General features: G+C 36.9%; 4 protein-coding genes and 1 non-coding gene across 5 annotated transcripts in view; 4 read left to right on the forward strand and 1 right to left on the reverse strand.

Annotated features, from left to right (window-relative positions):
• Nucleotides 1-31834: 31834 nt before the first annotated feature.
• Nucleotides 31835-33548, forward strand: LOC116198741 (agmatine hydroxycinnamoyltransferase 1-like). The gene has a single exon (XM_031528967.1). It carries the CDS (start codon nt 31911-31913, stop codon nt 33255-33257), a length of 1347 nt encoding a protein of 448 aa, XP_031384827.1. The 5' UTR covers nt 31835-31910; the 3' UTR covers nt 33258-33548.
• Nucleotides 33549-42550: 9002 nt separating this feature from the next.
• On the reverse strand, nt 42551-44699 carry LOC116198929 (GDSL esterase/lipase At5g22810-like). The gene is made up of 5 exons (XM_031529200.1): nt 44391-44699; nt 44106-44236; nt 43789-44022; nt 43440-43695; nt 42551-42899 (listed from the first exon to the last, which is right to left on the reverse strand). Exons 1-5 carry the CDS (start codon nt 44635-44637, stop codon nt 42706-42708), a joined length of 1062 nt encoding a protein of 353 aa, XP_031385060.1. The 5' UTR covers nt 44638-44699; the 3' UTR covers nt 42551-42705.
• An 18066-nt stretch (nt 44700-62765) lies between these two features.
• Nucleotides 62766-66019, forward strand: LOC116201373 (UDP-D-apiose/UDP-D-xylose synthase 2). The gene is made up of 9 exons (XM_031532594.1): nt 62766-63196; nt 63525-63617; nt 63750-63857; nt 64490-64604; nt 64688-64821; nt 64912-65013; nt 65102-65194; nt 65284-65419; nt 65527-66019. Exons 1-9 carry the CDS (start codon nt 62918-62920, stop codon nt 65640-65642), a joined length of 1176 nt encoding a protein of 391 aa, XP_031388454.1. The 5' UTR covers nt 62766-62917; the 3' UTR covers nt 65643-66019.
• Nucleotides 66020-71677: 5658 nt separating this feature from the next.
• On the forward strand, nt 71678-71759 carry TRNAS-GCU. Its single transcript has one exon. It is a non-coding gene; the product is annotated as a tRNA-Ser (tRNA).
• A 68-nt stretch (nt 71760-71827) lies between these two features.
• LOC116201953 (protein RETICULATA-RELATED 1, chloroplastic-like) overlaps nt 71828-72089 on the forward strand; it is a 3581-nt gene continuing 3319 nt past the window's right edge. The window contains exon 1 of the mRNA XM_031533439.1: nt 71828-72089. This exon is cut by the window's right edge and continues 451 nt beyond it. Coding sequence (XP_031389299.1) covers nt 72001-72089 — 89 coding nt within the window. The 5' untranslated portion in view covers nt 71828-72000.

The raw sequence follows: 72089 nt of genomic DNA on the forward strand, positions 1-72089 counted from the left end.
TAACGGCACATCGAGCGGTGATCCCAGATCTATGATAATTGTTAATCAGTTCATGAGCCAGGAGTATGTTGTATGCAATCCTTCTTCCTTTAATAAAAGCTGACTGATTTTTACTAATAAGAATGGGGAGCATCCTTTTCAGTCTATTAGCAAGCACTTTCGTGACACATTTGTAGAATATATTGCAACAAGAAATTGACTTGAAATTTTCATATGGTCAGCTTTAGGCTTCTTCGACAAGAGTAATAATGGTGGAGTTTGCTTCGCTTCTCATTTTACCTGTGCTGAAATAGGATTTGACGGTAGCCACAAAGTCATCTTTAATAATACTCCAGCAAAATTTAAAAAATAAAGCTGAGATCAGGTCCTGGAGCTTTGTTGTATCCCATAGAGAAAAGTGCAGTCTTGATTTCCTCGTCAGTAATTCTGCTCACTAGCATATCAGCCAAGTCTGCAGGGACTTTCCTCTGAATCAGTGATTCAATCTGATCCAAAGAAGCTTCAGGAGTGAAATCAGCACCACGCAGTTGTTTATAGAATTTCACTGCTACCCACTTGATGTCAGCCATTTTCTCCAGCTTTGTCCCCTCTGAGTTAAATAAAACTCGAACGGTGTTCCTTGAATTCCACTCTTTGACTGATTTATGAAAGAATGAGGAGTTTTGGTCCCCCACCTCTAGCCAATGGATCCTGGACTTCTGCTTCAAATAACTCTTCCGATCATGAAGTGCATCAATGTATCGTCTGTTCAGAACTTGCCCTACTTCGACTAGTTGCACATCATTAGTCTCCGAGAAGGGCCTTTTGAGTCTCCTCCAGTTCTAGTTTTAAATCTTTCGTACGTTGCTCTACGTCACCATAAGTTGTCTTGCTGAATTCCCTCACCTTCTTTTCAAGGCTTTTAACTTCCTGTAGAAAGTAGCCATAGGATCATCATTCCCCCAAACCTCCTGTACCAATTCAACAAATTTTGGATGCTTGGTCCAAAAATTGAAGAAGTTAAATGGTTTAGGCCTTGCATTTTCAAGTTCTGCAATTGTCAAGACTCAATAGTCCCGGGCTGTGATCAGAAATCCCTGGTGTAAGAAACTCCACAGTTGAAGAGATACCATTATTCACCCAGTGCTCATTTGTCAAAACTCTATCCAACTTTCGAACCTGATGCCCTTCCCTTCTTTTGTTGCTCCACGTGTAGAAACAACCAACAAAAGGATGGTCGTTGATGCCAGTTGAAGTCAAGCACTCATAGAATTCTTTCATACTCTGGTACCAAGTAATATCTCTTCCTACAGCTTTCACCTCACTCACTTCTTTAACAGCATTAAAATCACCCAATATAACCCATCCGATCTTCAAGTTATCAGCCAAAGGCTCGAGCTCATATTAGAGTTTTTTTACTTTCTGTCAAACAGTTTGAAGCATAAACGAAAGTGACTGCAATTAACCCTCTTGCCTCTGGTAAATCAAGTAAACAGTGGATTAGTTAGCTAGATTTCCTAACAGCTCTCAAATTTATGTCCTTAACAACAATCCAGAGCCTACCATTGATGGTGTGCTCATAGTTATGAATGAAAACTCTTTCCTTCCAAGCAACAAGAATTTCTTAGGAATTCTCTTCTTTCACCCTTGTCTCAATTATTGCCATATCAATGTTGTGATCCCTTAGAAATTGTTGGACCATTTTTTGTTTCAGAGGATCATCTAATCCTCTGATATTCCATGCTGCAATCTTCATGTAGGAGAGGTGCCCCCCTTTCCCCTTCCTTTCCTTGACTGCCTTTTACCTGGCACCTTGAGAACAGCCTGGACAACGCCTGCAGCTGCATTCCTTTTCTTGCGTGAGCTGATTAGGAGTACATCTTCAGGCAATAAAGCCATCTCATCTTCATCTTCAGAGCTATTTCCACTCTCAGTAATCTGAGTTGCTTCAATCCCATGTTCAACTTTCTGTTTTGATTTTCCTTTATTAACATCCTTCATCATTTCCCCTTCAGTGCCAGCCTCAATACTTCCTATACAACCTTCAATTTCAATTCCTTGCTGTCCATCCTTTTTCAGACCCTTGGCTTCTGCATTATTCCCACATGTTACATCATCTGTTTTCGGGATATCATTCTGCTGTGAGCATTGACCATGTTCAGTAGAGATTGGTGATATCTCACTAGCATTCCCCTCATTATTCTTTGTAACCGCAGTCCTCTCTTCACATTTATGCCCAAACTCCCTGCACTTCATGCACTTTGCCGGCACCAATGGGATTTCAACAAGGGACTCATTTCCTATGTCAACAGTAAGAACATCAGGAATCTCGCTGTCAAAATCAACCTCTCCATAGACCTTTGCATGGTCCAATCTTGTCCTCATGGCAGTTGCTCTATCCATATGCAACGGCTTGCCAATTGCACTAGCCAAGTAGCTAATTCCTTTGGAATGATAAAACTGGAGAGGACTTACTCAACCGGATCCATAACGGCATCCTAGTAAAACTCAGTTGCTCCTTACTAAAAGCTGACGTCCATTTCTGCAGAATGAGTGGCTTCCAGTTCACATGCCAAGATCCAGCTTCCATCACCCAGTTCAGTGCATCCTCATTCGTAAACTGAAAAACATACATACACTCTCTGGAGCTTACTTGGACTCGTCCCTTCCGATTCCATAAGCCATTGACTGTTGAGACAATCTTCCCACATTCAGGTGCCTTTCCCATAAACCTTCCGATAAGATTGTTACGCCATTCTTCTATTATCATCTCCGTGAGCTCAGCTTCTGCCTTCTAACCTGTTATGACCAGTAACACCAACTTTTTCGTAAGACCCAACCCATAGAGAAACAACACAAAGTGAGCTTTTACGTATTGACATTATAATGCCAGCAGTATCTAAATTATTACAGTGAAGAAAAGGTATGCACACTTCCAAGCCTTTCAAACTGAAAACTGTTAATTATAGCAGCTTCTCAAAGAAATAGAACGCCATAAGTACTCAGCATGACTGCCTTCAATTGTGGGTTCAGATCACCAAGTCAGTCATCCAATTTAGCAGGATTCTTATTTTTGTTAATTTGTTCAAGAGGAGTATTTTCTTTGATAATCTTAGTAAGTCCCCATCTTCTTTTGCACAAGGAGGAGCAAAGCATATAAACCATTGGAATCTTTCCAAAAGATGCTCCAAACCTTAAATAACTTGTCAAACAATTTCACATTCACCTCAAGACATTAGTAGAAGGTTCAGAAACCGACTGAAGCACCCCCTGAAAATAACAGAAATTTAAATTATAGATGTGAATTAAACAAAGTAAAAAAAACTGTTTGGATTCCTCTCCTTTTATTACTTATAAAAAGAAACTGCTTGGAGCCATGAGTCTCGAGATATGACTTTGCATTGACAGCAGTAAATGGCAAGAGTCCAAAAGAACCTTTGGTTTCATCTTCTTCAAGGGATCATACTCTGCCCGAATCTCAAGGACCGTCTCCTTGAGATCAGCCAGAATAGTCTCTGTGCATTGTATCAGGAAATCATATCTACGTTGTGATATGATGTTCAACATCAAAGTCACGTTTGGTTGAGCCCTGCTGAAAACGTTTTCATGTTTACACTGCAAATTTCCCAGGAGCAAGGCCATAGTAATATTTTGAGTCTGTCAAGGGGAAATCAGATTGTACTGTGTATGCTGTCTTGGAGAATGGAATCTCTAAGGCACGTTTGGTTCGCTGGAATATAATAGACAGAGATTATAATAAACATGGAATAAAATAGAAATTCTGATGAAATTTTTTTGTTTGGTTGAAGGGAATAGCAAAACTGAGAATTATAATTCTGATGTTTGGTTGGGTTGAATAAGGAATGGAAAGAACATGAATAGAGTAAAAAGATAGAAATGCCCTTCATGCTAAATCCAATGGGTTTTATAAGATAAATAGATAACTTTAATGACAATTTTTATAATTAATAAAAAAATAAAGATTTTAAATAATTTAAAAGTAAATAATTTTTAAAAATTAATTATTTTAATTAAATTACTAAAAATTATGTTTATTAATAAAATTAATTATTTTAATAATTTAATAAGCATAATTATCTATAGAATGTACAACTTTCATCCCAAAAACAAATTAATAGATACAGTACAACGTTCATCCCAAAAACAAGAGGACGTACGCAGTACATATCAACCTCCTATTCAAACACGATATAGCTACAATTTCAACTTCCCATCGTCTTCTCCCCTGACGAGTCTTCAAGGGATCTTGAGATCCATCTGGGCATTGGTATATATTCCCGAAATAATTATCGAGAATTATAATCATCTATGCAGATAACAGATAATGTTCACTACAATATAAAGCTTCCTTTGCTTCGGAGGAAGAAGTTTTGTTTTCTTAAACGAGAGAAGAGTTTCGCTATAATGTGAAGCTTACAATGTTTTTCGGAGGGCACAGGCGCATTCAAGCATCTTATGACATATATACACGTTCAAGTTGCTGACTCTTAACATTTTGCGCCAAAATTTCCGCGGCAGTTTTTTCATTTTACAGTTTGTATATTTTAATTTTGCTAATTCTTTTCGTGGGATATTACTAGACGAAATATTGGAGAAAGTCAAACTCTTTTTTGGAGAACAGTGGGGGCCAGAATATTTTGGTGAAATCCCAAAAGAAAATTTTGGAGGAAAGAACGTGGATTTGATCTTGTGCGGAGAATGAAAAAAATGGTGGCAAAACTAGTCATTTGCCAAAGAGATATTCAAGATCTCCCTATTAAAATGCTGAAAATTATATGGTAAAAGGAGATTGGAGATTTTACGGCGGTTGACCATAACCACCACGTTTATTTTATTCTTAACTGTCAGATCCCCTTACTTAAAATCCTGACCGTACACATGTCTTGAATTAAAAAAAAATATAGAATATATCTATATAAAGGGAGAAATCCTTGCGGTGTAACTTTTACTTTCCTAAATCACCTATATCAAATATACAATTTTTACTTTTCAAGGAAAAAGAAAGTACCTTTTACTTACCAATTCTTCAATCAAAATGCCCGATTGTTGGTCTATATGTAGGCAGACGTGCTTAAGTTTTGTATGTCCCAAAAGGAATTAGGATGGGAAGGTGATAGTATATAGATGAGGAGTCAGTTTGGGAAATTTAAATACTTTTTATAGATTATAACTGAAGGAAATTCCATTAAAATAGGTTTGAAAGTTTTGACGAATTTTTTGGCAGAACCTTCTTGAAAATTTTTGCAATCCAATACCAAATCCCCCATCAGAAATAGGTTGGCAAGTTTTCATATGATTTTTTTTCTATATTTAAAAAATAAATACTTTTTTTCATATGAATTAGTATTGAAAAATAAAACGTAGTAAGTAAAAAATACTTAAAGAAAAAGAAAAATAAATAATAAAAAGGTAAGGTTAGACGACCAAGAAGTCTCTGTGAATTGGAATACTCAGTGGTCCTCCAAAATGGAGTTCATGGTTCCGAATTTGTTGGACTAAGCTGGCTTGGAGTCGGTTTCGTCCAATGTGGATAATTTCATTATTCTTTTCTAAAATATAATATAATTTCCAACAAAGTTTTAAAAAATAGAGAAATCAAGTTTAGAAAAGTAGGAATTTTCTATGGATTTTCAATCCATTAGGAAAGAAACAACTGACGACAAAAAAAAAAAAGGGGATTTCCAATGCAAAATCCGTTAGAAAAGTTTTCCGACGAACACTTTCACGATGGAACTTTTATCGTCAAAAACTCTGTACAGAAATTTCTCTTTTTTATAGGGAAAATTCTATCATGTCATCTATTTCACACTTTTTTTTCATAATTCAATAACACAATTATTACAAACTAATTAAAATCAAAACTCAACTCTAAAACTAAACACAACAATTAATATTGCAGTTCAAGTATTTAACACTTTTGCTATTTGTAGTGAATTATATAAAATACTAAACACTTCAATTGTAATACTAAACAGTTAAATTTGAAGTTAAAAAAAATTACACTAATCACAATTACTAAAAGTACAAAACATTTGAGCTGAAGTACTGAACGCTTGAACTGAAAGTGTCAAATATGTTGTGGTGACTCGATGTCATGTTAGAAATACATATTTTACAGAGGATTTTAGCATGGAAGAAACAAAAATTTTTCATGAGTTTCACATGACCGGGTCTGTTAGTGTTTGTTTTTTGTATCACAACGCTTCCATGTCATATTATTGATATACACAGAGATGAAGGGAGAATGGCTTTATGCTTCGACAAAAGTGAAAAACAGGGTATGATTCTTCAGGGGTTCCTTTTATGCTGCTACTGCATAGATTATTGTTAATGCCTACATTGAATTTCATTGACTTTCTATATGAAATGTGATATACTTTCAGTTAATATTTTCATTAGTACTACTTTAGTTGTAACCTTTCAGAAGATGGGAAGTTCTAACATGACTTATGATATAATAATGACACATTAGTATTTCAATTCAAGTATTTAATATTTCAGTTCAAGTGTTTATTACTTATGCTAATTGTGATAAACTGCATAGAATATAAATACTCGGACTGAAATATTAAACGTTGAAACTGAAAGTAGAAGTAAAAGACATTTGTACTAATTAGGAGTTCTAAAAGTACTAAAATAGTAAACACGAGAAGTACCAAATATGTTAAAATAGTAAACACGAGAAGTACCAAATATGTTATTGTGATTCGTTGTCATATTAGATGGACCCTTAGAAGATTAGTCTTGGATGGAGCTGGCTACGCGATTAAGTAAATGAAAAGTTGGCTACGCGGTTAAGTTAATGAAAGAGCGTTCCATTGTCATTGATTTAGTATTTATTCATACTAGACGAAAGGCCTGGATTATGCCTGGGCTAGATTTGTTGGGCATATTAACAAATTTATGACCACCAGTAATATAAAATTCTTTCCATGACCAAGATTTGTCCACAAGGATTAATTTTTTATTTTCCGTTTGCAATTACATATTTGATTAAATTTTTTACTTATTAATCACATTTTTGTTCAAATTTCTTTAATTTTCTAATGAAATCGATGCGGATTACAAAAATTGAGTTTCTCGTAGTTCTTAGAGTAGTGCTTTTTTTTTTTTGGTAATTAACGAGACAATATTGCAAAAGATGAGTTTTTTCTTTCCTTTGTTAATAATACATACATATACATAACTTTTCGACTTCTATAACTGAAAAACCTTAGTAGTTCTCAAGTAATGTGGCTTGATAGTTGCATGCCACTTGTCGCGTTATGATTTGTCGGAACTCTAAAGTTCATTCAATCACGGAGTACTTACATCCTACGTGGTATTGTCCGATGAATTCATTCGGCTTTTATAATTTATATATATTATACTATGTTCTTGTGTCTTTGGACAAGCCACCTTGAATTTCTATCAGATAATTGTAATGCAATTTATATTACTTAAAGCATATGTGTATATATACATATATACGCACACTAGGCGCACACCGAAAAAAAGTAATTCATCATTTCAAGGCAAAGACAGAACCAATCTTATCTACTTCATGAGTTAGTGGTTCTCAAATATTTCATATTTATCTATAATCTATAACCATTATAAAAGAGTGAAGCACCTGTTGGGAAGGGATGTACTCAACCAAACAATAACGTAGCGATTAATCTTCCTCCCCTTCTAGTGTAATCGAGATATGAACTAATCAAATCAACCAACAAGCAGTAAAGTAAAAGAACACCAATAATTTTACGTGGAAAACCCCGATGTGGGGAAAAACCACGGGACCAACTCCGAATCAACGATCCACTATGAATGAAGATTATACAATGTCTTTCATCAAGGGTAAACCCTTGGATCACCAAACTCAAGAGAAACACTCTCTTGGATCACCCAAATACTAAATTCGTCACCCACACCGGGTGGTTCACAAAATCAGCTGAAACAGCACCTACAGAGCTCGAATAGAAATTCTGACCGTTCAGCAGTTAGCCCCACGTGTTGTGAAGCTGCTGTCAAAATTTCGTCCCAATCGGAGTTCGTTTGATGTCCCGATCGAGGTTTGATCTCCAGCTGCGCGCTGCCCCTGTTTATCCGATTTTGCTCTGTTCTTTTGTTGCTGCTTCTGCTGATCTGCTGCTTCTGTCTGCTGCTGCCGTACGTCCACTGATCTGCAGCTGTTCTGCTGCTATTTATTCCTCAGCTAGTTTGCTGAAATATTAACCCTAATAAAAATGGGTTCTTGGGCCTATTAAAACCCGATAAAAGCCCAATACAATTTGAGCCCAACTTCTTCCAAATTGGAGGGATACCCAACAAACTCCCCCTCCCGACTATTTGGAGGCTTCAAGCATACCGGCTATACTTCGGCAAACATGAAGTTTCTCCCTGGCGAGAGGTTTTGTCATCATATCAGCTCCATTCTCATCGGTGTGCACTTTGTCTAGCTTCACCAGCTTGGACTCCAACACATCTCTAATCCAATGAAGCTTGATATCGATATGCTTCGACCTCGAATGGAAAGTGGGATTCTTGCAAAGATGAATGGCGCTTTGACTATCACAGTGTAGAACATACCTTTCTTGCTTCAAGCTCAACTCCTGCAAAAACTTTTGCAACCACAACATCTCCTTGCAACCTTCGGTCACCGCAATGTATTCGGCTTCCGTTGTAGACAAAGCGATGCACTTTTGAAGCCTTGACTGCCATGAGATAGCTCCCCCTGCAAAAGTCATCAAGTATCCCGAAGTGGATTTCCGGGAATCAATATCTCCTGCCATATCCGCATCCGTATAGCCCACTAACTCCGGCTTACCAGTGCCAAAGTGTAAACACACCTTGGATGTTCCTCTGAGATACCTCAGAATCCACTTAACTGCATTCCAATGCTCTTTCCCCGGATTGGAGAGAAAACGACTAACCACACCAACAGAATGAGCGATATCTGGTCTTGTACAGACCATGGCATACATCAAACTTCCTACAGCTGATGAGTAAGGAACTTTCTTCATCTCTTCTTTCTCCTTCTCACTTGTAGGACATTGCTTCGAGCTAAGTTTGAAATGAGAAGCAAGTGGTGATGAAACTGGTTTAGCATTACCCATGTTGAACCGATCCAAAATCTTCTCGATGTACTTCTCTTGAGAAAGCCAAAGTTTTCCACTTGATCTGTCACGAGAAATATGCATCCCAAGGATCTGCTTTGCCGGTCCCAAATCCTTCATGGCAAAGGACTTGCTGAGCTCTTTCTTCAACTCTGCAATCTTGCTCATATCATGACCGACAAACAACATATCATCCACATATAACAGTAAAATGATAAAATCACCATCCGAGAATTGTTTCACGAACACACAATGATCTGAAGTTGTCTGTGTGTAGCCATGGCTCAACATGAAAGAGTCGAACTTTTTGTACCACTGCCGAGGTGCTTGCTTAAGCCCATACAAGCTCTTTCTCAGCCTGCACACCAAATGCTCCTTACCTTTAACTCGGAATCCTTCAGGCTGCTCCATATATATTTCTTCCTCCAAGTCACCATGCAGGAAAGCTGTTTTTACATCGAGCTGCTCGATCTCCAAGTTCTGACTAGCTGCCAGTGCGAGAACAACTCGGATCGATGACATCTTGACAACGGGCGAGAAGATCTCCTCGAAGTCAACTCCTTTCTTCTGGTTGAAATCTTTCACTACCAGCCGAGCTTTGTATCGAGGTCACGAGTTCTCTGTCTTCAACCTGTAGACCCATTTGTTCTTCAATGCTCTCTTACCTTGCGGTAGCTTCACTAGGTCATACGTGTGATTTTTAGACAAGGAGTTCATCTCCTCATTCATCGCCTTCAACCAGTGCTCCTTGTGCTCATGTGCCACAGCTTCATCATAGCACTCAGGTTCTCCCCCGTCAGTCAGTAGCACATACTCATGAGGCGGATATCTTGTAGATGGTCGTCTTATTCTATCAGATTGTCTAGGTAGATCTGCAGGCTCTAACTGTAACCGCTAGCCTGTATCATCCGTAGTCACATCATCATCTACCTGAGGAATCTCACCCCAGTCGTGGTTTCTTCATACTCACCAGGTACCTCTTCTACTGGATGCTCTACATCAACCGGTACAGGAATAGAGATCTCGTGAGGATTGTCTACTCTGGCCTTCTCTAACTTTTGCAAATCCTCGATTGTCTGGTCCTCAAAGAAGACAACATCCCTACTCCTGATGATCTTCTTGCTATCAGGGTCCCAAAGCCTGTACCCGAACTCTTCATGTGCATAACCCAAGAAGATGCACTGTTTTGCCTTGGCATCAAGTTTTGATCTTTCATCTCGAGGAATGTGAACAGATGCCCTGCACCCGAAGACTCTGAGATGCTTGTATGATACTTTCTTGCCGGTCCACACCTGCTGGGGTACATCTCCATCAAGTGCAACTGACGGTGTAAGATTAATAAGATCAACCGCTGACCTCATTGCCTCGCCCCAGAAAGACTTAGACAGTTTCGCCTGAGAAAGCATACAACGAACTCTCTCAACAATTGTGCGGTTCATCCTCTCTGCAAGCCCGTTCTGCTGTGGTGTCTTTGGTACCGTCTTCTCAAGTTTGATACCGTGAGTCCTGCAATAGTTCTCAAAAGGACCCCTATACTCACAACCATTATCAGCTCTTACACATTTCAGCTTCATGCCCGTTTCTCTTTCCACTGCTACATGGAAGTTCTTGAAAATCTTAGTCACCTGATTTTTAGTTCTCATAGGGTAAGCCCAAACCTTCCTGGTGTGATCATCTATAAAGGTCACAAAATAGAGAACACCACCAAGAGATCTATCCGACATGAAACAAACATCAGTATGCACAAGGTCAAGTATATGATCGCATCTAGAGGGACGACTTCTAACAAAAGAAACTCTCCTCTGCTTACCAGCTAAACAGTGATCACAAGTGCTCAAGTGCATACCTTTAACGGGCAAAGACTGCTTTCTAGCAAGAATTTGAATACCTTTCTCGCTGATATGCCCAAGTCTCCTATGCCATAGCTCGATAGGATAATCCTCAGCAACATTAACCTGACCGGAATTGTGTTTGGCACCCAGCCTGTAGAGAGTGTCGGTCTTCTGACCCCGTGCCACAATCAACGAACCCTTGGAGAGCTTCCATCTCCCATTACTAAATTCGTTACTGTAGCATTCATCATCAAGCTGACCCGTCGAGATTAGGTTAAGGCGAATTTCTGGAACATGCCTCACCTTCTTCAGAAGCAACTTGCAGCCAAGCTCGGTCTCTAGACAGACATCACCAGTACCGACAATCTTGCATGACTGTCCATTCCCCATTCTCACATAACCATAGTCCCCGGTAGTGTAAGATGAGAAGAAATCCCGATGAGGAGTGACATGAAACGAGGCACCTGTATCTGCAACCCAGGTAAAGTCCTGACATGTGAAATTCACATAGGCTTCATCACAAATGATGTAGGTCTCTCCATCAGATGCCACTGCTGTAGTGCCTTCTTCTTTCTTGCTCTCACCGTTGCCATTCTGATTTTTCTTCAGAGCTCTACACTCCCTTTTGTAGTGTCCCTCCTTTCCACAGTGATAGCAAGTGACCACTTTCCTCGTCTTCGACTTTGATCTACCCCTCGATTTGCCACGTGAGTTACTATGCTTGGAAGAGAAATTTCTGCTTTGACTTCTCCCCCGTTGTTCAGTAACCAAAGCTTCAGACTGAATGGAAATCCCCGAGCCTTTCCTTCTAGTCTCCTCATTAAATAAACTGTCTGTCACCGTGGCCAACGATAGCTTCCCGTTTGGCGCAGAATTGCTTAATGCAACCACGAGTGTGTCCCAATTATCCGGTAGAGTCCCTAAAAGTAGACAAGCCTGCAACTCATCGGGTAATATTATCTCCAGGTTCGTCAACTGGTTAATAATATCCTAGAAATTACTCATGTGCGCAGCCATATCACCTTCATCCTGAAAACGAAGATGAACCAGCTTCTTCACGAGGAATGCCTTATTTTGCGGTGTCTTCCTCGCATAGAGATTTGTCAATTTATCCCACAAAGCTTTTGCATTTGTCTCCTGAGCAACATGATGATAAATACTATTGTCTATCCACTACCGAATCAAACCAATAGTCTTCCGATTTGTGCGTTCCCAAGCCTTGTCATCCTTATCTTTGGGTTTCGCGGAATCCCCTTCAATGGGATCGTACAAATCCCTGCAAAATAGAAGATCCTCCATCCGAGACTTCCATATAGAGTAGTTGGTTGCATTCAACTTGAACATAGATCCTGTAGATTCCTCCATCTCGAAAACACCGAAAAACTCAAACTTCTCTAACCCGAGGCTCTGATACCACTTGTTGGGAAGGGATGTACTCAACCAAACAATAACGCAGCGATTAATCTTCCTCCCCTTCTAGTGTAATCGAGATAGGAACTAATCAAATCAACCAACAAGCAGTAAAGTAAAAGAACACCAATAATTTTACGTGAAAATCCCCGATGTGGGGAAAAACCACGGGACCAACTCCGAATCAACGATCCACTATGAATGAAGATTATACAATGTCTTTCATCAAGGGTAAACCCTTGGATCATCAAACTCAAGAGAAACACTCTCTTGGATCACCCAAATACTAAATTCGTCACCCACACCGGGTGGTTCACAAAATCAGCTGAAACAGCACCTACAGAGCTCGAATAGAAATTCTGACCGTTCAGCAGTTAGCCCCACGTGTTGTGAAGCTGCTGTCAAAATTTCGTCCCAATCGGAGTTCGGTTGATGTCCCGATCGAGGTTTGATCTCCAGCTGCGCGCTGCCCCTGTTTATCCGATTTTGCTCTGTTCTTTTGTTGCTGCTTCTGCTGATCTGCTGCTTCTGTCTGCTGCTGCCGCACGTCCACTGATCTGCAGCTGTTCTGCTGCTATTTATTCCTCAGCTAGTTTGCTGAAATATTAACCCTAACAAAAATGGGTTCTTGGGCCTATTAAAACCCGATAAAAGCCCAATACAATTTGAGCCCAACTTCCTTCAAATTGGAGGGATACCCAACAGCACATGTACCAATTGTTTGTCGATTTTTTAAAATCCTTAAAAATGCCCTTGACGGTTCAAAATATTACTATTAGTACCTTTTTAGAAAAGGTCCCAGATACAACCTACAGTGCCCTTCGCTTAACCACAGAACAATAACGCAAGAAATTTAATCAAAAGAAAAAAAAATCGCCACCGTTCTCACGCTTCTTCGGCCCTTTTTCCCTTGCAAGAGGACACAAACATTTATTCCACGAATAAGTGTCTCATCTCTACTCTCGCCAACAAACGCTCGTGCCTTCTTCCCGTAAGAGAAAACAATATAAGAAGATCTCTTCTCTGGTTGTTCACATCTCTTCATTACATTCAGCCTCCTATTCAATAGAGTTTGCCCCTCTCGAGTTCTTGGATCTCGCATGTTACCAATGAACCGTTCCAATGCAAATCTTTTTTTTCTTTTTTTTTTTACTCTCATTTGCTGCTGTGAAATTATCCTCTTTGTTCTCATATCCTCTTTGTAATTGATATATTCTATTAAGCCTTACAGTTCGGAGATTTTACAGCGATACAGTAGAAAATATAATATAATATATATGAGTAGAGACTAATGTTTAACTGTATTTTTATCTTGGTTACAGTAGGACATCGAGTGTATTTTATCTTTTCTAAAAGTTAGTAATTTATCATACCGGGAATATTTATTGATCCTTCTAAGTATGATGTGGATTTTTTCACCTTATTGGATCATCTCTAGCCAGGATATCTTATCGGCCCCAACTCTTGAATCTAGCATGCATATCGATACAAAATCATAGGATTTTGGCTTCTTCTTTTTTTTTTTTTAATGCTTAATGGATGACTTGAGTCATGAAGTATTGCATTGTTCTTTGTCTGTCATTATTATCTTTGCAAAGCTTCGTTTCTGTTTTGGCATGTGGTTGAAACTGTTCGAATTCATTATGTTATTTGGTGTTCATCTTTTTACATTCAAGTCCTTCATTCAATGGCAATAAAATTCTTAAGACTCATTTAGTATCATCTTTGGTATCAGGGTTGTTGATTTGGTGATGAATCGGTATTTTTCTTCAAAGTGCATTCCCTTTTTCTATTTTCTTTCAATGTGATTCTTGTGCATATTCAGTTTAAAAAAGTGCTGCTTTTTCATGCTTGTTCATTCCTATGTAACTGCCATCTATTCTATAAATTTTTCCTGATCTTTTTCCCATGGCACTTTTGCCTTTATAATTTTGAAACATGCCATTCCTTCAAAGTAAGTTTACTAACATGATCTCTAATACTTTGTTCAACTACTAGATTATCATTCAATCCAAGACAATATCTCAACAATTGTACCATCCCTCACCTTTTTTTGCCTATTCAGTAAGTTTAGTAAGTATTGCTAATTGCCTACCTCTTTCGTTTGTTGATTACTGGATCATTTACCGAGCATGTAGAACAGATTGTGGGACCATCTGAGGGATTTCTGTGAGTCTCGAAATGGGATGATGCCGGAACGAATTTTTATTCAAACATTAATTGGTCGTATATTAGTGGACGATATATATATATGGGCTCACGATGCATTGCCATTCGAAACAAAATTTGTTCCAGTTTGTTTTATTCGTGTAGTACGCGGTAATTTTGGGAACTTGTTTCAGTTTTGATCGTGGTCGTAAGTGACCTCGCATAGGCTACGGTGACTGGCGATGAGTCATAGTAACCCAGGATCTCATTCCCTCTCTCCCAATTCGAAGAGAGAGGGGGAGAAGAAGGAGATATACGGGGCTGCCACTGCAAGCTCTGAATCTCCGCTTCATTTGTAAGAAACTTTTAAAGCATATATATTAAATGTGGATGTAAAGAAATTGCCACAATCTTCAGAGAAAAGTCACATATACAGGAGTTCGGTACTTCAAATCGTAAAGGCTCTGACGACGACGATTGTTACATGGTATTTTTTTTAAAAATAATTATCAGGTCTTTAAAATAGCTAATAAGTCTAAGTGATATAGGAACAAAATATTTAACTGCAACAAATTGAATCATACAAAAAATAGTATTGTAATATACATAATGTTGTTTTGTTTGAAAGGAAAAATTATCCGTTAAAATTAAGAAGAAAAAAGTTCCATTCTGGAAGTGGTTTAAACCACTATAGGAACTGGATAAAATGAGTATCCGAATTCCTATCTTCAGTAGGATAGCTAATCATGTCTCTGATTGTAATATTGCGGCTGAGGAACATGAGAATTTCTTCCAGTTCAAACTAGATGCTAATAGTATAACTATGGCATAAATACCATAGATGATGAGGATCACTATGAAGTGGCGGACACACCACCAATGGCAACAGCAGAAACAACATCCAAAGAGAATCTCGTCTTCACCTTAGACAATATCCCCTACTCTAGATGGCCAGACAGACTCCAGGAGTTTCTGACTTATCTTTGTCCGTTGAGACTCCTTATCGGAAGTCCTTCGGAAGTAAGCTAGACGCCCTCTATGAGGTATCTTACCACAGTGAGGATGATAAGATTTCCTCTATTGATCTTCCTCTCATGAAGCCATACACTGCCTTCTCTAAGCAACATACTTTCTCTTCTATTAAGAGCATTAGACAACTCATTCGCTAGTCTCATCACCGGATCAAGGAATATGTTCAATCAATGAGGTTTGACAAGCATCCTATTCAGGCGTTTTCAAAGTTTGATCTAAAGGCGGGCTTCTAGCAGCTTGGGATTCATCTAGAAGACAGGCCCAAGACTAGAATCTATATCCCGAATGCCCATTTCCAGTGGAAGGTCATGCCGTTTGGACTCAAGACTGCACCATCGTTGTTCCAGAAGGCCATGTGTCGGGTCTTTGCTCCCATCATGGATCAGGCCCTTGTATACATTGATTATCTTTCTGTTCAGCCCGACAGAATGATAGTATTAGAATATATTTCAGTATCTTGCAAATATTCTTACCTCGTATGGCTCACTATGTATTGGGACACAATTGTTGTATCTTTCTTAATTATATATATGAGATATACTGACCCAATTGGATCACGGCCAATATTACTCACATGGTATCAAAGCCTAGGTTCTTTCTTTTCCCCAAGCCATTGCCATCTTCTTGTCAAATCTCTATTATCTCTCCCATCATCTCCTTTTAGTCAACATCCAGACTGCACCATGTCCCACGAGCAACAAAATTCAAGCAACACTGACAACTCACTCACCCCTCCTACCTTTCATCCCTTTCCTAACCCCAGCTTCGAAAACACTATAATTTTACTGCCCCCATACTAGCTTCCGCCTTTGTTCTTCCATCCTCATCTTCACTGATTTCTGGCTCTATCACAGCACCTAATATCACAAATCTTGTCCACGTTCAACTCAACAATTCGAATTATCTTGTATGGAAAACCCTCTTCTCCATATTCCTGAAGTCCCATGATCTGTTTGGCTTTGTCGATAGCAGTCAACCATGCCTAGATTCCACGGACCCGATGTATGCAGCCTGGTGCCGATTGGACCAGAATATCTGCTCCTGGCTATTCTTGACGCTTTCTGAATCACTGCTAGAAGAGGTTCATGATCTGGGTACTGCACAGCAAGTCTGGGATGGCTTGCACAATCGGTTTGTTGAAAGATCCTGAGTCATGTATCAAGACATTAAGGTTGAACTCACTTGGTTGAAGCTTGATGATCAAGGAGCCGAAAAAGTATCTTCACCACTGTAAGATGCTTGCTGACCAACTGAAGGAAATTGGAAAACCCATTGACAATGAAGACCTCATTACCTTTGCCATTGCTGCACTCCCCCGTGAATATGAGTCATTTATCACATCTCAAGCTAATGATCCCAACCCCATATCATTTGATGTCTTTCGAAACAAACTAATGTTTCATGAAAATAGAGTTCGAAAGTTTTATTCCACTCCCTCTCCAGCGGCTAACACAGCCCTTCAGGTTTCCATACATCTTGTAGGACGAGGAGGCCATGGACAACAACACAATGGCAGCCGTGGTGGAAAATCTCATTGAGGGGGTGGCAAAGGTGGCATTAGATTTCATGGAATTGGTTCTAGTTGGGGATATGCCTCACAATAAAGTTTCTCGGGAAACTCCTATGCTCGTGGCAATGCAGGTCGTGACTATGCATTTTGACGCAGCGCGGATCACGGTTTCTCGCGTTGGTAGTCGTGGAGGTTCTGAGGTAATTGTTTATGGTCGTGGACAACCAAACCAATTTCACATTCGATAAGGCCCTCAGGTAACTCCTTCTCAATTAGTGATGGGATACTAAGGCATGCCCCAGCTGCCATGATTTGTCAACTTTGCAATACTACTGGACACCTACCCTATAATGTCTCGATTACTATAATCAACATCAGCCTCATTCCAAAAACTAATGTTATGGAAAAATTATACAACATGTGCACGCTATGAATAATAAATTGCAATAGAAATAGTTATCATTTAGTTTAAGTTTAAAATATGTAATAGCAAACCTATCGTGAAAAAAATCGGTTGAGACAAGGTATAGGGAGAAATAAGAGGAGAAAGAAAAGCGTAGAACGCACAAATCCTTGGCCAGATTCTTTTTTACTGCAAACTACCTACTCACTCTTATATCCCTACTTTTTCTCTCTCCTCTTCCCCCTCTCTCTTATGGGCTTCAACCTTGCTTTTTTTAATAAATAAATAGTTGAGAAATTTATTTATTATTTTCTTGTAATCATAATTTCATCATTTTCATTATATGATAATTAAAATTGTCTAATTAATTAGAAGTAACTTATGTCCATTTATTTTTTAAATACAGAATATTAATTTCATGTATGTATTATCATATAAATGAATAAAAATCTTTTTTTTTTTATGATTCTGGTGCGGGTTACCTTTGGTGTATATATATATATATATATGATTAACTTAAATTTTTGAGTTTGTGTAATTGAAATATTGGCTTGAACAATAGTGGCAATTATTAAGTTTGACCACCGTAATTTTTTTTTTGGCTAGGTAAGCACTGAAAAAAAATGAACACGATCGTGGTTCAACTTCCCATGAGATAATATTATATAATAGTTTCGAAAATTTAAAAGACATGTCTATAGAACTATGTATACGTATATTAAATATGGAGCAGGATCAAATGAGAAAAACTCATTCCTGTAAGCTCTATTCATCTTTGCCAATTCTTAAATTATTCTTTGTGGTGAAATTCTAATTTACTTATCCAAATTTGATTTGTGAAGGAGTGTTGAAGCACAACAAAGGTGGAACTTCACCGTTATTAATTTTCAGAAGCTCTTTATAACAGAGCAGTCGTTCCATGAACCTTATAATTGATTTGTCAAGGTAAGTCTAATAGATTCGTCTATCTCCTTCCAGTATGTCGATTTAATATTGGATTTAGATTCTTGCCATATAGTGTACTTGATTAAAATTGCTAATTATTATCTCATTTTTATTTTAAAATGTTTGCTAAAACATCAAGAAAGGATCATTGCGATTTTGATGTTCTCTACATACAAACTTCGACTACGCTATTCAAAAATAGAATTAAGCAACGAACAGTAACTGGCATAATCACATTAATATACTGTATTTAGCTAGATTTGGCTCATATTTCCCATCCCTTTCACAGCCAATCAAAAAGAAAAACAGAACTCAAAATTTAAATTTTTTATATAATCAGTCGATATAATGAAAAGTAAAGTGGTCTACTAATAGTAATACATATATTAAATAGATGTAATCAAGAAACAACGAATGAGATTACGTAATAGAGATAATTTTGTCAAAAATAACATACCGTAAAATTTTTAAGATATTAATCCTGTAACTAATTTAAGAAAAACAATTATCAATAAATTAATATGAACACAAAGTTGCACGGGGTGAAAGCTAGTTAATTTTATAACAAAAGAGCCTCTTCGACTACCAAGCGACTTGCCAACTCCACATATCTTACTAATTGGTATTTACTGATTTGTGGAGAAATAAAAAAAAAATTACCTAACCCTAGCCAAGTTTAGTCCTACATCGAAGGATCCTAAATGTGGTTCATTCTTTTAATTGTACATTGAATTTTAAGTGCTCGCCCAGATGAGAGCATCCGTGCAGAACCTTATGAGATTTTTCGATCGTTCTTGCCTTATCAAAAGGTTCTAAGTCACGAGAATGATGATATAGCATAGTTGACTCAATAAATTACACGTTTGATTCTCATGGTGAAATTACATGTATCCCTTTATTCGATATTATAATTTTTATTTTATTATACTATATATATCAACCCCGATTTTCATAAAAAAAAATTATAACTCTCACATTTTTTTTTTCGGATGAGCTATCCTGCATTATTCCATTTCTCTTTCTGGCTCCCTCTTAGGCCCATTGGGCCTAAATCTTTCGGGCCGGCCACTACTGAAATACAAATTCATTTTTTTTTCTCTTTTTTGATAATTACATACAAATTCACTTGTATATCCCCAAAGAGAGAGAGAGAGAGAGAGAGAGAGAGAGAGAGAGAGAGAGAAGAAAGGGGGGGAAAAAAAGAAGCAAAAATACAAACCTGAGTGTAAATTTCTTACCGTAATTGTCAGATGTTTCAACTCTCAAGTGATACATTTCTTTACCTGAATGTTGTATATATTTGCTCTGTTGTTTCCAAAAAATAAGTCTTATATTGACTACTCAATGATCTCTGATAACAAAGCAAGCATGACCAACTTTAATGAGCTTCAATGAATTGGCTCAGTACGTACCTCGGAAGAACTTGAATTACTATATATTCTCATAAGACAAGGACTAGAAGAAATTGCTAGTGCAAGCACGAATCGATGAAAACTCGAATTTTGGTCCAAGTTAGATTCGAGTTTGACAGCCAATAGCGTTCAAGAGATTCACCAGTCTAATCAAGCTTGATACTGTTTATGTATATCATCACTAATCCAAGCTCAAGTGACGTGATTATAGAATCTTGCCCAATATATCTTACGATTTTTGTAGCCCAAGTCCATAATTATTATACAAACCCTTCTATGACTATCAGGCCATCATGTCCAGTTATATTTGTTATCATAATTAGGCGGCAGCTCCCGGACCCCTTGCTGCTCCAGACCCCTACTTTGAATTCGCCTCTCGAGTCTTTTCGAACTTGTTCTCTATAAAGCTAAAGCTGAGCTTGTCGAGCCCAAGCCGTGCTTGTTTATATGATGAGTCGAGCTCAACCTCATATATATGTTGATGAGGTTCAATGGAGCTCGAGCCACTAAAATATGACTAAGTAGAGCTCAAGCTGATCATATTCGGACTATCTCAGCTCGACACATCCTTCTTGCCACTACAACAAAAAGGGCCTATCGCGATGTTTTTTGAAACTTTAGGCGACCCATACAGGCATCACCAAAGTCTCATGACGTTTGTGACAACCCAAACGATGGTTCGCCTAAGGTCCGGTATGGATAAGGCATTGCGACGTTTATGATAGGCATCGCCAAAGGCTGATCTATGTCGACCCATAACAGTAGTTGCTGCAATCCCTAGTCGGTGGAGGATCACCTAGGGCGACGTTTGTATGGGTAGCCCTAGACCTGACTGTGGTGACGTTTGGTAAACGTCGGGCCTGGCTACCCTATGACTACCCATGCTAACGTCGGCCTTGAGAAACCTACGTCGACATTTATTAAACGCCGCCTAACATCAAATTGGGACAACCAATGTTTGTGTCGGTCTAGAATCACCTTAATGCTTTCTATCAGCAAGCTGTCAGCTTGTTGACATGCTTAAAAAAAATGGTCATCGCTAGTCCATTGTCAACAAGCTGATCCCCTGTTGAGAGTGGACTTGCAATGATTTTTTTAGCCTATGAACATGCTAATAACTTGCTATCAGGATACTCTAATGAAATTTATTTTAATCAAATCCAAATAATTACTACAATTATGCATGTAAACTCTAGAATTACATCACATAATTATGTCAAGGACTACTATTCCACCATAATTACCAAATCTAATGTTACAATTCCCAACCAAACTAGGCCAACATCACAAGATCAATAATGGTGAAAATATTACCAATAACAATTCTAACAACTTACACATTTTCATACTCATACAACATGACCTTATATATGGCCCCTTGTATGATAAGCTTGAGCAACTTCGTCTTTAGAGCCTTCTCTCGAACCACAACCTCCTCTTGCATTTATTTTTGTAGAGCTACTTGTTCTTCTCTAAATTGTTCTTTTCGACATACTAGAGCCTTCTCTAAATTGTTATGCAATAGAACAACGTTCGATCAATTAAGCAGAGGAACAATTCAAGGCGAAACCTCAAAATTCAATACATAGGAAGAGAGAGGGGAGACAAAGAGAACCCAGAGGGTGTTCCAGCAAACAAATACAACAAGCATGAAATTTTTGTCTAGTTACCACCACTAACATTTGTAATCAACCAAACAAGATCTAATTTTATTACACTGAAACACTAGCAAAACCGTCTTTGTGCAAACCTTGCAAAATCAACTCTTCATGTATTGAAGAAAAGTGAAGCTCATGGAGTCATTGCATAATTTTCATAGATAGCAGCGTTCAATTTCACAATTTTATCCACTTCATTCTAACTCTAAGCGAACAAATCGATCCAATTTAATTTGCAAATGACAAATATCGATTCGGTAGTTTCCCTCAAACATCAAGCTGGAACCCCGTTGACAAAAATTAGACACCAAATTCGACATTTTGGTTCATTGAGAAAATGAGGCAAATTACTGGCAATAACATGGCTTGCTCAAATGAATTATGGTCCATAAAGATACCGTCAAGAAAAGATCGAGCATAGGCATGAGGCGCAAGCAGCCTTTCCCGAGCTGCCTTCTCATCTTGAAGCTCTCACTAGTGAACCTGATCGAGACCTGGCCCTTAACACCAGCGTCTTTCACATACATCTCGAAGTAGTAAAACAGTCACTTAACTGGAGTAGGCCTGTTTGCTTGCACAACCCCGACATTGTGGCCGTGTAGGTTCATGTTGGTGTACTTGATGGAGAGCTTGTTGGTGGAGATGACGAGAAAGCCGACGGAGCTATTGACCATGTTCAGCTCAGTGGGAGCTTCCTCCTCCTCGGCCTCGTCCATGGCGGAAAGAGCCACAATGGAGCAGAGCCTCTCCTGGTCAAGGAAGTATAGGCAAAGATTGCGACCGCTACCGGTGGCATTGGTGGTGGTGGTGTTGTTGTTACTGCAGCTGTCTTTGTTGTTGTTGTTCATCGTATTGAAGTGTAAACCTTGGAAGCTCAATCGGAGGATCTAAAGATCGGCTGAATTTCAATCGGAACGGAATCTCAACGGAGCTTGCTTGCCAGCTTGAGTGAAGAATAGATATATGACTCGAGAGATGATGAGGAGGAACTGAGTTGTCGGCAAAGCTGATCTTCCCTTTTGTTTTGCTTTTTTCTATGAGGAATTGATGGAGGGGAAAGTGAGAGAGCCAGATGAAGGAAATAACATATTTAATTTGATTTTTAAAATTTGGCTGGCGGTGGGTGGGAACTTTCCCGCTTGGCGTTTTAATTTTTTTTAAAAAAATTAAGATTTTGTGTGCCACTTTTATGAGTCACCCAAGACTTGTTAATAAATTGACTTGTTGGCAGTAGGTTCGAGAAAAAGTTTGAAAAAATTGGTTTTAGACGACCCATAGAAACGTCATCATAAGTGTGAAGGGGCATTGTTATAGCATGGCTTGGCAAAAGGTTAACATGTTGCGACGTTTCCATAAATGCTAGCGTAGAAGGACCTTTTATCGACTCTTTTTCCCCGACTTTACGGCATGGGTCATCTAAAGTGTGTTTTAAGTGACGTTTATCTGTGGGTCGCCGCAGGTCCATCTTTTCGCGACTATTGTGGCCAATGCTTATATATGGATTGTCTAAAGCACGTTTTATGTGACGTTTATCTATGGATCGCCCTAGACTCAACCGCGTCGAACTTTTGGAGACGTTTATCTATGGATCACCCCGAAAAAGTCTCCCTAAATCCTTTTTGTTGTAGTGTGCTTTTGAATATGCATATACTAAAGTTTCTTTTTATGTATAATTATATGGTTGTGTGCCATTTCATATATGTATGGTAGTATTAGGACGCGATTTGCAGCAAGAGTTTCTATGAGCGACAAGAGTTCTTTTGGATCAACTCGCTCCAAACCTACCACGAGATATAATAGTTCAAGGGGTAACAGGATTTAATGTCTTTAATGTGTGAAACAGATTAAAATTTGGACCAATGGATTTGATTAAACCAATTTATGTTTTTATTTTTTCTGATTATGAGAGAGGTACTTGAACTTGCTACAACAAATAAAAATCCTAATAACTATTAAAGGTGTATATATAGTTTCATCACGAATATCGAATTTGAAATCTCTTAATTACCAGGTGAGAACATATGACGCTGCGTTACACTCCCTTTTAACCAAGTTATGTTAAGATGATTAACTGAATGAACGAGTATACATTATTTACTCATCTTACTAGAAAGGGCAAGAACAATTAAATTCAACGAATGAAAGAGTTTTAATCCTTAATGAGTTGATATGATCCGAATCTGAATTAATCGAAATCCATTGAACTTTCGAATATCAGAATGGGACAAAGATCGAATAAAAGAGTTTCCTCGTGCCAATGTCATTTCTTGTGTTGTTTCCAAAAAAAATATCATTACTTCGTGTCGAGTCAAATTTCATGAAATTTCGAATGAAATATTGGATAAACAATTCAATTTGATCGCCAATCGTTTTCTCTCAAAGACAAAGACCAATGAACAGTAAAGAGAAGAAATTCTTTTGCGAGGCTTCGCTTCGTAAGTGTTAAAAGAAAATCAGGCCACATGTGGCCAAATATCAGGCGCTGATATTTTACTCTAGGAGTTTTATTTTATATTTTTTCGATCTAAATTCTAGCATCCGAAAATTTAATTGCGTCCCCATTAATTCAGTTGAGTTGGGTCAGCCCATTAAGGGGTAAAACTCTTACAGTGTGAATTTTTCGCATTCACAAAGGCTCAAATTCGATACCGTAGTTAAGCAGAACAACATTTTTTTCTTTTCAAGATCAGATTTCATTTTTTTCCACTGACATGATTGTATTCGATGAAAAATTATGCATATATATTATAAAAGCAATGTTAAGAATATGAGCAAATACATGGCAAGAGGGGGGGGGGGGGGGGGGGGGGGGGGGGGGGGGGGGGGGGCGGGGGTGGCGCGCGGGCCGCGGGGCTGGGAGAAAAACATATGAGCCAATACATTCATGGAATTATAAATTGTAGACAATTTCAACCATTTACCAGCGCAATGCGATCTTATTTTGCAGTCATGTAATTATTTTTATATAGGGTTAATTGCAACGGTGGTCTAAAAAATTTCATGAATGTTTCATCTTGGTTCAAAATATTTTTTTGATAACTTGTTGGTACAAAAAGTTTCAAAACCGTTTCAATGTAGTGCATTCCGTCAATTGCTCTTGACGCTGTTAATATTTTGCTGACGTGGCGCGTTCTATGTGTGACATTTTATTACGTGGAACTAATCATAGTACGTCAAGTCATTTAAGATGACATAAAATCTAAAAAAAAATCTAATTAAAATATAGAAAAATACTAAAAATATAGAAAAATTTTAAATATAAATTTTTTAAAAAAGTTTTTAAAAATAATTATAAAAATAAATTAAAATTAAAAGTTTAAAATTATTTTTAAAAGTTTTTAAATTTTAAAATTATTTTTAAATGTTTTTAAAATTTAAAAGTCTTTAAAATTTTTATTATTTTTTTCTAAATTTTTACTTTTTTGTATTTTTTTATTATTTTCTATATTTTTATTGAACTTTTTCAGATTTTATATCCCTTTAAATGACGTGGCACTATGATTAATTCCACGTAACAAAAGTAACACATAGGACGCGTCACGTCAGCAAAATGTTAACGGCGTCAGGGTCAATTGACGGAATACACTGCATTGAAACTGTTTTGAAACTTTTTGTACCAATAAGTTATCAAAAAAAATATTTTGGGTCAACCTGAAACATTTATGAAACTTTTTGAACCGTCAGTATAATTAATCCTTTTATATACCTGTTGCATAATTTATAGACATGATTAAACACCGTATAAAATATAACTTTTCATATTGTATTTCTTTTCTCATATGCATCGATTTTTTCTTAATTCTTAAAATTAAATGTATTTATTGTTATCGAAAGGGCCATTCGTACATGGAAATTAAGGGTCGGTAGTAATCAAGAATTTTGTTGAAGCAGTCGGTGGAGTTTTAGATTTCAACCAGATGGCCCCTCACATGTCGAATCTTGCCTTATTATTTTTTTAATATGATTTTGCCTCTAAAAGTGCTTTTGATGACGAACTCGCTGACATATGTCAGCTAAAATAACCACTCATATCTGGAAAAATTGAAATTGCATTTCCATGTATATATGCATATTTATATATTGCCAATAATTCCATTAACCATAAAAAAAACTCTCCCACTTCCTTCAGTAGTTTCTTTTTCCTCTCTGCCTATTTCTATCTCGCTGTTCCCTTCTTTTTTCTCTCTCTTCAATATTTTTCTTTAATTAAATTTAATTAAAAAAAGTATAACGCACTGGCGCACGCTCTCACTTGTTACTCAAGAAGTTCTATGTTCAATATTCGTCGTGGGATTATTTATACGCTTTTATAAATTAGGGTTTTTCTATTCTATGCCTTAAGGCATATTCAAATCATTAATGTCAAGATTCTTTATTTTTTGTGCCTAATTTACCATTATTCTATCTTACCTAGTTAATTCTAATTTTCTTTTACCATATAATCTCTAGTATTCTTAATAGAATTCAAAACATCCATATAGGATTTTTCTATCTATATATGGTTTCGAAAGAGACAAAATATTTTCTAGAAAATTATAGATGATCATAAAACCCTAAAATCCTAAGGGGCCGTTTGGTTCACCGATTGTTAGATTATGGGGAATGTGAAGATTACAAGAAAAATTTAACTAGGGAATCATTTTACATGGGTTAAAAGTTGAAAAGTAAGATTGCGGTGTTTGATAAATATATCGGATCACGGGAAATGCGCGTAGTAATATAATATATGATTTATTTTTATAGAAATAAGTTGTGGGACCTACGATCGTATTCTAAGAATACCGAGTGTTTCGACCGTAAAATGTTTCCCGGGAAATGTTAACCACACTTGTAAAACGTTAACTCAAGGAAGATCTTTCCGAGAATCACTTTCCTGCCAAACCGTATAAACTAAGTAGGAAAGTCGGGATTTCCCTGGGAAAGTTTCAACTTTCCATAGATCCAAACAGCCCATAAAACCCTAAAACCTTAAAAAATAATCAGGTAAGATAGAGTAAGTGTAAATTACGCCTAAAAAATAAAAAAATTTGGCATTAATGGTTTGGAGTTTAAAATTGGTAATTTTGAGTTTGCTTATCATATGGCCTTAGGGTATAAAATAACAAACCTCTTAATTATTAGGATTTTAATTTCATTGTACTAGACTCATAAACCCCTTGTAATCAAGAATAAAGAAAAAAAATTGGAATACTTAGCCCTTTCTTTTTTATCGAACAAAACATATTTTGTTGAATACACTGTAATTTACATTGGGATGTCATCGAGGCCACCGACCAACACAATGACGAGACCGCCGACCACGAGGCCAGCCAAAACACAATCTATTAGACTGCCGATCATGGGGCCAGCCAAAATATAACCGGAGCGACTATCAACCACGGGGCCATCCGCAGAATACTTAATACAATCCCATAATGATAGGAGCTATCTATATAGTATAATTTTTAATTTCTGAAGAAAGATTCTGTATACTGTTTTTGTTCTTTTTTTTTTAAAATAATTTTGAGAATGCTCATAATGTATAATAGTAAGATTATGTCTAACGGGCAAAACACGTAATTCTTTTACTAGTGTAGTTCAAACAAGTGTATGTACGTATAACCTTCATGAACTTATCTAACATATTATTTGCCTGCTTCAAAAGTTGCTTAAGAAGTGTCTGCTTCAAAGTTAGTTACAAAATGGCAAATTAGCTCTATTTCTGGATATAATAGTCATACTTTTCTTGTTTTACGACCAGCCTAATCCTTTGCGGGGCTAGTTCAAGCTAAGGATCTGCAATGGGGTTAGCACATTTATGGGAATCACTTCCCACATTTTCTCGATAATACTTGAATCCAATACTTTAGTTTTATCACTGAAGCGACCCTCTTATTACCTAGTTATATAGCTTCCAATTATGAATTGTTTATTTACCCAAAAAGAAAATTAATAATTGTTTGTAGCATCACAATTAGAGGGTCCATTCACGACGGTTAAGGATAAGGCCCAGTCCATATGGAAACATTGGCGGTTGGCCTAATGAGGACTCGGAAATTTCCAAGTCTATAAATGGGAAATATTGGGTTTCATATTTAGGTAAATCCGGTGCGCTTGGAAAAATGACATCTATTTTCATTTTTCTAATTTTTATCTAAAAATAAAATATTAAATAAATTAAAAACAAGATATAATGCTGGACTTGCCGTGGGACTTAAAACTCTGTCTTGATACAAGTAGTAAAACGGAGACCGTGAAAATAATGTACTTCGCCAAAAACTCAATTAATAATAGATGAACATGATCGAACTGCTTATGAGTTATTTTGACTGTATGAAGGACCAAAATGAAAAGATCAAGTTATTTGCCTTGTACCTGTATCAAGAAATCACATATCCTCAATAATTACGTGTAAAGAAAAACTAGATCTTGTGAATAGAGATAATTTATGCTGTGATTGTTTGAGTTTGACTCCTTTAGTAGACTGTCACAACCCAAACTGAATTATTAGTCGAGAATTATTGGATTTTCGGACACCAAATTACACGCCGAAGGAAAATTTGATTTCATATCTCATGGAATGATCGCGAGAAGATGGTCATCGCACGCAATGTGGAGTTTTCCCTTGTGGGGATGAGATTGGAAAATTTTAGTGGTGGAACAAATTTTAAATAATCTAATAATTAATCAATTTCCATTAATTTAACTCAATCATTTATCAGAGTGGTTTGATTTTCCGCATGTGACTCGATCAGTACGGTGTGTCATCCCCTTAAACAATGTCGATCATATTCAGGGCATTATTGAGTTTTGAGTTTTCATATATATTGACATCTCTCTTCTCATGAATCGAATCAGAAGGGACACGATCCTAAATGATTATGACCAATTTTGATTATCTGAAATTAGTTGGATTAACATCTGATTAATTATAATTAACGAAAAAGACCATTTAAAAATATTATCGTAAAACAAGATTAAAACAAAACCGGGATTTAGTATATATATTATTCGCTGATCAAAGGTTTTGACTGTCACATGAATATGAAAGCCTTTTTTTTTTTATCTGATATGTAACTTCGATTTTACATATGATCCTTCGCCTTCGTGGAGGATTGACAGATAGTCACTTCCACCTACTATGACAATATGGTTCGAGAGTAAACTTGATTCAATTTGTTATTAGTGCTAAACAAAACCAATCAAAAATTGTAGGCATTTAATTAAGATTGTCTTTAACGTGATTACATTGATGCTAATGTTCCACTGGAGTGAAAGTGAAAGAAGCAATCAAATTCCCACTTTTCTTTTTTCTTGATAAATACCTTTGTTTTTTTGGGGATAAACAATCAAAATTCCCACCTGTCAATGTCATCCCAGTTACATGTGTGAACTTATGTCAAATTTTCGTGAAATTTCCGATGAAATATTTAATTGTCAGATCAATTCGGAAATCGTTATCATTTTCCCTAAAAAGACATAGACATGTCAGCTGTAAAGCAGAAAATCTAGCACGAAGCTCCGCTTCACGATATGACATTTGAAAGAAAAATCAAACAACACATGGCCATATACTATCACCATGTTAATTTCCCGCGGAAAATAAAAAAATAGTTTTTCAAATTTTCCTTTCGTTTTCCCATTATTTCTCCACGTCATTATTATGTATGAAAATAAAGCAAATATGTCCCGGAGTCGGGTAATAAAAACAGAGATAGAACGGGAAGGAATAGAAACTGAATGACAAAGATTCATTTTTTGATGTTAACTCATGATTCATTTTTATTTTTTCAGAGAGGAATGATTTTATTATCAAAAGGGATAAATGGAAATCAGTGGTTTATCAGAACTAGGTTTCTGTCGAAGGCAGGCTGTGGATCTTCGATTGTGGTCCAGAACCAAGATGACGCCTCACATGTCATTTTCTTATCTCTTTAATAATTGTTGACTGATTTTTCACTCCCACACCCGCAGGGCTCTTGCTGACGAGCTCGCTGACATATGTCACTTAAAAAAAAAATATCCCGACCCTCATCATGATAAAAATGAAATCAAATTTCCATGCATTTAGACGCGTACATATGCTATACATTAAATCAATTGTTTAGTATCTAAAAATAATTAAATTAAACTGCTGCATAATTGCACCACTCGGACAAATCACTTAACGTAGATTATAGGACGCTTCAACTATTAGTTTTAGGACTTCTATACTCCGTTTGGTTTCGCAGTTAAAATCACAAAAATTTTAACTTTAACTTTAACTCAACACACTACACAATAAAAATACACATTTTCCAAGTCAAAAATTTTAACTTTAACTTTAACTCAACACACTACACAATCATTTATCATTTTCCACAATCAAAATCAAAGTTACTTTAACTCTAAAATCAAACGCACCACTAGAGTCTCGTAACATAGAGAAAATTTTAAATAATCTTACCTTATAATGATGTGATAATAAAGTACTAATAAGATTGTTTCAATTAAGTAAACTTATCAAAATTAATCGAGTAATAAATACTTATGATTTAGTTTTTGCAATTTAATTGGTGTTTTCTCATGTCACGTAGTATGGTAGGATCACCGAATAATCTTTCCATTACATAGGATTTTGGAGTATGTAACATAGATAATAGATGTTAGTTAACGGTTTTTGACTTAACTTGAATTAGTATGGGCGACATGTATTTACTTTGCCAAAGTAAAGGATAATATATATCTTATTAAGAGTATGTTAATTTGGTTTAATCCTGCGTTATCTTTCCAGCCCACTTCCCCCGGCCCCATGTAAAAAAGAAACAAAGGAAAATCCAATATTAATTTGAATGCTAATTAGTATACTAATTAATGGGTGCGGTGGACTAAACATCATTGTTTTTCTCCATAAGTCCAAGTGCGTGTGGAAAAATTTATACGCAATTCTCTCTCTATATTTATTTATTTATTTGATCGTGACTATCACCAACTTATATTAATTTTGAAAACTTAACTTACATAGGTTTTAGTAATTAACTTTCCCTTTTACGCGATATATAAAGGTATATGTCCACCTTATGGCTAAATACGATCATAAATGAAATATATAATTGTATGCGTCTTGATCTGCCGAAAAAAAAAAAGGTATATGTCTTTCCATTATATTTGTATTATCATTCTTATTATGGCTTATACATGTGTTTTGCACTTACCCATATTCTACTACTTAATTACATGGATCATCATATTATATTACATGTACATACATAACACGCACTAATGCACACGAAAAATTAGATATTACACTAATTTGAAAGATTATAATGGATCCACTCGAAGAGTTCTCTGATTGAAGCTGATTTAACAAGGAGCTCTTCATGTACTGCTGATATCTCTAATTCTATTCCAATTTTCTATGCTTATTTCCCTTTTGGGTGCATGCATTTGCATCTCTGAAACACAAGTACTGATCTCCACGTTCATCAACCTAAAATTTTGCATATAAATATTCCTCGATAAAATGTCAACAATATATATATACATATGTGCCAAAGTCAACATTGATCTAGAGGTGTAGTATAGTGATGCACGTCATCGCCTATTGACCTAGAGGTGTAGTGTAGTGATACCAAGTGAAACTACACGTGCTCCTTTATTAGTTACACATACTCATTTATTAATTATTTATAATTTATCTTTCATTGTACTGGACATTGAGCCTTCTTTGTAATTGAAAAAAATATTGAATGAATATTTCCAAACCACAAGGAAATTAAAAAAGAAACGTTTGATATGTATAATAAAATTTTTAAGTCTCTTTAGAAAAAAAAAAGAATTTTCTAGGCAGTTATACCTAATTTAGAATGGACAAAGTTAAGCGGATACGGCGTCAATTTTTAATTCAATGCAGTGTGTGAATGATTTGAAAATATGATACGATGAATTTGTTCAAACTTTTTTCTATTTCCTCCTTAACGTAAAAGGTAACTAAAGACACATGAGTAAATTGAATTAGTTACATAACACATTTTAAATGTACATATAGGTATTATAATCCGAGTACACGTTTGGTCCCTTTTTTCTTTTCCATTTTACGCATAGAAAACACATTGAGATATATGAATAAGAGAAGGTGACAGGCTAGCTTCCCATGTTAAGATTCAACTCAAAATCTTATGATCGCATAATTTTCTATATCATCTGAGATACTAAAATTACTATATAACAATGATAATTAATACCTCTAGTGCGAATTGGTGACAGGCAGGCGATAATAAAATGTAGAAGGCATTTTGTTAATAAACATACAATATCTACGATCCCAACTGTCCAAGTACATGCTTTTTCCCTATGAGACAAAATTAGAGATGGCCTCATCTAGCTGGAGTTGGTGGGTGCAAAATCTCACTCTATAAATGAAGCAGAGGCTTCATTCATTTTACTCGCAAAAAACCTGCCTCAGTTTCTCTCTCCCCCACCAGTTTACATACCCGGAAAAGAAAGAATGAAGGTGACAATAGAAAACTCAACGACCGTCAAGCCAATTTACGATCCCAGTCCTCCGCCGCCAAGCACGGCCTACATTCCTCTCAGTGCTTTCGACAAGGTCGCCTATGATGCCCATGTGGCTATTATATATGCCTACCGGCCCCCGGCAATGCCGACCGCCACCCTGAAGCTAGGACTGCAGAGGGTTCTGGCAGTTTATCGGGAATGGGCTGGAAGGCTCGGGATGAACCACAAAGGGGAGACCGTCGTTCTACTAAATGACCAAGGGGTGAGGTTTGTCGAGGCCTCTATGGATAGCCGGCTTGACCAGACCCTGACCTTGCTAAAGCCTTCACAGGCCCTGCAGAGTCTGTACCCGTCCCTTAAGGGCATCGAGGAGCTCCTCCAGGTACAGGTCACGAGGTTTGCCTGCGGCTCAATGGTGATTGGCTTCACGGCCCACCATAGTGTTGCCGATGGCCAGGCAACGAGCAGCTTCCTTGTGGCTTGGGGTAGGGTGTGCCGCGGCTTAGACATTGGGCCACTCCCCCTTCATGACCGCATCTCCTACTTCATCCCCCGGGACCCTCCCAAGATTGAGTTTGATCACTTTGGAGCAGAGTACACGAGTAAAAAGATTGTCGAGGACGAAGCATCACGGTTCAACAATGTTGCCCTAGATGATATTGTGGTGCATAAAGTCCATTTTTCTGCGGACTTCCTAACGAAGCTCAAGGCTAGGGCTTCCATTTCCTGCCCACCATCAGATATCACTAACAACAATAAGCGCGCCACCTATAGCACATTCGAGTGCGTGATCGCCCATCTGTGGCGGGCCATAACAAAGGCCCGCTCAGTGAGTGCATACGAGACGACACATCTGAAAATCTCCGTGAATGGCCGGTCAAGAATGAACCCTAGGGTTCCAAACCAGTACTTCGGGAACCTGGTTCTCTGGGCCGTCCCCAGTGCCAAGGTCAAGGACCTTCTGCGTGAGCCCGTCTCACACGCTGCCAAACTGATCCATGAGGCAATTGCCAAGGTCAATGACAGTTACTTTCGGTCTTTCATCGACTTCACAACATCGAAGGTTAAGCATGATCCGGACATTGTGACGACTGCATCTGTAGAGAAGCCTGCCTTGTGCCCGGACATCGAAGTGGACAGCTGGCTTAGGCTCCCATTCTGTGACTTGGATTTTGGGTGTGGGAGCCCTTACATGTTCATGCCCATGTACTATCCGACTGAAGGCAACATCTTTTTGCTGCCTTCCTACATCGGAGATGGCAGCATAAATGCTTTCGTGCCTGTCTTTAAGGATCAGCTGGACACTTTCAGGCAGAATTGTTACATTTTAGATTGAAAACGAGGAAGAGTCAGCAGTGGTTAAACTTGCTTTAGATATACATATAATTATAATGCACATTGAAGTTAAAAACTGCTTATATATCAAAAAAGGGTGTAGCGCAGTACCGTTCACCCTCGCTTATTGACTTAAAGGTCAGAAAATCGATACCTCGTGGGCATTGAGCTTCCTTTGAGAAAAATTGCTTATAAAAGTTTCTAATAATTACTGAATTAATTGGAAATACGACAATTCTGTAAATTGCAATAATAGATATCATGCACAAATCGTGCTGAATTTTTTTTTTTACTTTATCTATTGTTGTGCACATATCCATAAATCTACTAAGATCCGATTAATAATCTAGTTCGAATCGGATCGGCCCTAAATAGTGAAGCTCTTCCAATCATGAAAATTTTCCATTCCCGCTGCAGTATTTTTCGATGTGTACCATGGTATTCAGAAGCCCAATAGACCATAATTAATTCAGTCAGGAGATTGAGTATTAAAGGTTATTCTCCCTCCCAACAAGTGCGTTTCTTAGGGTTCGAACTTGTATTTTTCTCTTTATGAAGGTGAGCTGCTTACCACTCAACTAATATTTTTGTTGGTCCTGCTGCAATATTTTGCATCATACTAAAAAAGCCACATGAAATTTGGTAAAATTGAAGTATATATGTATTACCCAGTTTACATATATACATATAGATTTTAGTTCGAATCGGATTGGACATTAAAAATAAAGCTCTTCCAGTCGTGAATTTTCTCTACTCTTATTGCAATATTTTGCATCATACTAAGAAAGCCACATGAAATTTGGTAAAAAATTATTTATACGTATAACTCAGGATACATACATACATATAGATGTTTTTGCATGTATATGTCAAAGAGATATCAACCTTCTTCATAGTTAGTCTTTTTTTTTTCAGTGAAAAATTATGAGAGATATCACTCTCGCAATTTCAGGAGTTCCAGTGTTAAAGGTTATTCTCCCTTCCTAACAAGTGTGCTTTCTGATACTCGAACAACTTGCACTCTCCTCCTTACATGAGTTGAAACCGCTTACCACTCAACCAATATTTTGTTGGTCGATTAGTCAATACCTATAGTCCAGTAGCACCTCACGAAGAGAACAATTGTCTTTTATTTTGTTCAGCTTTTAGAAATGGATATATATGGAATTCGAGAATATTTGAAGTCTGATTTTCTTTTTCCGGTGATCATCTTCAAATTGATTGCTATTAGTGAATTCTTTTTGTAATATTTTATTTTATGTCCTTATATTATTAAACTTCTTGAGATCTTCTTTATGATTGAAAAACGTAATTAATTTTTTTCTCCAACAGAAATAATTCTGTTTTTCCTTACTTGGAAAGAAGGCTGTTTCTCCAAATTTAATCATTGTATGCAGACAAACCACAAAGTCTATAAAAATGTTTTTATGAATAGGCAAAGCTTATTATGATCTGTCATTTTGTTGCCTTGGAGTTGGTGGACAACCTCTTTGTATTTGTACACATACGTCTATGCAGTCTGTAAACTGTGGAAAGGCCAGATTTATTTTGTCGACTGGTAAAAAACAATTCATGAATCCAATATAAGAAAATAAAAATTAAATAAAATACAAATAATTTCACGGACGAGAATATAAAATCTTGAATTTCCTGAGTCTCAAACAAAATTATGTGTTACTGTACTATTCTTATTTCTTGAAAATACTTGATTTATATTTTATTTTGTTTCTGCATAAAGTCTTGACTTGTCAATAAATTATTAATTTATATATATATATATATATATATTGTTTGGTGAATATAGTTCAAACATGTGTGTGTCACCATCGTAAACCTAGCTACCTAACATATGAACAACATTTGCCTGCTTCAGAAAATTTCTTATGAAATTGCCTAATATTTCCCAGAATAATATTTCCTGCGCGGTGCCTGACTATTGAAAAGTGAGGACAAGCACGTCACGGTTCAAAATCAGAGGTCCACCAACATTAAACTAATCACCACCTCGTTGACTCTGTGCATAATCGCACATTGACCAGTCAAAAGACGTGAAGCTACTGTTCTTCAATTAGCACAAGTCCCTCTTTCGCACGTCAAATGTACTGTCTTGATGCCCAAATTCCTATACGATAAGTTTCATGGCTTCGACCACCTTGGTGACTGCGACAAGATCGCATCGAACTGCCTGCTCTATTGACCTAAGACCATGGAGAGAAGCCGTATCAAGGGATGATATATAGTCTCGATTTGACCCTCTGAACTCGACTCAGTCTATGCGCAAGGAGGAGAGAATTTAGAACGAGTTTGGATTCGTCTTATCTTCATACGATAAGCGCATATAGAGTATCTCTAAGCGAGGAGCGGAGATCCGTACGTTTAGAGCCTATCATGTACCTTTCCGACTTACCGACATGTCAACTTCGTGGGAGACCGACTCCCCGAACCACCCAATGTTAGCGAGTTAATAATAAATCGCGTTGCATTACAGTAATATGAGCCTTTTAGTGAGAAAGAGAAAGTATCACAATAAAGCATGTTCCTAGATAGTAGTAAAGAAATTTCATATTTGATTGTCGTGTTCAGATTATATGTGCCCTTTAGTAGGTATATGTTAAATTTTTTTCAGACCTCTTTTATAACTGAAATAAGGAGAAAAAAAAAAAAAGAGCCCTCTAGAACGGGCGATTTACAGAATCAAATCACATGTTCTAATTAATACTGCACGCATGTTTGTTTCAAATGGTAGTTAGTAGCTTCATTTGTTATAATAATTAAGTTGAAATGTTTTATTAATATAATCTTATAATATAATTTAATAAATATCATCAAATAAAAAAATTATAAAATTCTCAAACATTCAAAATTTATATTGTCATGCACTTTTATAAATGATAATATTTCCAAAAATTGAAAACGCATGTAGCATTAAACAATTAAAATTTTTTCCATATCTTGTGTCCTTGATAGTTTTCTGTTTTATATTTAGGGGTTGCTTTTTTTTTTTTACAGTTAGTTAGGGTCGAATCTCGTGCGTTGCACTGGTAGTGTTTATATATTTAGATTACCTTTTACAGTAATTTTCATATTTTAAGAGATCAATTTACTTATTAAGAACAAAAATTTTCAATAATTAGTTTTCGAACATAATCTTTGATAGAGTTGGACTAATTTAATTTTCAAATATAATTCTTAATGGAGTTAGACTAATTTTGAATAGCTCAATTATATATTTTATAGCCTATGGTCTAATTATGGTTTCTTATAGATTTTTTAAATTTATTAAAACTTTAGTTTGCACAATTTGCTAAAAATAAATCAATCATACTGATCAGGTTGTTCCGCTAATATTTTGAGACACCGTCATTTTCAAATATTTAATTTTTATATTACCATAGGATCACATAATCATCGGCTTGTGATAATTTTTGAATGAAATTGTATGCATATACATGATTAATTATTGATATCCTCATTTCAAATGCATAAATTTTACATTGCCATAAAGATCATATAGTTATTGGCTTATGATTTACTTTTTACGAAAATCATATGATAATATATATATATATATATAGTAAAATTGACTCCACTTTGCATTAGATGGGGTCATACTTAGTAGGATTAAAATGGTTAATTTATAATTATATAACAATGAAATATTCAACTGGATATTATTATATAACTTATATTGAAGAATAATTAATTAATCATATACAAGATTAAATCATGAACTATTGGCATGCGAAAGAAATTAAAATATATGAAATTGAGTATAAAATGTATAAATCAAATTCGTAAGAGAAATTTCAAAAAAAAAAAAGAATAAGTTCATTAGTCCAATTTCATCGAAGGTTATTATTCAAAGATTCTTATGTGAAATTTTAAAATATTTTTTGATATCTAATGATTCTTAAGAAGTAAATTTTTTTAACAAAAAAATTTAAGATAAATATTTGAAATTTTAATTAATAATTGAAAATTTGTTATTGAAATTATGGAAATTTGGAATTTGAATTATTTCTAATAAAAAATTATGTTTTAAAATGTAAATAATTCCAATAAGAAATGGTATTGGAATATATGAAAATAAACCCGTCCAATGCACGAGATAGAAAGCTAGTTTATTGTAATCTCTACTATTTTCTATTATTATTGTGGATGTAAGTTTTATTATAATATTAGTTTTTATAGCATTGATAGCATTTATTAGAGTCATTTATTGCAAGTGCAGTTTCTTTGACTTATACACTAGTGTTCTAACCCGTATACTGCACGAGTTTATTTTAATTGTAATTATTATTATTTTCTTGAATTTTCAACAATAACAAAAAGCATCAATTAATAATTCTAATATATTAGTTTAATTATTAATAGTTTATTGACAATTTTGCAACTAATTCTCTAATTTAAAGTGCATTCAACATTTACTTAATCATGAGCATTTTGCAAATTTATAAAATGGAGGTATGCAAAATTGATCTTGTAAATTTCTTTTCTGGAAATAATATTATGTTATATCCGTGCTTTCAATTATTATTTTTTAAATTTTTTTATGTGGCTCTAATTTCGTAGGTTTAGTGTCTTTTGTTAAATTTTTTTGGAAATCCTTTGTATAAGTAACTAATTGTTTTATTTAATAAGCATTATATATAATTAGCTAATCAATATAATTAAAATATATATTAAAAATATATAGTTTAGATATACGTTATAGATATTGTTTGATATAGTGCTATTCAAAATCCTTATTTTTATATGTTAAATTTTATTTTAATATTATTATAATTTTATATAATTATTGGAGGATATCGAAGATCATTTATTTTCAAAGGAAATTCGACTGCCGTATAAAGAAAATATTCGAAAAAATTATGTCAAGTATAAATATTTAGGGACTCCTGGATAGAGGAAATCAAGAGAACGAAGAAGGGGAAAAGAACATAATTTGTATTACTTTATCCATGCAATCTATACATATTTGATTACCCCCATTATATGTGGACAGGGCTTCCGCATAGCACTACCTAGTCCCCATACTGCGAAGCTTCAATGGCACAACAAAGTTAGAAGAGGCAAGCATTGTGCTAAACACGAACTTAACCCAAAATTTGGCAGTATATTTTGTAGTTGTGGTAGTTATTGGCATAAATGCAAGGAAAGATGGTGCCTCATATGAAAATAGCGTAAACAGGTTTTCCCTGACTTTGTTTGTGTCAACAAACAATTCGAAATGCCTCGGCTTTTTATTATTCCTTTTTCATAGAATCGTTCTACCTATATTATCATCCATTAATAATTTTACTTTCACAAAAAATAAGTTAATTTTCATTTCTCATCAAGGACAAAAAGGTCTAGTTGTGATTATCATTGATGTTTATTGGCTCTTGTGTCTTTTGTGGTTATTATGTTTCTCCCAATATATATTACAAAAAAAAAAAGTTCCTGACCCTAAAAGTGAGGGAAGAACCGTTTATATATGGAAGGTAGCGGTGATCCGGCATCATGTGATAATTCATGTTAAGCGGCTAAAGGGCATTTAAGTAATTTCAATAAAATCAGAAGGGTATTTAAGGAATATCAATAAAATTATGAGGGTATTTTTACTAGTGAAATGTGGAGAAACACATTATGAGTTTCACACTTTTATATTTAGTATAGATATGTCAAATATACAAGTTTAGTAATTAGGCTAAATTTTTTTTTCCTTTTTCAATTAATATATGCATCATTTATTTAACTTTCATCTTTTATTTTATTTATAAGTTTAAGTTCATAGAGCAATATCATAATTTTTTTCTTTTATAGGAGCATAACTTTTCCGTAAGTTACTATTTGATCAATTAGATTTTTTGTAGTTTATACGCTTTGCATTGTTTATGTTCATTTAACACGTTTACATACCATTTCTTACGGCAACTGGTCTAATCCTTTGAGAACATATTTGCTCTTTACCACTATAAAATATTTTTAATGTTTACTTTGAAGTTTTATACAATATTAATTAATAAAGTTAGACTATTCTAATTGATTCAATAAATATATTGCAATAACCTCTATTAGTATGCATTATATTATTTATATTATTAATTTTATTTCATCGTTTATATGTCATTTTTTATAACAATTCTTCTAACTGTTTGAGCACGTATATGTCTCTTACCACACTAAAATAGTTCCAATATTTAATTTGTAGTTTTATACAATATTAAAATCAAATACTTTCAATGTTTCAATTTGATATTTAAGCTGGTTCTTATAACAATTGTTTTAATAATCATTTTAATACTTACTTATTGTACCATTATGAATCTATCATTTGTAATATAAATTTTTTTTGTGAATTTATATTATTACATTATAAACAATATTTAGTAGTGAGTGTAGTTAATATTATTATCTAAATATAAATTGAAAATTTTAATCCTACATGATATGACCCTATTTAATGTAAAGTGTAGTCATTATATATAGGGAAAATAGTCACATATAGCACAATTTTTACCTTATTTTCATGTCCTATTACGTTTTTAAAAGTTGTCACGATCTAGCACGACTCATCATTTTATTCTCGGATCTAGCACCGTTAAATTTCGTCTAAAAACCGTTAAACTGCTTCTTCTTCCTCCTCATTCACAACTCTGCTTCCACCGACTCTGCTTCACATGCCCTCCCTACAAACTCCATTTGATCACGCGTCAATCACCATCACCAACAATCTTCTCTTTTTCTTCTTCTTCTTCCTCCCTACAAGTCCGAGACTTGCAATGAACGCCCACTCCTTGAACAGACCTGCAACAACTAACCTACTCTTCTTCTTCTTCTCCTTTTCCTCTGCAAGCTGACTCGCCTACTCCTGGCTGCTTCACGACTCCACTTCCACCGACTCTGCTTCAGACGCCCTCCGTGCAAACTCCATCTGATCACGCTTCAATCACCATCACTAACAATCTTCTCTTTTTCTTCTTCTTCTTCCTCCCTGTAAGTCCAGGACCTACAATGAACGCCTACTCCTTGAACAAACCTGCAATAACCAACCTACTCTTCTTCTTCTTCTCCTTTTCCTCTGCAAGCTAACCTACCTACTCCTGGCTACACTGCAACGTCACTGTAACCATCATTTGCTCCTTAGCTCTGATCACTCCATAAACCTCTCTCACACTCTCTCTCTCTCTCTTCTCGAGCAGGGGCATACAGAGAACAGACAGCAACGCCTATTCCCTATCCTCACCACCATCTCTCGGCTGCTCTCTCCCATCATCAGTACCTTCACCATCACAGACAGACCTCCCATGGCTTCCTGATCTTCCCGACAACTCTCGGCAGCTTCCAATGGCTACTGCTCCTGCTCCCTTCACGCCTCAAGCAACCAGCAATCTCCGTGACCATCTTCATCATTATTTTCTTGTCTTCAACGACATCTTCCTTCTTGATCTCTCTGCTTCTACGTTTAAGTCGTGAAGGAGGAGGAGGAGAAAGAAGAAGGAGTTTAACGGTTTTTAGACGGAGTTTAACGGTGTGCTAGATCCAGAAATAAAATGGTGATTCGTGTCAGATCGTGACAACTTTTAAAAACGTGCTAAAAAGTGCAAATAAGGTAAAAATTGTGCTATATAGAGCTATTTTCCCTTATATATATATATATATATAAGAGGAAATTCTTTGGATTGTTTCTTATATATCCTAATTGAATATTTAGGCTTCCAAGAAACATCTATAAGTCATTAATTTTATCCAGAAAAAAAAGTCTTTAATTATTTTTTACCATTTCCTCGTAGCAATAATTATTGTTTCCATTATCGATATTTTAAAATTAATTATAATTAGAGTCTTTTTTCGTTAGGCATTAACTGTAACATTCATTGTAATATTTATTATGTTAGCTAAAATATTTATTTCAGTAAATTATTTTAATACTTGTTTGTTCCATTAATAATCCATCATTTATTGAGAGGCATTTATTAATTTCAAGTTAGTTTTACATAATATATAGATATGGATATATGGATTGTTCAATTCCAATGTAATTTATGGTAATTTTGTAACATTAACCAAATTTCATTTATCATTTTAGGAGTATCTTATATCATTCTCTGAGATTAAATTTTTGTTTCTAATTCTTTTTTTAATTCTCGTTGTGACTTAGTGTATATCTTTTAACGTTCTAATTACAAATACCATCATATTTATGAACCGGTTCTTACTTACTTCAGCTTTTCTTTGTGAGTATTTCTCGTTATCATTTTTCATAGATGAATTTCCTTTTATAATTTTTGTTCCAATGGTAATTCAGTTCATTTATTAAAAATTTAATTGCTACCTCTCTTTAATTTTAGGAGTAGACTCTCATTTATTTATTTTTTTTGTTAAATATCTTACTTTATCATTAAATATTCTACTTAAGTGAATTTTACTATATATATACATATCTATATATAATACTATACTTTAGTAAGTTTTAACTTTTTAAAATTAGACTGCCGTGATCTACCTCAGAATTTTCCGGCCGACTTTTAAAGTGGATTGATGATTTGTCGGGCACTTTATCTGTCCTTTTATCAATTACTGCGCACGAGGGTGGTGGAGAACCAAAGCAGCATCCATGCGACTTCAATAGCCGGAATTGGAGTCAAAGTTGGAGTTGGCTTTATCTCATATTTCCACATTAATACAAATATTTGGTAATGAGAAATACTAGAATTATTTCTCAGATAAACCTTGATTCCTGTCTTTGTTTATACATGTCTGGTTTCTTCAGTTGCTTGCTAATGTTTGAATAAATTCTTGATGTGAGAGATGTGGGTCGGCGTTTTAGTCATGCCCTAGTTTACACGACGCAGTCAAATTTTTTTCTTATTTTCATATTGGTCTATCCTGCATCAATATCGACATTTATATCTATAATAATATGTTGTATTCACTGTAGATGCCACGACGAATAAGCAGGAAAGTTGTTTTCATAGAACCTGGCCCAATGTGATGATTGCATTAGGCCCAAGTTATTGGACCGAGAGGACTTACCGGGTCGGTACCTATATGGATGCCCAGGCCCATATGATGTGCTCTGGAAAAGAGAAAAGTGGATCTGACTTCGCTCTTCAGCATGTCCATGGACATCCAATCAAAGGGCGGTAAAGGCTTAAAAAGTTGGACCAAATGTTGATGTGAATATGGTTCTTTGTTTCAATTGGCCACACAGATTCAAGAGCTATAAATTTATACATCAGAATACTTTTCGTACGGATCTTATGACGTGATTTCACGCTTTAATGAAAATGTTTTTACGACATTTCACGCTTTATCTCCAACACACCCAAATTTAGCCAGCATGTATAAAAGGATCAATAGGGAAATTAATACAATATACGACCTTGACCATTCAAGGATAATAACATCAATGACCAAACGAGGTAGTTTTCTATGTTTTGTGTTGCTTGTGCGTAGATTTCATTTCAGAATATGAGCGAGATGCCCTCTGCGAGCAGGTCATTGGCTAAGATCTGGTTGGTGGCCTCGGAGGGATGAAACCCGTCCCAGAACACGTACTCGGTCGCGTTCGCGCACGTGCCGACCGACTTCGGGTTGCAGAGTATGGATGTCTCCAGTAGTCCTGTCCCACAGCACGCCCTCCTTGCCTCAACGAAACCTGATTAAGCAGTGACAATCGCAAACATTAATGTCGCATACAAGATTTACATATGATAGCAGATCAATGATGATTGTCGTAATGGGTTATTATGTTATACAATCATCGCCATGTAACTCACATAGCAGCCGAACAGGTCGCAATTGCTTTGGACCAAAAATAATCTAAGAAAGAAAGATTATCACCGTGTCTCACAAGTCACAACATTAATGTTATGGTCGTGGGCTTAGGGTCCATCTTTCTCGCAGGATCGGGCTGTGGGGTTGGATTTAGGTGTAGGGGGAGCCAGGAATGGAGATGGTGATCGCCCCCTTGGACTCGGGAAAATTTACGAAATTTCTATTAGAATTTATTCAATTTATCAATTTTTTAATGAAATTATGTTATTTCGCCCCTCTTGATTATATAATACGTAGTTCATTTGAAGTTCGTCCCCCAAACAAAATTCTATGATAGTTAAATTGTTATCAATGATATATCCGTTCGAGTCATTATATCGTCTCAGTTTGTCCTTTTAGGTTGCCTAAAAGATACTCTCACCTTTGTCCGAGGGTTTTCTGACGATGTCGTAGAGAGGTTGGTAGATGTCGAACACGAGAAGTTTGAGCCCAGACAGCTTCTTCTGAAGGCTCTCAGCCGTGGCATTGAGCTTGCTGTTGAACGAAACCGCATCCCTATTCAGCCTCGGCACGCACTCGTTGCTATCCTCGCCAAATATCGTTATCGTAGCTGGCAAGCACCCGAGCGGAGGCAGCGAGGTGATTCCGATCTTCCGTGCTCCCAATGAATATATGCTCTGCCACGGGAAATCTCGACATCCATTAATCATCCGACAATATGAGGACCGAAAAATAAATTATCCGGGACAAAGGAGAGCATAAATAGGGACCTGAATGAAACTGGAGAAGGATTTCATGAGGATGTCGGAAAACTGATCGGGCGTGTAGACTTTGTAGAGGAGAGGATTGATGTAATAGTTTTGAACAAAGTCACTGCTGCCAGCGCTGAGAAGATACAGTCCTCCCGATATTATCGACGACGCATTGGACGCTCCGGCGATCCTCGCCAATTTGACTTGGTACTCCTTGAAGTACTCCAGCTGCTTCGTCAGAGGGATCGCATGCTGCTCGAAAACAGAAAGATTCCAGCACATTACAACATGCAAATACAATCTGCAATTAACACTAAAGAGACTAATCGTGTTACATATAGCTTAGCTGTTGCATCGTAGTAGCCTGAGGCGGCGGAGGCGAAATTAGCACCGATCAAGAGGTTGTTCCTTCTGGCCTTTTTGCTGAGATAGGCTGGCGGGTATGATGTGAACCCGATGTTCTCGGCTGCAACGAGAAATGTGCATGATTCCGTGTCAGTATTGTCGTAACAATTCAATGAGGGCCAACAAATCCCTCTACCATGCAGAAACGTGAACAGCAAGTGAAGAAGTTGTGATCAGAGGTATGAGGATGAAAGAAAAGATAGATTAACAAGTACCAGTGAAGTCGGCGGCCGTCTTGCCATTGCAGAAGCGTCCGGTAGGCTTGTGATTGACAAAGTCGCGACCGTAAGGAGGGAAGTTGGCCTTGACAATGGTGAGCAAACCATTGTTGTTGCCCGCATCCACCACAGAGTCCCCAAATATGAACATAGCCGGCACTAGCGCCTGCCCTTCCACGCGTAATATCATCAACACGACACCGTACGCTGCAGCACATAGATAGCCCGAAGAAGAGCCCTTCATTTTATCTCGCAGCTTGATCAATTTTGTTGTGTTTGGGAGGGAGAAAGGGAGTGAGTTGAGAAGTGAAAGGGATCGAGAGGATTAATATAAGGGGATGCTACAAGTGAGGGCCGACAAGCTGCAAGGATTATTAGACCGTCACCGTGACAAGTTCGACACGTGGAATACTAATTCAAAATGTCACTTTTTAAAGAAAGAACTGTATAAGAGAAATGGATGTAGTGCAGTGACTAACATTCTCACCTGGTAACCTAGAGGTTTCAGGTTCGATTCTCATCAGTGGGACTACCTGTAACTATTTATTTAGATTTCATTCATATTTTCTTGTACTAGATCATGAGCCTCCTATTATAACCGAAAAAAAAAAGAAAGAACTGTATAAAGAAATTAAATTGTATGACTGTCTTATCAATTTTTTTTTCTTCAATTACAAGGAGGTCCGTAGGTTAGTACAATGAAATATAAATCCTAATTACTTAATAATGGACATGGGATACTCTCACTAAGTATCCAATTTGAAACATTTTTGTTACCAGACGAGAGTTGCGCCACTGAATTATGCTCTCTTTTAATCTCTTATCAATTTTAACGTATCAATTATTAATAACTATAACGTGCAATTATGATTTTCCAAATACGTACTATTTTTCAGCAAATATATGTGATATGTGAGGGGTAAGTAACATTTTGGTTGGATGAATCTTTGCATGTGGACCGTTCAAATCTTTCTCCCTGGGACAATCTATGAAGAAATCAGATGATTTCCAAGTTGGGTCCATAGTATTTGTTAGGCCTCGATTAGTAAAAATTGGCAAGGCATGTGTCAACTTGAAGCAATCCACCAGGAAGAGAGGGAGTGGTCATGCGTTGACCGACCTGACTGCATTAATTGATTTGCTGGAAAGTAAAATCGATTGTCCCTCCCTCCGCTTTTGATATATGCATAATATATATATATATATGAAAAAATAATCTTAGAAAGGAGTTTGATGCAGCTTAAAAGAAAGAAATTTGATGCAATAATATCTCTATTAACTTTAAAAAAAAATTCGTGTTCTTTTATTTCATATTTTCAATATATTTTATTATACGTTTATGACTCTCGTTTATAATAAAAAAAAATCTTCTTCTTCTCTTTTAAAAGAAAGGTTCCTAGACTTAGAATAGGAACAACGAAATTAAGAGGTAAATGACGTTTCACTAGCAAAGATCGGACTTTAAACCTCTTGATTTCGAAGCGACGACTTGTGTCACATGTATCAAACCCCCTTCTTTCAAAAATTAGTTGATTTTCAAAAAAAAAAAATTATAGTGACATGAATGATGATAGATTTATGAAGTTTAAGGAGCATCTTTAGTCTATTGAAGTGGGGAACTTGGGGAGGGGGTGCTTGTTTGCGCTCCTTGTATACTGTTAAAAATCAAACGTTTATAGCAAATCTCATTACATATAATTGATTTGACGCTATACAGGGGTCGTAACTCGTCTAATTTTTGCTTCATACAAAGACGAGATATTACAACGTGAGATCTATTATGTTTAGACCACCCGAAATTACGCTTCGTAAGTACGAAACAAAGATGTTAAGAGCAAGTGAATTGAGGGGGAAAAAAAAAGGGGCGGTGGTTCCAACTAATGAAATGGCGTGTCTTAATTAAGTGTACAAAATTTGAGCTGTCCAAATGGCTTCTTCACCTCCAAATGGACTTCTTCTTCTCCCATGCATCTCTCTCTCTCTCTCTCTCAAAGGACCTTCAAGTCTCGATTTGAATGAGGTTGGGGACACCATTTTTTGTGTTGTGTGCCCTTTATTTACTCCTTCGCAGTTCTCCTATCACCATCAATTCTAGACTTCTAGTCCTTTGTGCAACAATTTTAATTTCTCAGTCATACAATTATAATGTCTCCATTCTGGCTTCAATAACTTTGCCTTGTAAGAGGTGCATCATGGGATGAACAAAAATCTATGTGCTCATGGATTCTGGGTCCACCCTTTATCAAGGACTCAACATGACAAAGCCCGGTTCCAAAAAGTTCAAGAATCCGTCCTATACAAAGTAATTTCGCGATTGTCATACATAATATAAGGTATCTAAACGTTCTAACCCTAGTTGAAATGATATCTTTGTAAGAGTACCCTTCTCATATTAAAAGGAGCACATATGCACAAGATTGATTCATCATTGCTAATTACTATATTTTCTTTTCTCTATTTGTTCGTATTTGTCTAGTAAAGAACAAGGGGTGGTTAATTTTCTTATGCCTAACGGAAAATGGGATACGGTAGCTGTCTCAAAATTCGGTTTATAGCCCAAAATTTGATGTCCCCTTTCCTCCTAATCTACTAAATTTTAGTGGTCATTGAGGATAAGCTCTGGGCATAATGTGAGCGTCACACTTATAACACAGTTCAGCAAACTTCAGAAACTACACTTGTTGGGAAACTTCTTTGTGGTGGATCTATCGTCGGGCCGGGTCAATAAGTTCGTCGGTGATTACATCTTTAATTAACTAATACTAGAGCGCTTATTAATGCGTAAAACGGGGAGTGTTCCCGATGAAGAAATACTTAATTGATGGACTTATGAAAGAAATCCTATTAATAAATTCTTAGGTTAGCGCATTATCTTTCTCGGCATTCTCCTAGGCCATTTGGCCAAAGGACCTTTCTAACGTAAATGCCCGACACTGAAGTACAAATTGGGCCCAAGCTTTTGGCCCACCTGTACCCAACCTACGTGAGTCGTGACTGTTGTCTTCGCTCTTTTCCTCTGTATGATATCAAAGTCGGCTCCGCGATGAAGAGCTTTTGTTCATGCAACGAGGGTCTTTCGCATAAGTATGATCGGCATTGCCCTTAACTCATTATCGATTGACTCTTCAATTTCTACCGATTGATATTTCCATAGATTATTGTAAATGTTCATTCATTTTCGTTGACTTGACTCAAAATTCTTCTTGATAATCACAAGAAAATTAATTACTAGTATATTATATATTATTTAATTTTTGGCTCAAATTCTTATTTCAATATCATTGTACTTTTTTTTTTTTGGAATTCGGGGCCAAACCCCATTTGCATTAATGTTAAAGTTGATTGTAGTACTTGGTAGGCTGACACACTTTTTTAATGTTATTATAAAAGAAGAAAGTTTTTTTTTTCACATATTGATAGAATATCTTACAATCAACACGACTTTTTAGTTACATCTATTATTTGGTTCAGATCTACAAATATTAATTAATGTATAAAAAGATTTTTCATGCAAAATCCCAGCAGAAAAAGAAAAGGAATAATGTAAAGGCAAATTTCAAAGGTGAAAATAGGGTCGACAAATGCATTGAGTTTCGATTATTTTTTTGCATTCCGATTTCAAAATATTTGCACTTTTTATATTTGATTGTAAAATAACTTTTGCTTTATATTCCATCTGTGAATACTTTTTTATCACCAATAAGTATTGTTTGATATATAATAAGTATTAAAACTATTCTTCATTCTATAATAGATTTCATACCATCTGTAATTATTATAACTTTCAAAATTCAATTTACTAAATATTAACTAAAATCATAAAAATACCAAATTAATTAGTAATAATTTGTAAAAGTAACTAAATTATAAAAAGATTAGCTAAAAATACTTCAATTTATCATTCCATTACATTTTCAAAATATATTTCACAGAAGACTAAATAAAATATATAAATATAATGGCCTAGGCTACACGTGGATAAGAAAATTTGTTTACAATAAATGAGTCCTTGTATTTGCTATTTCATGAAAGGGAGTGCGGACAAAATCGTACATTTTGTTTTTAATGGAAAAATCAATTGTGTTTGACATGTTATTTTGGAGCCATACTGATTGCATCAAAGTTTTATCTGTAAGAGTTGAATTTAACTCAGCTCCGTTTATATCAAGGAAAATATGTTTTTGATGAAAATAATCTCAACGGAAAATAAATCCATGTAAAGTAACTCTTATAATTGGTAGTGTATTGAAAAATAAAACTGGAAAAAAATGAAGAAATAAGTGTAAGGTGAAGAGAAAGAAAGAGAGTATGAGTGGAAAAATGAATTCTCTTGTGTCTTTTAAAGGAATTTATTTTTAAAAATTTTACTTTATATTTTCATTTGAAAAGAAAAGTTTTTTTTCTATTAACCAATTATTTTTGTATTATCAAACATAGGAAAATGAAAATGTGAAACATTTTCTCCGAAACAAACGGAGCCTCACTCCTTGTTTTTGGTTTTTCAATCAGGTGGTACTCAAGTCTCAGCTTGCGAGCACATAAATTGATTTACCTCATCGTTGAGCCAAAAGTATGAGTTGGTATGAGCCATCTAAGTTCAATTTAAAGAAATCACTTCAATGAGTCCCTCTAGTCCGACTTCAAGGGTTTTAGAATCTTAAAATATAGTTTTAGCAGACAATAACTAGGTCAAACCGTCCAAACAACAACTTATTCGTGATGATAAAAGAAATAGCTCCTAAAGTTGTTGTGAAATTATTTTGAGGAAAATTAGAAATTCACAGGATACTTGAATTTTGATTAACCCCATTCGCAGTTGCTAAGTAGTGTTTAGATCAATTTGCATCCGTAATCATTAATCCACCTCCTTTAACGAGTCATACACAGACTATATAAGTTGCAAACTTAGAGGTTGATCACTTGAAAAAATTCTCAATAACCTCTGTTTTAGTTAGGCTGATCTTTTCTAAGAGGTCTCATAAACGAGAGATTTGGCATCTCGATGTCGGCTTTTCACCACCTAAGACTATAGTATATGTTTCAAGGATTTAGCTGAACTCAGTCACGTATATTTATAGTGTGTTTGATTTTAGAGTTGAGTTAAGTTGAATTTTGATTTTAATGATTTGTAATGATTGTGATGTTGAATTATGAGAAAAAAGTATAAAAAAAATGAATAATTGAAAAAAAAAAAGTAACGATTATATTGTTGAATTGTTGAAAAAATAATAAATAGTTAAAAAAATTATTATTAAAAATTAAATTAAATAGTTAAAAAAATTAAAAAAAATGAAAAAATAATAATTGTGTTGACTTTTATTATGTAGTGAATAAAATTAAAGTTATAATTAAAATTTTAAAATTGAATTGTGAAATCAGACCACCGAAGACCTTTCGCGAGTTCCAGAGGACCGATGGGCGCAAAAAAAATTAATTTCGAGCAAAATTGCAAATTTACCCCGACGTTTAGGATCGATTTTGCCCCAATCACGATGGGCAGAATCGTCATATAAGGGTTCGGTCTCCTGTCTCTGTTCATCCCCGGAGAACACAGCCCAATATTATCTGCCCGGTCCAACCCGCCTGTCGGTGCGCGTGAAAAATGCAATTTAATTGAATTTCCGTCACGCGCCCCTTGGCGCGTTGTTTCCCCACTTTAAAAACATTTCCTGTCGGTGCTCGGCCTCTGTGATCTATCTACCTAATCGCGGCATCACAAGAACAACATTTCATTTTCTCTTATTTTAATCCCAATTACATTTAAACAAGTCTTTCTTGACATTCTTGTCCCAGCGATGCGCGAACTCTGCTTTTATTTATTTTAACTAATCTTCTATACAATATTTTTAGAAATAAACTTTAATTGCCGATGGAAAAACAATCGATGGCGGCTCGTGTCGTAAAATGTTTTTACGAATGAAAAATGAAAGTATGTAAGTAATGGGGAAATATTTCCAAATTGGGATGCCAAAAATTATATGAAGAGAAATATAACATAATTTCATATAATGTATGGGTGAGCTAACTAGTATAATTAATTAAAATGATGATTTTTCAAAGAGAAAAAATGAAAAAAATATATAGAATTTATTTTCTAATCACCTTCATACAATTTAAAATTTTAAAAATGTTGATAATTACCTTTCGCTTTATTAAGTTTTCAATCTTCAATTTGATTCATAATATAATAGTCCCCAACCTATCTCACGGTTTCATTATTCTTATCAATAAATTTTCTTAGAAAGGTTTGCTCCTTCTTTAGGTACTTTTGTTTGCTTCTTAAAATTGATTAAAAAAAATTCAATTTACACCAATTTTAATTTCTTTCTTTCCTCTGCATTGTAATTTTTTTTTCAATTTGTCTTCATAAATTCGTATCACTTATTTAATTAATAACTTTTTATGTTTCAAGTAACTTCTGTTACGAACTTCCACACAAAAAGAATTTATTGAATTACACAATTTATTTTCTACTCGTGTTCGTACATTTTGAAATTTAATATAGCAAACTTTGATTTTTTGGAGGTTATTACACTAAATATCTCATGGTATCACATGTTTTTCAAATTTATCTCATGGTTTAAAAAATATCCAGAAAGACCCATGATTGTTCCAAATCTATCTTGGCGTTACTTTCTCCGTCTACATTTAAAATCATGGGATACATTTGAGAAAAATTTAAAATTATGGAATATATTTAAAGCCTACTTATGTTTTATTAACGGATAAATTGACAGCGTGATATATTTAGAACAATATGTAAACCATAAGTCATTTTGGGTAATTTTTAAAGTATGAGATAAATTTGAAAAAACGGTAAAACTATGAGATATTTTTTCTCTTTTTTAAGTATTCAATCTTCCATTTGAGCTATACCATAACAGTCCCTGGCCTATACCACCTTATTAAGAAATTTTCATAGAAAAGTACTTTGATTTGCTTCTTAAAATCTTCAATTGATCAAAGATTCGATTTAGATCAGCTTTAACTTCCTTCTTTCCTCAGCCTTATGAAATAGTTTTTCATTTTGTGGTCGAAAATTCTCATCACTTATTTAAAATTAATAATTTTTTATGTGGCAAATAATCTATTACGGTGTTCGACCAAAACATAATTTATTGGGAACTTTGGAACAGAGCAAAAACATTAATTATTAGGCATAATTAAATAAAAATCGATTTATATACTTAATAAGGAAATTTGAAGAGATAATCAATTATGAGCTAAGGTTTTACTCAAACCACCTATGTGGAAACTTCTACTCACAGAAAAGGAAGACTTTGCGAGAGTAGTTCGAATACTTCATATATAATATAGATTTCGAGCAAAATCGCAATTAAAAAGAGAAATATTACCTCACCCCTTGTCTCATCACTCTCCATGTCATCCCTTAGGACTTATCCAAAACCAAAAAACATTACCTCGTCCCTTAAATGCAAGAGATACTATGGCTTACATAGGCCTACGCGTCCTAGTTATGTATATTTAGTTGGGATCGACTCAATGTTATATTCAATTTTACACGTTTTATTATAGGATGAGATTCGTGAAAAAGACCGAGAGGGTTTAGAGAGGCAATTGAATTCAATTCCTCCCCCAAAAAAAAAATCCACGCCCACACCCACACAAAATCTTAATGAAAATGTCCACATTATTTTATTTTCGCTGAAAATTCCTAACAAGGCGGAATTGATGTTCTATCAAGGGATACGGAGTACACTTGGAGTTATAAATGTTTTTGTATTTGAAAATTCTCAAGTGATTATTTAGCAAAATTTATAAATCAAATAATTAAAGTAAACTGCTTGAGGGTTATTTGAAAAATACAAGAATTTATAATATATACATCTTCAATCCTATATATTTAAACCGATCATATGAAAATTTCTCCTGCGTTTATTTATTATCAATATTTTTGTGGGAGGTATTACTGTTTCTTTTGTCAGTAACATTTCAAAGTTGTCTTTTTTTCTTTTCTCTTTTTTTCCCTCCTGAGTCATTTCAAAGTTGTCTTAGGATAAGATGAACGATGGGGCTATCCTAATCCTATCCTAATCCTCATGGATAACTTAAACCCAGGCCCATAAATGGTAAGGGAGACATCCATTTCCAGGGAAGCCAGCCCCAAACAAGGCGACAAGATTTACCAAAGGAGGAAATTTTGTTTTTTTTATCGGTTACCAAAATTACATTCTTTTTTTGGTGAATAAAATTAAATTATTACGTCTTACTATTTTAGAAATTAAGTTAATGCATGTAAACCTTTTTTTTATCGTTTATTTATCTGTTCTGACAGAGCGAGAGAAGAAATAGGATTCCTTGGGATCGGAGAGCGTGAAGCAGGCGCGTGAATGGGAACGCGTGTTGGGAAAAGGAGAGAGAAAATAAAAAATATATTATAATAGGGTTACCCACGTGAGCATGAACGGCGGACAGCTCATCCATGCAAACCTATCACATGTCTCATTTTTCCATCCCTATAAAATCACATATAATTAATTATCATTAATAATTTCTCAATAATAATAGATTTAGTCAAGTATCCACCTTCGGCAGTGAAAGCTGCGTCCTCGCTGCTTTTCAATCCGAATGAAACTTCCTTCGTTCTCAACTGTCCATGATACCGTTTACTTCATTTTAAAATAACATAAAATAAACGAAACATTCATTAAGGAAAACGTATTTTAGTTTTAATTAGAGCCGGCAATATTTGACACGACACAATAACACGACACGGATACGACACGGAGTTAAACGGGTATGGGTTGACATTTTTTGATATTCGGTCTAAACGGGTTGAACCCGTTTATACACGATTAAACCTGTTTATTTAGACGTGTTTAATCGTGTTATTTAATCGTGTAACCCGTTAACCCGTTTATCTAACTGAATTTACTAAACTATCCTTACATAGTTACACTAAACCTAATTTCGAAATCCTTCCATCCAGAATTTCCAGCCTCCAGTTCCATCGTTCTGTTCCAGAGAGAGTAGGAGTCCTGCTTCGCCTTCCATCCCGATTCACAGACCTGATTTCCTTCCTGCAAGTATGGTTCCACCCGATTTCCTTCGAAATCGAAGACGGACCTGACTTCGACCTTCCGCTCAGAGTCTCAAACGACAGCACCCAAACGACGAAGGTGACCTTCCATCTTGCACCCAAACGCCTTCGCCCACCTGTCCGCCGTCGTCGAGGTCGACATCGAGGCTGCCGAGCAGGTTCTTCCGGATCCTCCTCTTTGTCCCTTTCGCTCTTTTTGCTATTTATTACTGAAGATTGTGCTCCTGTTCTGTTGCTTAATATGTCGATTGAGCCATCAATATGTCGATTAAGCAGTTTCATGGCTATAATTTAGTCTCAGTGCTCTGTTCTTCAGTTGTAAGCCATTTAGATACGTTGGCTAGAATACAGGGCTATCGGTTTACTTATCATGTAAAGGACATCATAAATTAAAAGAGGGCCTTTATTTATCGATGCGTTATATGATAGTATCGTTTTGTCACTCTTGAAGGCATAAGTTCGTGAATCCATACCGACTTCGATTGTTTATTCTTTCTGGCTGGTATCCTGTTCTCGGATTTCAGAATGACATTATTCTTAGGAATGAATATTTGTGCTTATATACAGCTCGATTACTCCAGATACTGGGACAACCCCGGACCGCGTGGCATACTCATTCAATAGGAAGTCACTTTATGGATTTAGGTCTTTTTGCACTGGCGATGGTGTGTTTGGTCCGAAAAATTACGACTTGTCTTCTAAGTAAAAGTGCTTTGGATACTCTGGTTGCTTTTAAATCATTTGGAATCTGTGATTGAATTGTTGTGACTGTTGACCTCAGTATTTGAATCTTATTGTTGGTGTATCTTTCATTTGGGGGGATTATGTAGCTAAACCGCTGCTCTTTCTTGGCATGAGCTTATTTTATTTGCTGCCATCTCCCCTGTTATATTATTGTGTAGAGTTGTGTAGAGTCGTAGATCATAAGCATGCATGTCCTTGTTTTTCTTGTTGAGAACATAATTGTTCTGTTGCTATTTATTAAACCGGTGTTCTGTTCTGGTCCTGTTCTGTTCCTGTCCTGTTATTTCCTCCTAGAGCTAGCAAATTATGTTGTCCTTCATGTTGTTCAGTCTCTTTGATCAGTACGAGGAAATGTTATTCTTGCTTCCAACTTATGTGGGTGGTGAAAATTAAACGCGATTTCCCCTGTCTAGATTGTGGTCTTGAACTGAGAAAGTTAATGTCTTGTGCTTGCGAATGGCTTGTCTTGTGAAACAATGTAGACGGGCGAGTTGGGTTTTGCATTATTTTAATTCTCCTTCCTGTTCTTGTTTGCTCTATCACGCAACTGTAGGTGATTGGTTGACCAACAACAATGATCAGAGACTTGTTTATATTCTGCCACTAGGTATCGTGAAATCTAGTGGCTTTTGTCATTCAATGGTGGCTTGCCTTGGTGCTTTTGTGTTTATATTCTGCCTGTGTTTGTTCTAGATTTTGCATTAACCAATTTCTCATTGTCTGTTTTATTTAGGGATAATGAGTTCAGAAAGTAATTTGGAGGTAAACTTGGAATCCTCTGAGAAGGAAAAATCCATGGCCACAATAAACGAAGATGATGATGTAGTGGAGCTTGATATAGACGAGATCCAAGACACTGCAACAGGAACTCAGGTAGGGGCATCGAAAGGCAAGCGAAAAAGAAGATTGACCTCACCTGTGTGGCAATTCTTTGAGAAGTTGGCAGAAAAGTCTATTGATGGTAAGAGCCGCTGTAAGTGCAAGAAGTGTGGCGCTATTTTCCTTTGTGATAGTCAATATGGGACAGGAAATCTGAAAAAACATAGTGAAAGATGCATTCGTAAGGATACACGAGATGTTGGTCAGCTGCTTATGAACCATGATATGTCTTTGAGAAGTACTGCATTTGATCCTGAACGCTTTCGTGAGCCGTTGATTGCTGCCATTATTATGCATGATCTGCCTCTTGCCTTTGTGGAATATGCTGCAATTAGGTTTATATTCTCATATTTGCGTGAGAGTGTACCTGTTATATCTCGAAACACTGCAAGGGCTGATGTGTTGAAAGTTTATAAGAAAGAGAAGTCACGGGTTAAGGGCTTGCTTGAGGAAGCTAGTGGTAGGGTTTGTTTGACATCAGATTTGTGGACATCAATTGCTACTGATGGATATCTCTCTTTGACCGTACATTTTATTGATAACAATTGGATTTTGCAAAAGAGGATTCTGAATTTCTCCCCGATGCCACCTCCACATACCGGTGTGGCATTGAGTAATAAGGTTACCTCTTTGTTGGTTGAGTGGGGTATTGAGGGAAGATTGTTTTCTATTACTTTGGATAATGCTTCTACCAATGACAGTTTCGTGGGCTTGTTGAGATCGCATTTAAATTTGAAGGATGCACTCCTAGGCAAAGGTGAATTCTTTCATCAACGATGTTGTGCCCATATCATTAATTTAATTGTGCAAGATGGATTGAAAGAGATTGATGTTGCGGTAGACAAAGTGCGGGAGCGTGTCAAGTATGTTAAGGGATCTCAAGTTAGAAAAGAAAAGTTTCTTGAATGTGTGAAACTCTTATCTTTGAATTCGAAGAAAGGCTTGAGGCAAGATGTCCCTACTCGTTGGAATTCAACATTTCTTATGCTTGAAAGTGCATTCTATTATCGTCGTGCATTTTGCCACCTAGAGTTAAGTGATTCCAATTATACAAATTGTCCTACCCCATTGGAGTGGCAGAAGATTGAGAAGATAAAGAAGTTTTTGGGGGTTTTTTTTGAGATCACGAACTTGTTTCTGGGAGTAAGTATCCAACCGCAAATCTGTTCTTTCCTTCCACTTTCAAAGCATATACGATGCTCAAGGAGTATAGTGATGGGACAGATGAAGATTTGAAATCAATGTCGTTAAGGATGCTTATGAAATTTGAAAAATACTGGTCTGAATTTTCAGTGATTTTATCGATTGCGGTGATATTGGACCCCAGGTATAAACTTGAGTTTGTGGATTGGAGTTACAGAAAGTTGTATGGTACTCAATCTTCAGAATTTCAGACTGTTCGAGATAAATTATTCTCATTTTGTGAAGAATATACAGCACATGAGAGGGAGAATCGAACATTTACATCAAAAGAGAAGGTGGTGCCAGATCCTTATCAAGAGTCTGAATCCGTAGATATGCTGGAGGTAAATTTTTTAATGATATTATGTGTTACTTTATCAATATTTGTTATGTTCTCCCTATATATTTTCACTTTCTTGTTGTTAGTTGCACTTGGAATACGTTTATCATTGGTCTTTCCTTGTTATTTTTAATTTTTTATCAGGAGTTCGATGATTATGCTGATAATGTGTATTCAGCATCTTCGAAAAAGTTTGAGCTAGAAAAGTATTTAGATGAGACAAGGAGCGATAGAAAGACAAATTTGGACATTCTTGAGTATTGGAAGATTAACTCCCAACGATATCCGACAGTTGCAAGGATGGCTCGTGATGTTTTGAGCATTCCCATATCCACGGTTGCCTCCGAGGCAGCATTCAGCTGTGGAGGTCGTGTTCTTGATCAGTATCGGAGTTCTTTGAAACCCGACCTTGTGGAAGCACTCATCTGCTCTCGAGATTGGCTTTATGGATTAGCCGGTAAGTTTACTTTTCATATTTGATTTTTACAGATTTTTGTTGATCTTTCTCTTTTTTGAATGTAGATGGTTGTGGAATCTCCGTGAATCAACTCACAGAGGATGTGATGAACTTAAACATTAGCGAGGAGCCATCAACTCAAGGGTCCAATACTGTGGTTAATTAAGGGAGAGATTAGCTCTTGGGAACATCAACAAGTATATGAAATGGAATATCTCTTGGTATATTTCACGCGACCTTACCCGTGGAGCTGACTCATAGTAGGATTTGTTTGGTGTATTTTGGATTAGAGTAGAAGTGTAATTCATGGATTATGTGACTCTCATTTTCAGCATTCCTCGTTGCTATATGTTGTGTTCTCTGCATTTTATATGTTCTAATTATTAGCTTATGATGGGTTTTTTCTGGACCTACGTTGAACCCGGTATTTTGGTCTAAGTTCGGAATTTGAGAATTCTAATTCATAAGGTTTCAGTATTTAATTTCCTGGTGTCTTTCTGTATTTCGTAAGTGGGTCTCGGTTGTTATCGGATGATATGGGATTTACCATTTTCTTCAGCATATTTTCTTGTAAACGTGTCCGGTAAACGTGTCCGGGTAAACGTGTCCGGGTAAACGTGTCCGGATAAACGGGTCGTGTAAACGTGTTCGGATAAACGGATTGATCGAATAAACGTGTCGTGTAAACGTGTCCGGATACCGGTTATAATCGTGTCGTGTATACGTATACCTATTATGACACGTTTTGATAAACGGGTTTAAACGTGTCGTGTACGGGTTGACACGGATATAACCGTATCGTGTACAAACCTGACCCGTTTAATAATCGTGTCGTGTACGGGTTATGATTTCGATGACACGAATCCGTTTAGACACGACACATATAAACACGACACGATACGAATTGCCACCCCTAGTTTTAATCGTGGCAAGTTTTGACATCACGATTTTACGAGTTTTGTTTAGTTTCTGTAGAGTCACTAGGTAATAGATGAAAACACCGTCTTCTAAAGAATAAATTAGTCAAATCAAAAGAAGATGTAGTATAGTGACGTGCATCTAGTCGAAAAATCAAAAGTTTTCAGATTTGATACTTAGTGGGGCTATCCATGTCACTTTATTAATTATTATGATTTCTATTTTATTGTACCAAATGTATGAGTCTTCCCTATAATAGGAAAAAGAATAAATTGATCCAACTGCCAATTAATAATTAGCAATTTAAGTTACACTTTGGAATGAAATAATGTTGGACAAACATGTCAAAGAAGTAGGGGTGTGCACGAGTATATGGTAGAACTGGAACCGCTTGGATCCTACTAAAATGGATAGGTTTTAGGTAGTTTCAATTAGAAACATAGTAGGGTCCCAGTAGGACAATTGAGAATCGGTGAAATCCGATTCCGATTTCAGCTTGTAGGGCACTTAGAATCGGAATCGATACCTGTTATTTTATATTATATTTTTTTCGATATAAATTTTATATTATATTTAAGTACAATAATTAAATTAAGAAGGAAAAAAAAGGAAATAGCTGCACTCAAGACATGATAGTTGCACTCAAGACAGTCTGTTTCCCCTACTCCTTACTCTCCTTCCACTGCACCTTCTCTCTATGCACCACTCATTCAACACCACATCAGCACATAGGCACTTGCCATATCAAATCCAACAGTCCAAAGGGATGTCCATCATGCGCCACCGTGTACCTCTCGTACAAGATCGCCCCTCTGTTTTCCTCTTCCCTCATCTTTCCTTCTCCGTTCACTTGCCTTTATCTCTTCACTCGGTTGCCCCTCTCCCTCTCATACCGTACTCTCTCGTCTTCGACTCTTTTCAAGATTATTGGACGTGTTGTAAAGATATATTACTCGTTATTGTGTGAAATCGTATTATAAATGTTTATTTTTGTGGATGTATTAATGATACATATTATTCTTTGTTGTAGATGTACTATGAATGAGACATTTTCGGTTTTATTTAGCGAGACAAAAAAGTTTATAGATTCCAACATAGTACCAATACAGATTCTTGATAGGATCCGATTTCATAATTCAATATGATAGAGTCCGATTCCAAAATATTAAAATATATTCCTTATAGGGTAGGGTCTATGTATCGTGAAAAAAGCATGGTACTCAAAACCAATCACCCTTATAAAACAATCAAAGAATAATATTCATAAAAAACAATAAAAAGAACAATTGTTATTGGCACTTGATGGAACAGTCCAGTTCATGAAGTTGTTCCTACCAAGATTGCTACTTTACTGCGGCCCACCAAAAGCGATGCCACTGCCGTTAATTAACGGAATTCAGCAAGTCGGTGGATTCGTTTTTTAACACAACAAAGGCGTGCGTAAGCTTTGTTGGAATTGATTGTGGGACTAAAATGTTTTGGTCTTTTCTGAAGTGTTTCCAATATAATAATAACCTTGCCAATATGGCCCCCTATGCATATCGAGACATGTCTATGGACAAAAAGATGCCCTTACTTTGCTCTCAAGAAAGAATTTCATGATTGTACCGTATACATGGATAAGATTTCAATAGGAAAAGAAAAGAAAGCAACCATTTTTCTGGGTCAATATTTTTGGGTATTCGAAAACTCAATGAATCTCGATTAGTCCTGATTTGAGTTAGGTTGATTCACTAATAAATAAAATTATCTTAATTATGAATTTTCTCCATTCACAATATTCGAACTCGAGATCTTGACTTATTAAAAAAAAACATGCGTTGAGTCACTTAAATCAACTCATGCGTCGAACTATTTAAATCAACTCATTTTAGTAATGGGAAAAGGAAGCGACGATAACTGATTTTTAACATTTCGAATATAGATTGCTACTTCAAAATTATATTTGAGAATATGAAAAACTTTGCTTTTAGACTAGGGATGGTAGCAGGTCTATGTAAACAGGCGTTTCAACTGTCCTAAACCCTGAAGGTGATTAATGAGTATTAACCGTTGGGTCATGGAAATGATTTAGAAATTTGAGGTCAAAACTAGGGGTGGCAATTCGTGTCGTGTTTATACGTGTCGTGTCTAAACGGATTCGTGTCATCGAAGTCATAACCCGTACACGACACGATTATTAAACGGATCAGATTTTGGAAATCCGTACACGACACGTTTATATCCGTGTCAACCCATTTACACACGTTTAAACCCGTTTATCGAAACGTGTCATAATAGGTACACATATACACGACACAATTATAACCGTTATCCGAACACGTTAACACGACTTGTTTATCTGATCAACCCGGTTACCTGGATACATTAACACGACTTGTTTATTCGATTAACTCGTTTACCCGAACACGTTAACACGACATGTTTACATGTTAACACGGAGATTGAGATGGATGGGAAGGGGATGTGGACGGGGAAGAGGCGGGAGCCACATCCGAGGGAGGCAGCGACGGCGAGGATGAGATCAAGCTGTGAGGCGCATTGGCAAGAGCGAGAGTCGGTGAAGCGGTGGGCTTCGAAGGGGAGATGGTGGGAGTGGAGTCGGCGGTGAGCTTGGGAGCAAGGGAGAGCGAGATTTGAGGCGGATCTGCGGACAATGCGAGGTGCACGGAGAGGAGAGCAATGAGAGCGTAGAAGCAGAACTTCGTCATTGATGGATGAGAAAAAAGAAATCAAATCGCAGATGAGATCTGAGGGAGGGTAGTAGAGAAGTAGAAGTACAAGTGGAAGTGCGGTTATGCTGTGTTGGATTTGGTGAAAGAAAGGAAATGAAATTAGGTTAGGGATTTAGGAACTTAGGGTTACATGAGGATATTTTGGTAAATCCAGATACATAAATAGGTTAACAGGTTACACGATTATAGTAACACGATTAAACATGTCTAAATAAACATGTTTAATCGTGTATAATCGGGTTACACGGGTTCAACCCGGTAAGACACGCTTATTAACCGTGTTTAAATGGGTTGGACCTATTTAGACCGATTATCAAAAAAGTCCAACCCAAACCCGTTTAACTCCATGTCGTATCCGTATCGTGTTATCGTGTCGTGTGAAATATTGCCAGCCTTAGTCAAAACCTTGTAGAATTTGGAAAGGATTTAGGATTTTATTTCAAAAACTCGTTCCAAATCCGTTAAGCGTAAATTTACTAAATTACCCTTCATATTACTCATATTTATGAAATAATCTTCCTTATTTTCTTTTCTGTCCTTTTATTTTAATTCTAATTTATAGTATTTATAATACTTGTTTAGTGTTATGAACTCGAAAGTGCTATAACTTATTAATTTTGAATATATTATGAGTTTATAATATAAGTGTTGTGGTTTGTTTCTCTCGAACATGTTATGAACTTATAAGTGTTGTGATTTATTTTCTTTCGTTCAATTACTTGCCTTTAATTTATGCTTTGTATTTGAATACTTTTCATTATATCATACTATTTTCTATAAATAAGATATTATGATAAGATCATGCAAGCTTTTTTCACAAACTTATTAACGGGGGAAAAATGAATTCTTAGTGGGTTTCCGTTAAATTAGTGAGAATGGTTTAGGAAATTTCCTTTAAACTCTTAATCGGTTTGAGAATGGGTTACAATTGACTTTTTTTTAAAGGGGTATGAATATTGGATGAAGATAGCTGTCTCAAACCCTTCCCATATCGTCCTTATTTTTGACTTTGAATGGGCCAGAGATTCATTCTACTCACCGCCATGCAATGCATCTGGCTGGCTCCGCCACTAGCTAATATTGCGCATTTGAAGCTGTATATATTTCAATGCTTAGTTGGATAATTACTCTACATTTTGTTTCGAAAAAAAATGGACTTTTAGGATGAGGAAAATTCTTATCCAATGGATGCCAAAATTAGCCCCAAAAAAATTAGAGTAATTAATCTTATAATCTGATGTTACTACAGTATATATATATTTTGATATAACTCGGTTGCCTCTTATACTTTAATCGTGTAACTTAGAGCCTAGAGGTGGTCTCTCAAACCGGCCCGTACAATAAAAGGCCATATTAAGCGTATATCATTCGCACCGGACATTTGTCACGGCCTTTCACCAAATTACTTAAGAATTAATGACCGTTCTCAATAGCTAATCATTATTATCCTAATCATCACACCATCATTTACGATGACTGACTTGACGATCACTTCTGGCTCCCGTGAGCGGCACATCTACGTATCAGATTAAGTCTCTTTGCATGTGTTATATCTTCAATCCGCTCACCAAACTGATATTCCTCCAGGCCCTACCATTTGCACATGACACGACAAGCAAAAATTGCTACTCATACTTATCCAAAAATAAAATTAAAATTGCTACTCATCCTCAATTTCATCGAGAACTTGCATGAACACGACACGATGCAGAAACGAAGATCATGCAACCGAGGCGGGGGTCCATTTGTAGCAATAGGAGTTCGAGATTTAATGAAAATACATTGTGATTTGGAATAAATCAAATATTCAAATGAAATTAGGGTATGTCAATATGCAAAATATACCTGAAATTATCTCCAGTAAAATATCTCCTAGCTGGATTTTACCCCACCGCGAGTGGCCATCACTCTCCCACCAGCCGCGAGTAGGCAAAACGACCAACACCGATATAAATGCACAAGGATTGAGAGAGAGAGAGAGAGGGGGTCCCATCCCATCACCACCTCTCCTTTCCGTTTCCCCTATTTTCAATAAATACCATTTCATCCCCTCGACCCAAAAATCCTATATCTCCTTCGCCTCCTTTGATTAAAAAAAAAAAAAGAGAATCTCCTTCACTCTCTTCACAAATCCTAAATCCAGCGAGCGAGGGAGAGGAAGAATAAGCCGACGAGGAAGAGAAGCTTCAGAGATTCATTCGTCCGGCAATGGCGGCGAGCGGAGTGTCGAGAGTGGATCTGGACGGGAGGCCGATCAAGCCGATGACGATCTGCATGATCGGCGCCGGCGGCTTCATTGGCTCCCACCTCTGCGAGAAGCTCATGTCCGAGACCCCCCACAAGGTGCTCGCCCTCGACGTCTACAGCGACAAGATCAAGCACCTCCTCGAGCCCGACACCCTCCCCTGGGCTGGTCGCATCCAGTTCCACCGCCTCAACATCAAGCACGATTCCCGCCTCGAAGGCCTCATTAAGATGTCAGATCTGGTGCGTCCCGTAATCCCTCCTCTCTTCCTCATTCTCCCGTGATCGTCGCGTTGTTTCGCTTCCATCTCCTCGTGGCGTCGCATTCCCGTTGTTTGATCTTCTGATAAATGGAGCTCAGTCTGTCCATTCATCATTTTCTTTTTGTCGGTTCCTTCTGGTGTTATGCGGTGAATCGTCTTTGCTTGTGCTCTGTTTTTACTTTGCTTTTGTCTGCAACTTTCTGCCTCTTGCATTTCCCGGAATTCCCGGCGCTGGCTTGATTCTGTGGCTCATTTTCATTGTAATGATAGTCGCCGACTTACTTTCTTCTCTTGTGTTGGTTCCGCAGACGATTAACCTCGCCGCGATCTGTACTCCGGCGGATTACAACACCCGTCCGCTCGACACTATCTACAGCAACTTCATCGATGCGCTCCCTGTGGTACGTCATAATAGCACTTAGCAGTTCATTTCCGTTAGATTTGCTCTTTCCAGGGATAGCAACTGCATTGGAGATGTCGTAGCTTTGGTGTGATTTTGATTGATTGAAGGTTGATTTGGATGTCAATATCAGGTTAAGTACTGTTCGGAGAACAACAAGCGTCTTATCCATTTCTCTACCTGTGAAGTTTATGGAAAAACCATTGGCAGCTTCCTTCCTAGGGACAGCCCTCTTCGTCAGGTAAAATTTTGCTTTCCTTTTGTTGACATGGTTTTTTGCTGCTGATGTAGTGCAGATCTGACATCCTCTTTGCTTTCCTCTTCACCAATATATGTGATTTTCTTGCTGTCAGTTATTGTTGTGTATGTATGTTAAGCATGTGAGTGCTATTGATTAGGATCTAAGTGTCCTCATTGCAGTAATCAATTAGATCCATCTTCTGAAAACTTCACTTAGAATCGGAGGGCATTTCTTGTAAGTCAGTGATGTGATCTGGGTAGTGTAGTATGAGAGCAGTCGAATCTTTGTCTAGTATTGGTATAATCCGTTCTGTGTATCTGTTGCATTGACGTATGTATCATCATGAGTCTTCACATGTGTCGGGCTGATGATTGATGATGTTATTCTGTTTGTGTATGTTTGATCAGATTGTGCTTATTCATTAGGTAATGAGAATATGGTTCGTCTATTCGGAAAAAAATGGAATGCGACTCTTATCTGTATCAGTATTTTTGAGAATTACTATGTTGAATGTTCTTAAGGATTCCTGGTGGCACTCGCAATTATATGAGAAGCTTTTTTGGTTTCGTATTTTTGTTGGATGCTCTTGGAATGGTCAAATTGTTGTTGCTCATTGTACTCTGTCGTTTCAGGATCCTGCCTATTATGTTCTCAAAGAAGACGCCTCCCCCTGCATTTTTGGTCCCATTGAGAAGCAGAGGTGGTCTTATGCTTGTGCCAAACAATTGATTGAGAGGCTGATTTATGGTAATGAGCTATCCTCTGCCATGGCTCTCTTCTTTTGATCTGGCTGTGGGATGGTGATTTAACTTTGACCTTGCCTATTGCAGCTGAGGGTGCAGAGAATGGCCTTCAGTTCAGTATCGTGCGACCTTTCAATTGGATTGGACCCAGGATGGATTTCATCCCTGGCATTGATGGTCCTAGTGAGGGTGTGCCCAGGGTTCTAGCCTGTTTCAGCAATGTAAGTTGAATTTATTGCTATTGCTTCACGATATTTGCTTTATCTGTTGGTCTCTATTCATTGGAATGTAATTATTTCTTCCCATGCCAGGCTCTCCTACGCCGTGAACAGCTTAAGCTTGTTGATGGTGGTCAGTCCCAGAGAACATTTATTTACATCAAGGATGCCATTGAAGTTGTTCTTTTGATGATTGTTGGTCTTCTCTCTCATTTGATTCTTGTGATAGATTCCTCTTATCATCGTCCTGAACAGGGTTCTGATCCGTTCATTCTCTTCTCAGGAAAATCCTGACAGGGCCAATGGCCACATTTTCAATGTTGGTAACCCCAACAATGAAGTGACAGTTAGGCAGCTTGCTGAAATGATGACTGAGGTAAAAATCTGTTAGATAGCTAAACCATTTGCACAACTGTCGCAGATTTATATTCTTCAACTTGACAGATGAGTTTCTGCATCATGTAGATTTACTCGAAGGTCAGTGGAGAGCCACCTTTGGAGGTTCCTACGGTTGATGTGAGCTCGAAAGTTTTCTATGGTGAGGGATATGATGACAGCGATAAGAGAATTCCTGACATGACCATCATAAACAGACAATTGGGTATGCTTCCTTTTTATGCCCTTCACAATGTGGAAATGTGACCCCTCTTGTTTCAATCTTTCGCCTGTGCAAAAGTTTGCTGGTTACTAACAACGCTTGTTTGGCAGGTTGGAATCCCAAGACATCGCTCTGGGACTTGCTCGAGTCGACTCTCACCTATCAGCACAGAACTTACGCCGAGGCTGTCAAGCAGACCATGTCAAAGTCGGTCGCATCCAGCTGAAGGACACATGTTCATGGTAATGTGGTCGCCACGTGAGGATTCTCGTACTGGAGCCCGCTGTTACAATGCAGTGTGTTTTTTATTCTTTGTAACGAAAAGTTTTTAACGTTTAAGCAAAGATCGATTCTTGTATACGCCGAAATTTTGTCGTTCCCCATATCAGTAGTCCCTGAGTTTTCATGGGCCAGTATTCTCGGGGATGGGACTACATGTTTTGTGTTGTGTATCTGTCGCTGGGGTACTCCATACGAAGGGAAGTCGTGTTATCTGTTACAGCGGGGGAATTGATTCGCTGGTCATCCCGGCTGCTTTACGCTTTGACTGGTGTTGTATTATTCGCTTTTAGGCTCTATAATTAAGATTTAATTTATATATTATTATTTTAAAATATTAAATTAAATTTCTTGGTTTGTCTGCAACTTCCGGGATCCAATCTTGACGGAGACAGTTAGGCCGAACCGAAAAGTTAATAGAGCTCATTACTGAGCTTACGCCAACTGGCACCGACGGCCTTTCCTTTACTCGTCATTTCTGTTCTTATTTAGATTTATATTTATGTATAGTTTTGGGGATATAAGCGGCCACGAATCGCGGTCTTCTGACCGAAACAAGAGTACAGGTCAGCACTTTTGGTTAGCATTTTTATTTTTATTTTCTTTTGACAAATGGTTAGCATTTTTATGACGAAGAGTGATGGTTATGATCAACCCCTACTGATCCTAATTGGTCAATCCTATGAAAGAACAGAATCCCAGGGCTATCCCGATTGGTACTGTTACTTCCGAAAGAAGAACGACATTGGATGGTCCCATCACTTTGCTTTGTCTTTAGATTCCCAATTCTTGGTAGATTTTCTCAAATGTTTGGTGATGAGTAGCATAAGAAGGTTGGACATGATTATGCTTTAAGGCCCAAATCCTGCTGGGGAGGGCCGGGCTCGGATTTAGAATGAAAAGGCAAAAACGCCCCCGTGCTAGAATTAAAATTTTCAAAGAGCTCACTATTCAATTGGTCCCTGAAAGATTAACGAGCCAATACATTGGTCCCTAAAAGAATTTTGCCAATGTGTCGATCCCCAAAAGACAACTCTGTCTATCGATTTGGTCCATCTGTTAAATGAGGCAATAGAAAGTTGATGTGGATGCTCATGTAGCTAATGTTGTCACTAAATAATATAAAATAATCAAAATGATGTGATTTTGGTTATTCCGATATTAAAACAATAAAAAAGAAAATAACAAAAAAAAATTACTATTCATCTTTTTTGTTGAAGAAAATGAACAATTTCTTAGGTTTAGCTTGGGGTTCTCCTGCCGACGACCTACCCCATTGGCGAGGTCGCCAGAGGCCCCTGAAGGCTTCAGCGATCTTGCCGATGGGGGAGGCCCAAAGTCAGATCTGGTCAGATGGGTTCTCGAGCTTGGGGTGGTTTCGTCGCGAACCAGTGACAGGCTCATGAGCCTCTTGGCCCATGGCTACCGAGCCACCCAACACTCGAGAGCCTAGTGGTTGGGTTCATGCTGGGCTCACGAACCTAACTCGGGGGTCACTAACCCTGGTTATCGACAAATCCAGGCTCAGAAGCCCTGGATACATAGAGAGAAAACTCTACAAATGCAAGCTTCTAAGTGTGCCTTCATCATGAATGAGGGTAGGATCGACAGTATTTGACACGACATGATAACACGACATGGATACGACACGGAATTAAACGGGTTCGGGTTATGCATTTTTTATATTCAATCTAAACTCGTCCAACCCGTTTAGACACGATTAATAAGCATATCTTACCGGGTTGAATTTGTGTAACTCGATTATATACGATTAAACTTGTTTATTTAAATATGTTTAATCGTGTAACCCGTTAATCCATTTATAACTAAAATTACAAAAATGACCTTGCTAACCTTAATAGCTTCCTTCCGCAGGCTTCCTCTTAGTCTCTGTTCTATTCTTAGTTTTCTCTTTCTTTCCTTCTCGACAGAGAGAACTTACTCTCAGAGACAACTCTAAGCAGGCGAGACGGAGAAACGACCTTGAGCCCTCGACCATTCCAGGCGCCATGGTGATCCCACATCGACGCGATGCTGTGATCCCATGGTGAGTCTCTCTCTCTATACTCTCAGCCAATTGAAGCCGGATTGTGTTCGCGATTGTCAATTGAGCCATAACCCGATTGAGTCTCTTTGGGCGACGCCGACACGGCCTCGATCGGAAGAGTCATCGACGCTGAAGGTCGTGCGCCCCCCTTCCCCTTGAATTAAAGGCTAAAATTTAGAACTCGTCAAGCTCGAGTTCGACTTCTACCCTTGTCTCACTCCGCTAGCTCTCCATGGAGTTCCCGCCAACTAATTGGTGAGTCTCTCGAGTCTCTCTTGACTATAGATTGTCCGATTGGAGTCCAATTTGCACAACCTTAAACCTAAGTCCGATTTGCAGTTTCTTACGCAGCAGCTCACTAGCTCAGAGGATCAGAGGTAGCTGGAACTTGAAACCTATGAACCTGTGGGACATTAGGGATTGATCGAGTTGCTGGCCCCTACTATTTGAAGCCCTCAGTTGTGAATTCCAGAGAAGGAGTTGTAATAAAATATGGCTTACAGTTACAGAAAGTAATGTTTGTGGTGGGGGTTGTGTTTTCTAAGGTCTGTATTAGGGGTGTTTGGGTCCGAATACCCCGTTTTTTCACGATACTCAAACCTTACCTTATTGAGTCATGGAACCGGAACCTATATTATATCACAGGTTCTAGACACCCTGTTGGAACCTGTAAATTTTTTTGTCTCGTTAAATAGAACCGAAAATGTCTCATCCATAATCAGTAATAACGCAAAACAGAATATCAATATAGATTTAAATTAATCCAGAATACATCTACAACAAAGCTGCCTAGGACACATAGAGGTCATCGAGCCAAAGCTAAACATCATCAATACGATTAGGCTTCATTGAGGACACATAGGGGTTGTTGAGCCAAAGTTGCCAACAATAAAGAAAGCGAAGCTTCCACCGAGAGAGGGACAGAGAGAGACAAAGAGAGGAAGATGGTAAAGTAAAAGGGAGAAATATATCTGCATATAACAATGAGAAATTATTATTGAGTTCGGCTACCGATTTCGGTTTTGGGTACCATATATGCAGGAATTGAATCGGAACCGTTTTCACCAGTTCCTTATTTTAATACCCGGATCCTACGCTATTTTCAATACGAGCTACCTAGACCCTACCATAACGGGTAGGTTCTGACCGGTTCTGGGTATACTCGGTATCCGTGCACACCCCTAATCTGTATGCAATGATCTGTTGCATTTCAGATTTTTTGTTTTGTTTAATTGGTGCCCATTAGTGTTACATAGTGTCTTTTGCGCTTGATCGAATTTTGGAGATGCTAAGTTGGTATGTTTACACAGGTTCATGTCGTGTCCGGGGTAACCGAGTTGACACAGATAAACAGGTCGTGTTCAAAATCTAACCCGTGTAATAATTGTATTGTGTATGAATACGTGTACCTATTATGATACGTTTCGATAAATATGTTTAACATGTCATGTTCGGGTTGACACGGATATAAATAGGTCGTGTTCGTATTTTCCAAACCTAACTTGTTTAATAATCGTGTCGTGTACGGATTATGACTTCGATGACACGCGTTCGTTTAGACATGACACATATAAACACGACACGATATGAATTGCCATAAACGAGGGCTCGCAACCCTCGAGTTGGGTTTCTTAGGCCCGACCAAACCTAAATATGAGGCTCCCGAGCTCTTTGTAGCCGGAAGCCATGAGCTCCCCATAGCTATGGCTTCTGTAGTTACTATTCATCTTCTTCAAGAAGAGGCAATATTATTTATTTTTATAATTTTTAATATTGAAATCCCAAAACGACGTCGTTTGATTATTTTGTATTATTTGTTGACAGTGTTAGTCCACGTGCATGTCCACATCAGCTTTCTGTTAAGTCATTTACGGTTGCACCAAATCGGGAGACGAAATCATCTTTGATGAGCTGAATTGTTGGCAAAAATCTTTCAAAGACAAACGTGTTGGCTAGACAATCTTTCGGGGACTAAAGTGATAGTAAACTCATTTTCAAATCTACCTCCATGGATGGGGAAGTTCTTGGGCAGGGTTCGGGGTGTCTGGACCCTTCCCATACCCAAACCCTTTAGAAATGTTGTTTCCACACCCTTTTTAAACCAATTAAGAGATTTAAAAAAATTTCCCGAACCCTTCTTATTTAGCTAATGGGTTCTCACCATAACTTATCAATTACTCATTAATGGGCCCTTAATCGTTACAAAAAGCCAAAATAACAGTAACAACAAAGCATATTCTTAATCAGACGAGTTTCGAGAGTAAAATATAAAATAAACTAATAACATCATTCGTGAAAGAGTTTTATCACATTGAATTTCACTAATAATACAAAAGAAGAAAAAGGAACATCTCGAACCGAACTCTTAATAAGTTATTACAATTCACTAAAACAAAAAGGAATAAAACTAAAAAACGACAAGAATATATATAAAAAAAACTAAAGAACGAGAAGAGAAGAAACACCGTAATTGTAGATTTTTTTGTAAATTTAATAAATGAATACGAGTATTTCAGTTATTTTATATTTTAACGGGTTTGGAACGAGTTTTGAGATAAGACACCTTATCCTTCTCATAGTGTTTTGATTATAAATCATTAATCCTTCCCCTAACTCAATGGGGCAAAACCTTTAATGCCCCATTAAGATTTGCAAAAAGTCAAAACCCATTTATAAAAACCTATGAATATCCTTTATCAATTTGGACTAATCACTAACGTAGAGCCCCTAATCTCTCGGCTCTCTCACCTCACATTGACATCGCTAATGCTATTTTTGGTTGGACTTAATGGGAATTCGATTATGCATCAATTACATAGGTAATTCTCATTACGTTGTTTGTTTCCATCCCTAATGGGAATGGCAATTACGGATGAGCCTTATGATATGTAATAGAGTATGCATGGCCATTCCCCTCTTCCACCTATGTAATAGAAATTACACCCATGTAATAGACATTTAATTTACTAATATATCCTTACTCATTTGTCAAATTTTCAAAGTGGCTACTACCTCTCCAGCCCCCTCTACCACCCCTCCAATGTTGTTGCCACCGCTCCTCCGCTGTTGCCACCGCTAGACTTCACCTCTTGGGAAATCGAGACATGTTTCGGGTTCCCCTCGAGTCGAAGAAACCAGATCCAACCTCCTTGAGACCAGATTTAGCCTCGTCAGGCTTGATCTGACTCGAGGGCTCGAGGAGCAGCTTGAGCCCTTTGAGCAACTTGAGCTCCCGAGCACCCCAGAGCTCAGGAGCTTTCATTTAGGTTTATGCGGGGTTGCGAGCCCAGATGTAAGCCCTAGGTTCGACGGACCTAGGTTCGAGAGCTCGGGGTCCGCTAGAGAAAGGCTCTTGTTCATCAAACCCAGGGCTTGTGAGCCCTTTGGCTAGGTTTGCGACCCTATCGAACCCAGATGCGAGCCCTGGGCGTGGCTTTAGAGCCCCTAGTTATTCCTTCTTCTTTTTTTTTAAGGTTAATTTTTTAATTTTTAATAAATGTTAAATTAATATATTTGTTGTTTATTAGATAAAATTTTAATATTTGTTGATGGGGCATTTTCTTCTCTGTATAGCAGGGGTAATTTCGTATTTTTATCCTAAATCTCTCTATCAATTTTGACAAACGTAATTGAAGAATTGTAATTGTTATAACCTCTATTACATTTCACCAAACAATTAAGTTCATATGTAATTTTAATTCATATTATATACTAATTCCATTAATGACTACATTACAGTAAAACAAATACAGCATAAGAGTCTCCCAGCTTTAGAGGCAGAGCCAAGCTTCCAGTCTAGGTGATAGGTGTTTTTGCCGCGGGCGACCTGAGGTCGCTAGTGGCGTCAAGGGACTTCCATGTACTCATACGGATAGAATGTGGTATTTCAGACTTTACTGTCAAGTAAGTGCTGAGGCTAACTCACCGCAGCCGTTGTCGCTTTGGCCGAGTGGTTAAGGCGTGTGCCTGCTAAGTACATGGGGTTTCCCCGCGAGAGTTCGAATCTCTCAGGCGACGACTCTTGTCCTTTTTTTGTTTTTTCTTGACCATTTTTCGCTCCATAACCTGACCCGACACCCGACCCACTTTCTCTTCTCCCGCCGTTCTGCTGTTCCTGTTGTTCTCCCTTTGTTTCTCTCCCTCCACTCTCTCGTCCGCCTCCACCCTTTCCGCAGCTGAAGCCCGGGCTATTTCTCAGCTTCTCCCCGTTCAATTCTGCTGCCGTTCCGTCTGATCGTCCTTTCCCTTCTCCGTCACGATGTCTCTCTGTTCTCCTGCCGTGCCATTCCGCCACCTCTCGGCCTCGTCCTGCGACGCTCACCCCTCAGCTCCCATCGCCAAGGCTGA

This window comes from Punica granatum, chromosome 3 (assembly GCF_007655135.1).
Source record: "Punica granatum isolate Tunisia-2019 chromosome 3, ASM765513v2, whole genome shotgun sequence".
In the NCBI taxonomy this organism is placed as follows: Eukaryota; Viridiplantae; Streptophyta; class Magnoliopsida; order Myrtales; family Lythraceae; genus Punica; species Punica granatum.

Coding starts and splice junctions, on each gene's coding strand:
- LOC116198929 (XM_031529200.1), bottom strand. CDS start 44,637: ATGAAGGGCTCTTCTTCGGGCTATCTATGTGCTGCAGCGTACGGTGTC. Junction 44,237..44,390: donor GACGGCCGCCGACTTCACTG/GTACTTGTTAAT, acceptor TTCTCGTTGCAG/CCGAGAACATCGGGTTCACA. Junction 42,900..43,439: donor CAGAAAACCCTCGGACAAAG/GTGAGAGTATCT, acceptor CTGCTTAATCAG/GTTTCGTTGAGGCAAGGAGG.
- LOC116201373 (XM_031532594.1), top strand. CDS start 62,918: ATGGCGGCGAGCGGAGTGTCGAGAGTGGATCTGGACGGGAGGCCGATC. Junction 64,605..64,687: donor GATTGAGAGGCTGATTTATG/GTAATGAGCTAT, acceptor TGCCTATTGCAG/CTGAGGGTGCAGAGAATGGC. Junction 65,420..65,526: donor CATCATAAACAGACAATTGG/GTATGCTTCCTT, acceptor CTTGTTTGGCAG/GTTGGAATCCCAAGACATCG.
- LOC116198741 (XM_031528967.1), top strand. CDS start 31,911: ATGAAGGTGACAATAGAAAACTCAACGACCGTCAAGCCAATTTACGAT.